The sequence below is a fragment of the Sardina pilchardus genome, chromosome 4, assembly GCF_963854185.1.
Source record: "Sardina pilchardus chromosome 4, fSarPil1.1, whole genome shotgun sequence".
NCBI classification, from domain to species: Eukaryota; Metazoa; Chordata; class Actinopteri; order Clupeiformes; family Clupeidae; genus Sardina; species Sardina pilchardus.
This window is the reverse complement of record NC_084997.1, coordinates 9,090,829-9,161,611: the sequence shown is the minus strand read 5'-3', so window position 1 is coordinate 9,161,611 and position 70,783 is coordinate 9,090,829. Positions and strand designations below refer to the sequence as shown.

The 70,783-nt window shown below is 45.6% G+C and overlaps 5 protein-coding genes across 5 annotated transcripts; 1 reads left to right on the top strand and 4 right to left on the bottom strand.

Moving 5' to 3' along the window:
• The first annotated feature begins 14,031 nt into the window (after positions 1–14,031).
• Positions 14,032–20,154, top strand: LOC134078250 (polypeptide N-acetylgalactosaminyltransferase 5). The gene is made up of 10 exons (XM_062534035.1): positions 14,032–15,708; positions 15,797–15,963; positions 16,079–16,198; positions 16,349–16,484; positions 16,612–16,731; positions 16,873–16,990; positions 17,113–17,442; positions 17,806–17,886; positions 18,124–18,273; positions 19,022–20,154. The coding sequence occupies exons 1-10, from the start codon at positions 14,531–14,533 to the stop codon at positions 19,160–19,162; spliced, it is 2,541 nt and encodes an 846-aa protein (XP_062390019.1). The 5' UTR covers positions 14,032–14,530; the 3' UTR covers positions 19,163–20,154.
• On the bottom strand, positions 19,564–23,005 carry LOC134077984 (treacle protein-like). Its single transcript, XM_062533616.1, has 2 exons — positions 21,526–23,005; positions 19,564–21,061 (listed from the first exon to the last, which is right to left on the bottom strand). The coding sequence occupies exons 1-2, from the start codon at positions 23,003–23,005 to the stop codon at positions 20,664–20,666; spliced, it is 1,878 nt and encodes a 625-aa protein (XP_062389600.1). The 3' UTR covers positions 19,564–20,663.
• Positions 23,006–24,622: 1,617 nt separating this feature from the next.
• Positions 24,623–30,389, bottom strand: cytip (cytohesin 1 interacting protein). The gene is made up of 8 exons (XM_062534034.1): positions 30,088–30,389; positions 29,482–29,531; positions 29,301–29,355; positions 28,856–28,958; positions 28,559–28,652; positions 27,857–27,923; positions 27,465–27,531; positions 24,623–26,782 (listed from the first exon to the last, which is right to left on the bottom strand). Exons 1-8 carry the CDS (start codon positions 30,253–30,255, stop codon positions 26,376–26,378), a joined length of 1,011 nt encoding a protein of 336 aa, XP_062390018.1. The 5' UTR covers positions 30,256–30,389; the 3' UTR covers positions 24,623–26,375.
• A 2,233-nt stretch (positions 30,390–32,622) lies between these two features.
• Positions 32,623–49,182, bottom strand: LOC134078248 (activin receptor type-1C). Its single transcript, XM_062534033.1, has 9 exons — positions 48,971–49,182; positions 45,055–45,285; positions 40,376–40,618; positions 39,949–40,179; positions 38,937–39,104; positions 37,702–37,858; positions 37,015–37,139; positions 36,171–36,301; positions 32,623–35,225 (listed from the first exon to the last, which is right to left on the bottom strand). The coding sequence occupies exons 1-9, from the start codon at positions 49,035–49,037 to the stop codon at positions 35,100–35,102; spliced, it is 1,479 nt and encodes a 492-aa protein (XP_062390017.1). The 5' UTR covers positions 49,038–49,182; the 3' UTR covers positions 32,623–35,099.
• A 1,938-nt stretch (positions 49,183–51,120) lies between these two features.
• On the bottom strand, positions 51,121–64,745 carry LOC134078247 (activin receptor type-1-like). Its single transcript, XM_062534032.1, has 9 exons — positions 64,629–64,745; positions 63,257–63,574; positions 60,427–60,632; positions 57,733–57,832; positions 57,093–57,239; positions 56,472–56,747; positions 55,283–55,480; positions 52,556–52,686; positions 51,121–52,268 (listed from the first exon to the last, which is right to left on the bottom strand). Exons 1-9 carry the CDS (start codon positions 64,657–64,659, stop codon positions 52,134–52,136), a joined length of 1,542 nt encoding a protein of 513 aa, XP_062390016.1. The 5' UTR covers positions 64,660–64,745; the 3' UTR covers positions 51,121–52,133.
• Between the last annotated feature and the right edge of the window lie 6,038 nt (positions 64,746–70,783).

Below are 70,783 nucleotides of genomic sequence, written 5' to 3'. Positions count from 1 at the left end.
CCTTCAGCAGCCCGGCGAATATTTTCCACAACATCTCCCTCCACCGCGCTCGGTGCTCAACAATATTGTCATTGTGGCGCGGGAGGACACGCAGCTCAAGCTGTGAGTCAGTCCGCGAATGTTGACTTTCATTTCAGACTCCAGTAGGCCGGCATAATCACCGATAGCGAGCTGTGACTCACGCCCCCCCACTGCCTGTGCATGGCAGGCTCTTAGAGACGTCGCCGTCTCTGGAAAAAAAAAAAAAACGCTCCTCTGGACTCTGACATAACTTTGTTGTCGCCGGTCGCTGGTGGAAAAGTCACTCCGAGCTTCCATTCCAGCGTGGCCGGGGAAACAAATGCATTTGTGATGGTGCTTTGGTGGTGAACTTTTGCAAGTCCACATTTGACAACTGCATGAGTCACCACCAGACAACAGTGCTACTGTGCAATGAAATGTGTCATTGTAGTTTTTGAAGCCTCTCATTTGAGATGTAGTGTTGGATTGTTTTTGACAGTTTGATTGCTGCTGATTACTATCAACTGCACACACAAAAATAAATCAATATTTCCACTAAGAACACTCTGGGTAAAATCATACTCTCGGTAGGGCACTGAATCCAACATCCTCCATTTCCACATATAATACCAGTTATTTAATTACCAATGGTGATTCAAGACTAAAATCTCAATTATAAATCTGCATCGGAGGTACATAAAAGCCCAACGCAGGCGTGCGTATTCATTAAAAATTAGCATATGGACCTGTCAACACTTCTAAGAGGCGCGCTGTAACAATGCCATTTAGCCTGGCATCATGGCATGCCACTGGAGTGAACGGCCGCGGCGGGTAAATGCCTCCTGACCCCCAGTGACAGGGCGAGGCGGGAGGAGCGGCGGGCACAGCTGTGACGCACACCAGAGCCAGCCTTTTTACAGCCAGGGCCTGGCTCCTGACCAGGGGCCATCCACTTCAACAGCGCTTACACTCCACCATGGCTCAGAGCTACTGTCTCTGTCTCTCAGAGAGAGGGGGGGGGGGGGGGGGGGGGGGGGAGAAGAGGGCTGGGGTGGAAAGGGGAAGGAAGGAGGGGTGGGAGAGCGAGGGAGGGAGAAAAAAAGAGAGAGAAGGAAAGGGGGAGAGAGGAAGAGGTGAAGGGGCTGGAGGAATCAAGGTTGGGTGAAGGAGATGCTCCTGCTGTTTTCTACTTCTCCCACTACATTTTTATGACAGACATGAGTAAAAACACATAGACAAAGACATGTTTAAAAGGCACTACTGCTGCGAGCTAAAACAGCTCTACAACTTCCCTGCGCCCGTTTTTTACTCAACCGTTTGCTTTTCAGACCGAATACCCACAAATAAACGCTGAATAAGTTTTGCAAATTGTTCTCTTCAAAGACGACTGCCAAAACCAGGCTGATAAGAGGCCCTTTGTTGTCGTTGTTGTTTGTCATCTGTGCGTTTAACCCTCCGGTGAGAGCAGGCATTGTTGTGCGCTGAAGCAGAGCAGGGCCATGGATCCATTGTTGCTGGCAGCGTTTTTAAAACAGGCACCTGGTTATCAATAGCACACAGGCCCAGGCCACATACGCTACTGCGCCTCTCGATACACTTCACAGACCCCCAACACACACGCCGCCCGCCCGCCCGCCTGTGTGCCTGCCATGATCACACACACATTTGGGCCTCTTCCCTCTCACATCCCTCACACTCAAATGGTTTTCATGCGTTGTTTTTTTTTTTTCAAGAACAGAGAGACACACACCCCTCCCCGGCACACACACACACACACACACACACACACACACACACACACACACACACACACACACACACACACACACACACTTCACACACAAGCCAAGGCTCTTAGCTTGTCTCAGCTCATATATTACGTGGCGGCGCTATATTTTAATTCATTACATGCTATTAGAAGCTGTGCTGTTTAATATATCGGGAGCTCCCCTGGATTAAGACATAATTAACCCCGCACGATCTGCTTGTGACAGCAGAAATTGAACCAGTGGGTCCTGGCCCAGGGAAGAGAGGCCACGGAGAGGAGACCGTGGCTGCCTGCCTCCCTGCCTCCCTGCCTCCCTGCCTCTCTCTCCTCCTGCACACGGCGCCCACTACCTGGAGCATAAAAGGAAATGTAAAAGCCTAGGGCGGGCGTTGGTATTTCAGCCATCCCCACACCATGACCTGGACTGGATCTAACTGAGCCTGACTGGAGGTCAATGAGAATCAAGAAGGGGGAGGAGAAGGAGAGGGAAATAAAGAGGAGGGGAAGGAGAGGAGAAAGTAAAGAGGACACAAAGAAAGAAAGAAAGAGAGAAAGAAAGAAAGAAAGAAGAAAGTAAACATAAAGACAGATACAGGGGAAAGAAAGTGAAATGAAACTGAGAAAGAATGGAAAACATAAAGATCGACAAAGACAGGAGAAATAAGGAGAAGGAAAAGAAAAAAGAATGAACAGAAGAAAGAATGAAACAAGAAAGAATGAACAGAAAGAACAGAAAGAGCGAGAGAGAGCAAAAGAGGAGCTGAAATGAAGCCATCCTCCAGTGAAGGACAGAGTGTAAGGGTACAGGGATGCTGAATGAGTGTGGAGCCACACGGTGCATCCTGTTCCCCATAATGAGCCCCTCTGTCCAGTGCTGTGCTAGATTACCTCTGCCTTCCCAGCATTAAAACCAATTACAAGTGCCTTCATTCTGTCACACTCCTTATTATAACATTACATTTTCGCAGCTCTGTAGCACAGGCCTCTAATGAGCGAGAGGAGAGACTAATGGAGATTTTTTTTCTGTCCATATCCATGACACAAACTAGCAGCAATAATGAGTTGGAGGACTGGGGGACTTGGAAACAGTTCCCTCACGGCGCAGGTCAATACGGCGGGGCCACAGCATGATAGCCGTGGCCAGAGGAGCCCTGTTTTAGCCATTGATTGGATTGATAGACTGAGGCGCATATGCGGTGGCTTGTAATATTAAATCTAATGGGACCGGCTGGGTAAAGATCCATAAGGAGCTGCACCAAGAGTCCAGTTTTATTCTGAGTGGCCCTATTGAATTACAGAGCATTTTCGATGCTACTGCATGTTTTCCTGATAATGTTACATTGGGGAAAACAGATCAATAGATCTTTCAGCATGTACCAAGGAGTGATATATTTTTTGCAGATAAGAGTAAATAGCTTTGAAATATGAAATATGACAACTCTGTCAGATTTGACATTTATTCAGATCCAACAGCTCCCTCTACAGTTTCCAGTCATGCATCATTAACACTCAATTTTTCCAATATCAAATAATTATTTATATATAATGACACATTGTAACATTATCTCAATATGCCACATTAAACCAAATAGACAGTATCCTTTCCTGAAAGTACCCTAAGCCTTTAGAAAGATTCTCAAAAATAAATCAGATTTCATTCAGTTACGATCAAACATCACCTAACCAAACATTATGTTAAGGGGCACGACTGACTGAAATACTGCAAAAGCTGCACTATCCCAGACAGAACAGACTGACAACATCTACACACGCAACATGACTAAGAGATCAAAAACTCCTCAGGAGCACAAGCTTTCACGTCCCTGTCACACAAATAGGAAAATAAATGGAAATGGTTCCCACCCAGGCAGAAGAAGCACATTTTAACTCCTCCGCTCCTGGTGACAGCTTACAATGTCTCCCGGAAAAGGAAAAAAAAAATCCCTCCTGCGTGAAGTTGCAGGGTTGAGCTCAAATTTCTTTTATCCCTTCAAGCGCAAAACACCAAATGCCTCAGCTGCTGGTACCTGATTCAATCAAGTGTGCGGTGCTGTATACCCATGGGCTACAAGCAAGGCAGGGGAGACGGAGACTTGTATTTTAATTAATAATGGAACACCCTGCTCTCAACATCTAGGCCTTTGGCATTCTGAGATGCATTTACTTATGTCTTGTAAACACTTTCAAGACACCAGCTGGGAAGCTGGAAGCATTATTTTTTTCCTTGCACCAAGAATACGCTTGGCCCTGGAAAAATTACAGATTTGAATGATTTCTTTTAGTTTGGCACTGGCTGCTGTATACCCCTCAGATGCCAGCTTTTTGTCAAGAGCACCAAAGGAGGGCAAAGTATTTGACAAATGAAAGGATACGACCAAAACTGTGCTACTGTAGGAGGAAAGCAACACTCATCTTTTACTAACCTCTCGAATTTAGTCAGCAGCTGCTGATGTAGCATTTTCCTCAAAGTTAAAGTCTTGCCTGGGCTGCAGTCTACATTATTAGCCCAGGAGTCCATGTTGACATTCTCCCTGCATGTGCATGTATCATATAGATCAGTGCATTGCCACCTTATTTATGGTTAGGCAACAACGCCGCCTCACATCCACATACATAAGCACAGGACGCCCTACAGCCTGTGCTGTGATTCTGAAGAGATTACATAAAATCAAATGCTTCACTACTCACAATTATGCATGCCATTGCTAGACATTAAGCTACGGTAACTAATTAATTAAATATACTGACTAACATTAAGCATTACAGCACTTGATAGTCATCAGCATTTTGTTAATGCAGCGGTTAATAGTTTGTCTATAAAATCTGACTTAATTGGGATATTTGAGGGAGCCTTGGCATCAAGCAACACTAAACACAAGCACCACTGCTAAAGTACCAGCCTTTTCTGTTATGGGTTTGCTGGGAGAGTAGCCTAATTTAAAATTCATCAGGGAACCTAATCAAAGTTGAACTACTTTAATATTTTAATCTGATTAGTCAACCTGCAGTTATAGCTTTATGGATTATTCCATATAGATATTATTGCAAAGACACATTTTATTGAAACAATCTAAGAATCCAAGAAAACATGCAAACAAAAAGTAGCACCAATGTGTGTACTGCAATGAAAAACACGAATCACCAATGTCAACAAAACAGAACTGCCAAGTAGGACAAAAGGTGGACCTTCCAGTAACCTTCAGCGAAGCTCAAAGCCACAAGATGCTCACAAGCTAATGCTAGCCCACAGAGAGCTGCCAAGCATGGTAATGGTATTAACATTCCAGCCTACACTCCTCACTGAAGAGAACCTTCACTTCATGATGTCCAGTTGAATCTATTTAGATCTCCTCAGCAGGAGCTATATCGCTCGGAAATGTTTTCATCAAATAGGAAATCATCTAATGCTGCCAGCATCCACAAAGGATGCGGTTCGTATTTGGTCTGGATACATTTGTTCTGTGGAAGATCAGGGCCATCAGGAAAACCAGGACTATCTAGTTACATTACAGTAACATTGTCTTAACAATATCATCGCATCAAATTTTTCCGTAGACATGCATCCTATCTATACTCTACACTACTGTAACTATCATCGCAGCAGTGAGTTATTCATCTGATTAGAATCTGATTACATAATGTTATATGATTACATAAAGATTTCAATCTGTGTCACAAATCGTGATCCACTTTCAGTTCTACTAAATATACATAAAATTATATTAAATATATATACACCACTCCAAATAGTTAGCAAGCTTAGAAATATTTGTACAAATAGATGACTTGCAGTGAAATTCATGCATCTGTTGAAATATCTGATAAACCTGATAAAATATTAACTTGATTAGTATTGTTAAAACACGTCTATTGTCATTCATTCCTTCTGAAACCACAATGGATAACATTAGCAAGCAAGGCATCAAGATGCCGACATTTCTGTCTGCTGTCCTGTGTATTGGCAAAATGGTCACTTGAGACTGAATGAACTAAGATAAGACCTAAATTATTCAATTTCCCCTCCAACTACATTTTCTCAAATCCCAATAAAAAACAATGTTTTTTTCTGATTATTAATATACTCTCAAAGCTTCAAGATACATCTTCAGACCCAACATAACTTTTACACCAAGGCAACTTCTAAAATCTAACCCTATACAATTTCTTCTGTTCTTATGTAAAATAAAATATCTGCTCTTCGATAGCAGAATAGCTGTTCCACTTGAACTCTATCTGGTGCAAATTCACGTAACCAGTTATGTTCTAAGTCACATCTTGGTTGCTTGGTTGTAATTTCAGAAGAGTACATTCGAATGTATATCTAAATATATCGAAATATTTTCACATAATAATTAAATCTCTGCCCATCTTTTCAATTCACTGTATGGTCTAACTGACATTGCACTAAAACACACAGTGGATGTACAAGTGACACACTAAGCCCATCTCAGTCTTAGTTATCCAACCAGTTCACAACATCCTTCTCATTTCTGATTTAAATCATTTTTATAATAAATCATTCAAAAAAAAAAGAAAATCAAAACATAAAAGCAACAGAACTTAGAAAATTCAACATTTCCAAAATGCTTATTTCTGGACCCATTTTGCGTGCCGAAACGTTTTAATTAGTGGAGGTGGGCATGGCTGGGAGCGGAGCGTGAAGTGATTATTCCTGCCCGGAGAGCAGGCATGTCTCCTCGCACTCTGTCAAAAGGTCAACGATGGCCCCAAACCGCCGCGCGCTGACACTGACCTGGAAGCACCAGCACTGACCCCACATCCAGAGGCCCCAAAGAGTTGATCATCTAACATGCAAGCAGCCTGCAGCCATGGAAATCTGACATTTGTCCTTATTCAAATGAACACAAACAATATGCATCTCAGCCCTTTCCCCAACCTGTGCCAAACACAAATATGATGGGACCGCGCGCGTTAGTGTCCCCCCCCCCCAGTCCCCCCCGTCCCCCCCACACGGGCGGCTCGCTTCCTCTGAGTCCAGGCAGCCAGCCGGCGCTCTGGCAGACCAGAGGCTGTGGGTGTCGGAGCTTCTGCCCAACTGTGACGTCATCCGATCATATATCGCATTTATGTTGTATTTATGCAAAACGAACCCAGTGAACCATCTTGATGATATGCAGATTTACATAAGGTGTATAGCATGTAGAAAGGAGTTTGATTAAAATAGAAGGTTATGGGGTTTTCTTTTAAAACATATCAGTGTACTATATCTAATCCAGACAGCTAAATATTGATTGTGTTAAATCTAAACAGTTTATTATCTAATAATAAACAAAGGAAGAAATAGAAAATGTACTGATAAACCTTTTGCTGAGTTAGAACTCAGTCAATGTTAAGTATCACTTTGAAAGCCTGAATCTTGTGTGAAGCGGCATGGACAGTCTGGGTAATTGAATATCATTTAGTTTCAGAATATTTCTCTCGCTTGATATGACATTTCTTTAGAGAGACCTCTGACCACTATATGCTGAGAAAAGGAGCCTACAGTAGTTTAGGAAATGTAATCCTCATCTTCAGTTACACGAACCGATAATCATCTTTATATTAACCAAGTCTCAAAAGCAAAATCAATTCTATTAACAGGTCTTAATAGACTGTGCACACTGTGAACTTGGTCTCTCTCTCTTTCTCTCTCTCTCTCTCTCTCTCTCTCTCTCTCAGAGCAATAGTCAAACCAACATTGAAGGTTACTCTGCATTGGGCCTGGGCAAAACCCCACTCTTGCCTGCAGCATTACCTTGCCTGGTAAATGTTTATCCAAGTGGACTTGCCATCCGTTGTTGTTTAGTGGCCGCGCTGAAGGTACAGGGTTGGCTGATAAGCGTATGTCACAGAGCAAGGACTCCTATGACTGCAGGGCTTTTCAGGATTGGGGGGGGGGGGGGTGAAAACCAGGAACACATACGACCCCCCCATCCCCATCTCCACCCCACCCCAGCCCCTCACCACCCCTCATCTCAAAGGTTATGCAGGGTAGAGCGCATTGCCTTCTTTGCTTTCACATGCCACTCTATGGTCGCCATACCCCCACATCAGTCTCTGTAATATGCTCCAGCCATATAAAAAACCTAATACAACCCATTCTTCACATACAAAACACAAAATCCAATCATTCTACCCACGGCCAAACTCCACAACAGGAGGAGGGAAAAAAACACACACACTATCCGGAGAGGAAAAAGTACAGGAATTGCTATTTCTCACATTCTAATTCAGCAAGAACACAAAAAAACACCACATACTGTATGTACCAGATTGGCTGGCTGTATTTAGCCCCCAGCCACTCGGGCCACTGATATTAGTTTTAAATACAGATTGCTGGCAATAACACGGCAGAAGGGGTCTCCTGCTCGCTCACACAGACGCGGCCTGAGCCGCCGCCGATCCTTGGCTCCACGCGAGGAACCTTCAATCACACGGAGGAAATAAATGTAGTTATTTGGCTCTGTCAACTGTAAACTGTTATTGATCCCGCAAATGAAATTTGTTCATGCTGATCGATCAAACGCATTATCCTTTTCTTTTCCGTGGCCCCCAACCCCCCTTATAGTCTATTACTGGCTAGAGGAAACTCAAGAGGCATCAATAAATACAAGCAAGTCACCCGGAGTGGATTCCCTCCCTGCAGCTGGAGGGGCAGTAAAAGCAGACGGGCAAAACATAAGCACTTGTACTTAAAGGTAATGGACCCGTGCCATGACTAAACGTTAACTGCCCCAGGTGCACAATACAATTCTGAGGCACCTAGCAACTCCTCAGACCTATCTTCTCTGGATGTGTACAGTATGTTTGTGCGTGCCTCTGTGTATTTCGGTGTGTGTGCATGTGTGTGTGTGTGTGTGTGTGTGTCTGCACGCGCTGTGTGCACCGCTCTATGTGCCGGTTAATTTTTCACCACCCCTCCTTTTTTGGTATAAGCCTTCCAGCTGGCATGCAGTGGTGCTTGGCAGGTTGTGGGAGCAGGAGAATTAAACCTATATCAGCTCCCCTTTTGCCCGTCCCATCCCCAAGTATCAGCCACGGCCAGCACTGCACTGGGGAGCATGGGGAGGAGAGCATGTCAATGGCACCCATAGACCTTCCTGGCATCATCCCACCGGCACCGAATTTGGAAGCCAAAAAAAAAAAAAAAAAAAGTTTCCAGTATTACACAAGCCCTACTGTACAGTACACCACTTTATTAGCCACAGAGCAGAAGAGAGAGAGAAAGGCGAGGAAAATGAAGCACTGTGTCAAAAGTCACTCCAGCATACTTTCAAATGTATATGTAATAGCGTCTCACTTCTCTGGCTCGGTGGCGATATATGCGCTGGCTACAATAGGCAGAGGACTGTCAGGTGGAAGTGAGCACCAGTGGAGACAGGCGGCATAGCAGGGCTGGAGGGGGGAGTCTCCGGGGAGCCCGAGTGGATAATCCTTTACAAAAATTGGCTTAAACGACAAGCAAGTCTGCTGACTGTAGCACAGCTTAACACTAACAGCGTTTTCACTTCCTTTTCAAATAATATCAAAAGGTAGTGTCTCATTCAGCAAAAGGGCATATCTAACAAGCAGACCCTGGTGTATGGGACAGTGTGAATGATGAACCAATGTTATGCCATGAAAATACAGCGCACTGGAGATCCACTGTGTGCAGAGGGCCTCATATTGGACAGCGTTATCATCCAATATCACATCGGGAGCCGAAATCTCGCTCGGAAATAACACAGGGACTGCTGAGCCAACAGAACTGATGGCTGTCTCCCAGTCATTCCACAGACGGTAAAAAAGTGCTTCATGTGGCATGACACTCCCAACACTTAATTCTCTCACACTCAATATTTGTGCTGTGACAGAAGAGTCAGGTGGGCACTTTTTAAACTCCCCAAAACACTGCACTAGTAGAAATGGCGTTAGCATGTCTGTATCGATCCACATGCCTATTCTATTTTCACACATATCTTCATCTTTTCCCATATGAACGGACTGACTTTTGGCTATACATCTATGAATAAATTAGATATACATACAAAACATACATGCAAAAACATACCTTTGAATTCTACGGTTTTTGGTAGAAATGTCATAAAGAACATAATTATCATTGGCCAGATTTTTTGCTGTTTTGTCTCATTTTATAGTAATGTTACTTCGCACCATTCACCAGGAAGAACAAACAAAAAGCCCTCGTTAAAATGATCAGGCACGCAGGCTGATATAAATCTGTGGGAGGCTCAGTGATGTAGTGAGGACAAGCATATGGCACCAAACGACCCTCTCATCTCCTCGGAAACAGTTCAAACCGGCATGTTTAGTGCAACTTAATGTACCTCTGACAAGTGCTTAAGAGCACCGAGATGGAATGCCTTGGTCTCGGTCCAAATGACTGTCTCGTGTTTATGAGTCTCCGATGAGGCAGGCTCCGGAACTCTCCCTCCAGTCTCCTGACAAGTCTAGTGAAAACCAGGAAGAGAGTGACACGCTGTCAACAGACCAGAAGAAGACTTACAAGAAACAAGACCAGCCAGCCCTTCACCGTGATAGACTGACTCTGATAAGTCCTTTATTATGGAAAATTATTTTAAATAGCATAAAATGTTGGAGGTTCATTTTCCCCCCCTTTTTTCTTTTTTTCCCCTCTCCCTTCTCTCTCTCTCTCCCTCCGCTCTATGTTCCTGCCACTATCACTCTGGCTATTGATAAGATGGCTAAATTTATTGCAGAATAATTCGGAGGGAAAAGAGATAAAAGGTTGCTGAATAAAATATGAGCCGAAGGCTGTAAATTGTAGCAATGCATATCATTTCATTCAAATGTAGGACGCAATTACCATCTGCTCCACTCATCAGTTCCCTCCTTTATGACTTAATTATATGTTTAATGCTATCAGATCAAGGAAAGGGCAACACAGATGAATGGAGGAGAAAGAGAAAAGATTCCGCAACAAGACAAAAGCCATATGAAAAGTAACATAAAGGCTGGAATTGATTTCATTTACGGGGGGAACAGAGAAAGTTAATTTAGATACAATGTGCGCTCATCGCCATTGTGCGGTTGAGATAATAAAAAGGCGTGTTTGCCAATAGGCCTCATACAAATTTAACAAAAGAAGTCAAGTTCCTGAAAACTGGGTGTCTTCCTGCATTCATTTTAAAAGATCCGGGGCTGTCTCTCTGACGCACACATAAACACCTCTCTCTCTCTCTCTCTCCCACCCTGTATACCTTTCTCTTTTTTTTCATGCTAGTGGTTAATGATCTTTGCACAGAACTTTCTCACAGAGAAGAATGACTAAAGCAACAGAAGTGAGATGCAGATAGATTTTGATAAATCAAACACAATTTGTGTTTCAGCATGACTTAAACACACACAGTTCTACAATATTCCACACAGCAGTGCATTGTTTTCCTATTTAATCAAAATCACCAATACATGTACCTCTGAATAAAAACGAGACATTGCAATGAACCAGCCACTTACTCACACACACAGCAACCCATGAGGTGCAGCTACAGTGACTTATTGACAGTGCGAGTTGGTGAAACTTTTCACTTGAGAGCATGTGGGGCCCAGAGCTGCCTGAGGGCCAGAGACTAGCTGCAGGGCACTGGGGGTGCCAGCAGGCTCCATGTCCACTCTGTGCCACCGCATCCAGAGAGCCGTTACATTCTGACATTTGGTCCTGGTGCCACGCCAGGCGGCCACTGGTTTCAAACTGATAGTGATTTTTTACACAGAGCACTGGCTTAAGAGCAGCCACTGATCTACCGCTTACTACCAACCGTGTCCCTATATATGAGCTGTCGCTATACTCTTCACACTGTCTCTCCCTTTTCCCTAAACATATAAACAATATTAACATTTAAAGAAGACTCTCAATTATCATTTTCATTACAGATTTAGTACAGTTTGGTATATGTCTGCTGAAATTAATATGAAACTGCACCATTACACACATTTCAAATATCACAACTTGTACAATTATCTTGGTATCAGCTGACGTTTTGCAGATACTGCACTCAACATGTCTTTCAAATATGATATTTTCCTGGTGTTCTTAAAGCAGCTGTTTCAGGATGATATAACTTTTGTAAATGTCATTTTTTTGTTTTAATTCTGTAAAATCCGAATCAAATATGGATGGCCCAAGCATGACTCTGACCTTCACATCAAAGGCCTCACTAACAAGATAAAAAGAACAAAGGCTCCATCTTGTGGCTTCAAAGCAGTACTGAACTGTTGAAAAACAATATCAATTTCTTTCATCAGAGCCCTATCTACTGACTCAGAAATACTGCACAAATAATTCACTGACATTGTGATTGATCAAATTGCAGCTAGATAACACTGGAAACACTAAGCCTCTTGTGTTAAACTTAATGAATTTGGGGCTGTTTGTCTGAACTCAGATATTCAGACCTCTGCTTTTTCTCCATCCTCTTTCTTTCACTTGAGCTACTGACTATTGAGAGATTCTACCCAAAACTGTTTCATTGAGCAATAATGTAGACATCTATTGACTATAAACAAGTTTTCACATCCTCAAACAACACAGATTAATTCACAACTTCATCGAAATGCATGATAATGCTTCCTCACCTTGGCTTCTTAGGTGTGAGTGATCCTTGCAAATGAGCAGGTGAGTGACTAAAAAGCCAGCTGCATTCACAGTCACTGTTAAAACATGCAAAAGGCATACAATGGATTTGTCTCATTGTAGCCATTCCGGAATGGAAAAATTAGCCAGTTAGTCCCTGGAGCTTACCAACAGCTATTAAAATGTCAGATTCATTCAGTGCACTTTCATATGTATAAGAAGAATGGCAGATCATTGGCCATAATGTGAATTTGCTGCAAGTTTCATGCACACTTTCCTCACACGGCTGAGATGTGCTACAAAGAAAAAAAAGGGGGAAGTAATTGATTTCAAACTAATTGTCCAAAGGTCTCCCTGATGGGAACCATCTGTCCACACAAGCAGTACATTCAGTAAAATTTTATCATAATTAATTAAAGTGTTAACAAATTACATACATCATAGTTAACATGGGGAGAAACTACCGGAGGAAATGTTATGAAACAAATTAGCCTCAACAATGAAAGAAAATTACCTCCCATAACTAAATATTACACTCATTTCCGCAAGCCATATTTCTTAATGAATTCTCTAATTAATTTAATTCACACATTGTGCATAATTTGAAGCTGAAAATGTCAGTGGGTCAGATTTAACCATAATCTTGCTGGCTGTCTGATTCAACAAGAGACATATTAGCAAAACATGACCTCTATGCAAATTACAGACCAACTGTTGTAATTTCAATTCCAGAGTCTGATTAGCATGTTGCAAAGATACAATACTGACTACACAGGGACCATCCCACATGTGTCTGTGTGAATTTGACATTACCTGTCACCTTCATCATAGAAATTAGCCTCCTGTGACGTCTCCCATTCAGTCAACTAATCTAGGACATAAACAGAATCACTGGCAGGGCAGGGTATACATTTTCATGTCAATAGGATTATTTTTCATACAATTTTGCTACAAACAAGTTTTAAGATGTTTTTTTTCACCAGCAGCATAGGTTAATTCCATTAACCTTAGCTTGCAGAAGCTGCTGCTTTTAGCCATGGACATCAATTTGATTATTTTCATGGGGGGGAATAAGACTGCAAATCTGTAAGCAAGCTGGACATTTTGTTGCCTTCAGGCAATACCTGAGGCCAATCAATTCACGTAGGCTACATAAAAATGAAGGCATACTCATTGAAGGGCACCCACATTGCTGCCAAAAGCTCCATACTGGGGGAGTAAGCCCCTCTCATGGACAGGAGGGCCTCAGGAGGACAGGTTTCAGGTATCAACTTGAAATAATGATGTTTCTTTCCCCAATGATTAAATTGGGGAAAGTAAATTATTATGTATTTGTCCCCAATGCTGGTAAATAATAATTTCTCTTTCGGTTAACTTTGAACTGACATCTCTCCACCTTGTCTTCAAAAAACACTCCCGCCCGAGCGCGCACATACTCAAAGAAAGGCACACTGGTTTATGGGACTGTAAGCAAAAAAAAGTTATGATAAGATTGCGTGTTCTTTCGTAGCCTACCTCTCCTCCTCCGGCCTACTATATTGTAGCCAGCGCCATGATATACACATGTCGACAGGTTATATTTCTGTTGACTCTGCCACTCCTACTTCCACGCGTCTGTATAGTAAGCATACTTTACATGTCCTACGTGGTACTCTCCCGAGGCGGACTTCTTGCGTAAATACAGGAACTGCCTTCTTGAGTCACTGACCTATGACTGACTGGCACCATTCAGAGGGGAAATCTTCCTTGGCTGTGGATATATGGCAGAATAATTAAGATCGATATGCTGCATAGTCTGTAATGTTAAATGGCTCACGCCATAAGAGGAATGGAAAACTGCGAATGTGGAATGCAGGGCAAACTAGTGTAGCCTACTATGCAACAGTTCAAGAACAACTCGGAGCCCCATGAGGTAGCTATTAAGTCAGTACAGAACATAATTTTACCACTCAACAGATTGCTACCTCTCTGGATAACTTATCGAGTGCCAAAACTTTTCGTCTTTCTGTGATTTTCAAGGAGCGTTTGAGTATAGGTCTACGTACACTGGCCAGAGTGCAATGCCACGCAGACATGTCTTCAAAGGTAGGAGTGAAGTTTTGCAGAACAGAAATCACTGTTTGAGGGAGTTGGATTAGCCTATTTTGCTTATTAAATGTACAGTGAAAATGAAGATTAGGAAATACTTTCGTGGCAGTGGGAGGGTTCTCGCCTTCGTTTTCGTGGCGTCTGTAATTTGGCTTCTTTTTGACATGGCTGCACTTAGATTATCTATGAATGATGTCAACAGTCAATTGCTGAAAGAGCTTGTTGTTAAAGAAAGGGCGGCTTTTAGAAGACAAGCCACGCGCCGAACACATGTAGAAAACAGAATAGGATTCAAACATCCAGTGCAGAAAGTGCCTGTGGACTTGGGGAATGATGTTAAAGATTCAAAGAAATTCGAGAATATTGCTGAAGTGTATCGTAAGAGGCAGAAGCCTCAGCCTGGAATAAAGGAACACAATGTTGCACAGAATGTTGCAAACGTAAAACCCGACAGCGTCACATTACATTCACCGAAGAGTGACAAAAAAGTTAATGTAAAACATGTGGCTGAAGGTTTAAATGGACATGAAGTCGCGAGGAGTCACAAGGAAGCAACTTTGAATGTTTCCAAAACAATGAATATGTCAAACTCGGACAAAGTCAGATTTCCTAAAGCAGTAACTCAAACTATTAAAGGCGCAGTAGCGAAGGACAACCCGCAGAACGTGATTTTGACAAACGCCAAAGATCCCAAATTAACCAAAGCGCCATCTGGTGTTCAGGAAGATAGACATGCCATTGCAACATTACTACAAGAAGAAACCAAGAAAGAAGAAAACAAGAAGGAGAAAAATAAAGAAAACACCAAAGCCAGCTCTCACAAAAAGGCCATTGAAGCTGCTAAGCCAAGCCTACAAGAGCAGCTGTCCAAAAATGATACCAAGGTACAATCTAAACCTGACTCACAGGTTGTAGCAGTTCTCAACGATGCCCAACAGAACACAGGGTCACTAAACAAGAGTGACCTTCACCCCATGAAAACCCAAATCCAGCTCACTCCTCAGCACATGGTTCAGAAGGTGGAACCCAACCAAGTTAAAACAGATCGAGAAAAAGGAGGACTCCATAAAGTAATGGCCTTGGATGTGACCCTGAAACCCCGGGATGCCCGAGCGGTGGGCCAGTTTGGACAAGCCGCAGCTGTACCAAAGGACAAAGAGCAGGAGGTGCAGAACCGCTGGAACGAAGGTCATTTTAATGTGTACCTGAGCGAGCAGATCCCTGTTGACAGATCGATCCCAGACACCCGCCCTGCGTTGTGAGTATGGCAAGAGCATCCATAATTGGTGGTGTTGTTTTTTGTTTTTCTTGTTTGTCAAGTGAGTTAAGGTTATTGTTTGGTTTAGGTGCTCTGAGAATATGGTTCATGATAAGCTGCCAACCACAAGTGTGATCTTCTGCTTTGTGGACGAGGTGTGGTCCACATTGCTGAGGTCAGTTCATAGTGTGATCAATCGTTCCCCACCACACTTACTCAAGGAGATCATCCTGGTAGATGACTGCAGCACGAAAGGTAGGTCATATGTTTGACCCACATATGAACTCTAAGAACACATGTGAACAACCTCTATTGATGTATTAGACGAAGCGGAAAGTCTGAGTTTCCACGTGTGCTTTCTTCCCCCTAGACTACTTGAAGGAGCCATTAGACGCCTACATGGCCAGGTTTCCTAAGGTGCGGATCATCCGTCTGAAGGAGAGAGAGGGTTTGATTAGAGCTCGGCTTGCTGGGGCTGCGCAGGCCACTGGTAATTCTTCTACACTCACAAGCAAATGAGAATGCAAATATAGATAGATATTTCCTCTTTGAGCTCCCTGGAATTCTGAAGCTTTAGCAACAAAGCTTTCTCTTAATTTACCCGTCACTTTAAATGTAGAGTGTTTCTTTTTTTTTTCAGGTGAGGTGTTAACCTTCCTGGACTCTCACGTTGAGTGCAATATAGGTTGGTTGGAACCCCTGCTTGAAAGAGTTTACTTGGACAGACGGAAAGTTGCCTGTCCGGTTATTGAAGTCATTAGTGACAAAGACATGAGGTAACAAGAGATAAACATAGAAAGCGTTGCAGAGATGTGCTTTTGTTATTTGCATATCTTTGAAATTTGACCACAATTCTGTTCATCAATTCACTTAATGGAGACATCGCTTGTCCTTTTTGTGCAGTTACGTCCAGGTTGACAATTTCCAAAGAGGCATTTTCAAATGGCCCTTGGTATTTGGGTGGAGCACCCTGCCTGAAGATGTTATCAAGAAGAACCACATGAAGGACCGGGATCCCCTCAGGTAACATTCATTCCATTTTTTTGTTTGTGCGCTGTTCAGTGGGAATTTAGAACTTTAATGAAAACTTAGTTTGACATGAATGACCTGGAATAATGGTACAAGATATATGTTGAATCTATTTTGATCTCATTTGTTTCCTAGGTGTCCTGTTATGGCAGGAGGTCTCTTCTCTATCGATAAGAAGTACTTTTATGAGCTGGGATCTTATGACCCAGGCCTAGATGTGTGGGGTGGTGAGAACATGGAAATTTCATTCAAGGTACTTTCATGTTTCATTCATACCTTGAATTTCATTCAAGGTACTTTCTATGTTTGTTATATGACACCAGTATGGGCTGTGGCTAGTGCGCCTGTTTTCCTCACTGATGTCATTTTGTCCAGATCTGGATGTGTGGAGGAGAGATTGAGATAATCCCCTGCTCTAGAGTGGGTCATATCTTCCGCGGCCAGAACCCTTACAAGTTCCCCAAAGACCGACAGAAGACAGTGGAGCGCAACCTGGCCCGGGTGGCTGAGGTGTGGCTGGACGAGTACAAGGAGCTGTTCTACGGCCACGGCTACCACCACCTGCTGGACAAATCTGTGATCGACATCGGGAACCTCACAGAGCAGATGCAGCTCAGGCAGAAGCTCAAGTGCAAGAGCTTCAAGTGGTACTTGGACAACATCTACCCAGACATGGATGCTCCGCTAGTCAAAGCAGAGGGACTGGTAAGGGCCCAAAATAATTGTGTTAAATTATTGTCACAACATTTGTTTTCCACATTGTGCATGGACTTCTGTTACTTTTAGCAGCAGTCCATGTCGTTGTTTATTTGCATCTGGTGTGCGTGTAACACATCTATGAGCACAAAGAGCCAGTGTCACTTTTTTTTTTCAAACAAAGGGTCCTTATCTCGGACAACAAGACCAACTGTGGCAGTGCTGTGCTGTAGCCTTGACTGTATTTGGCGAAGGCCTTGTTTTCTAGATTTGAAAGTCATCACGCCCTCTCTCATGATAGGACTTCCTTTTACTGTTGTTAGCCCCTCTGTTGAGTCATTGCGTACTATGACCACCATTTCATTCCACCAGGTTTTCAATCTTGGAACTAGAAAATGTCTGGCCATACAGAACAGAACCATTGCTTTTGCAACCTGTGATCTCAGCAACCAGGTAATTTAGAGTTCAGCGCTCTGACAACGCAGATTCTTTTGTACTGTAGGTATATTACTGTTTTACTGTCTGTTTGCATACACTTCTCAACAACATATCATATATTAAGCAGCCATTTTTTATGACTTTTATTATTTATTATTTTACTACTTATTCTAATGAGGACCAATGTAACAGTACTATCAGTGCAGTTGTTTGCTTGTGGCTTCGGTGACCCCTTCCTCTCGTCTGATCCAGAACCAGCACTTTAACTACACCTGGTTGAGGTTGATCCGACAGCAGGGCCTGTGTGTGGTGCCGCAGGGCCTGGGCAAATCTGTCTCTCTGGAGCCATGTGACAACAGCAAAGCCCAGCAGCGCTGGCTTATCAACACTAATAAACTTATGGTATGTTCTCCGCATGACAGGGGTTTTTCAGTCTTTGTTTTATTTACCCCATGTGTAGCCCCCCAAACTCTTAAAACTTAAACCTAAAATGTTATGTCTAATGTATGATGGTGTTTTGTTTTAAAATGTCCTGATTTGCATTTCTTATCACATGGTGGGGGAAAAATGCCAAATGCTGAATGTTATTTGTGTTTGAAAAGCTGCAGTAGAATTTTGTTAGACATCTGGGTGCGACAGAATAACCTTCGAAGAGAAGTGCAAAGATAAGATGAACAGACAGTGTCTGTACAGTAGGCTTACATGGAGACTTCTATACCCTATACATTTCTGTCCGAACGGAACGGTATACACCATTTCTTTCATTCTGATTAAAATTCTGATTGGCTCGGCAGTTTTATTCCAATCAAGGTGTTTATGTGTGTAATTTCTAAAACGATTGAGCTGTTATTCTGATTCTAATCAGAACAGAATTGTCCATGTTAACCCACCTAATGAAAGAGGTGGTGTATTCCGTTCCTATTCCGATTGAACTGGCATGTACAGTATATGGTCAATCGGATTGTTTGCTGTATCATCTCAAGGATAAGTAGGCAACAACGGCCATTCCGATCAAAGATTCTAAAGCGCTTAAGAACGTACACTTTGTAAACTGATGGCACACATTTTTCAACCGGAATAGTTTTATCAGGATGACAAAAAAAAAAAAAACCTGTCCATGTAAACGTAACACATTGCCCTCTCTCTGCAGGCCGAGCACATCATTGTGGAGAGCACTCCCCGGCGTCTGTGTTTGGAGGCCAGCTCCAAAGGGGACGGGATCTACGCGAGGGACTGCTTCTCTGGCAGCGATCTTCAGAAGTGGCAGTTCACGCACTACTATGCTCAGTGACTTTAAGGACTGCATACATACATACATACACTGGTGGATCTCTCTGCCAACACAAAGAGATGTATTTTTCTTTTCTTCTGCTGAGCCATTTCCTCACTCTTACCAAAAGACAGCTCTCCAATGTCAGTGAAGTATGCACGCTACTGGTATAATTACACGGTGGTAATATCGGGTAATGTTGGGACTGTGCCGTGTGCATGTAGGCCTCTGCTTTTACTCCTCTCCCCACAATGAGAGGTTATTCAAAGCAGTGCTACGGTCTGAGTGACCGCTTTTGTTTTTGCAGATTTTTGGGAGTTGGGGTCAACTTACTTCTTTTAGTGAATTTTCACAAATGTTTCACAAATCTGTGGTAGTGATTTTTTCAAGGGTTTTACAAGGGTTTACATTTGAAAGCAATATTGTTTTTGTTTTTTTTTCACATTAGGCAAACAGTTCTCTGATGTGTATATACAGTATAAGAACAGTTTGAGGGATAGTGGTACTGGAACGGCTAACAGAAAGAAGACCACATACACTTTCCTGAATCTCTCTGAAAATCAAAATGTTTACAGTGTGAGGAGAACACTCTCAGAAAGCTGGCTCTATTAAACCATAGTGCCTTGTGATTTTTTCTAGTATTGTTCTTGCTTTCAGTATTGCAGTACAATATGTGCTTTGACTATCCTCAAGACCTTATTAACTTTTGAGGATAGTGTGATACTAAGAAATGGCAGTTAACAAAGAATATTCTTGATAGAATAAAATATTAGATTATTAGAATATTAAACATTTAACATTTGTTCATATCCCTCAGTCAGGTAATGATTTCACAAGTAAGCAGTCGTAGTAAGCAAAATAGACACTAGAGGGAACTATTGTCACTGCTATTTTTATGAAAGATTCTGTGTGCTCATGGAATATTTTATGTTTCGTCCACAAAACCATCCAATGGTTAAAGTATTTTTGTATGCTTGAATGCTTGAAGTGAAGATTAAATTGTCATTTAGGTTTTTCATTTGTTAGTATTGAATTGAATGTCCCAGTTTGCAGTTTTTCTCTAGTCAGCCCAAACATAGGTATTGAAAGTGCACATGGTATCTAAAAAGCACACACACAGGCAAATTATATCTAGTGCCATTTGTAATCTTCATGTTAATGCTCACAAGTAGGATTACAGGCTTTAGGGTTCTTTAAACATTTGCATAAGCATTTTGCTCTTATGTATATCCCTATTCTACCTTATATAACATATTCTACCCTGAATTCCGGCTCAGTATATTACATAGGCTGTGTAACATACTTAAATCCTATCCACTAACATAAATAGTATTCAGATGAAAATCTTTGTCCAGACTGACATCCGAAAACAATCTGTCACCATGCAAAGGGCACATCTTTATGTCTGCCTGGTTCCCAAGTAACTGAATAATCATTACTTGTTAGTCATGATGGTTGTTACCCATGGCCTGGGTGCCCCACGTCATCCTATGGATATGTGAGTGCAGATTCTTTAAGGAGTCTATAAGTTCATCATGGCCTCAAACTCGTCGATCCTCTGCCGGGTGTTGCCCTTGCGGATCTTGCGGTAGGAGACGGTGTTGTACTTGGACTTGGTGAAGCTGTGCTGCCGCTGGGGCTTCTTGATCCGGCCCGTGGAGGCTCGGTCTCCAGAGGGAGGCGAGCCGGACTCGGAGTCGGAATCGGACCCCTGGCTCCGCAGCGCCTCCGCGCTGGCCCTCCCGTCCAGCGCTTCGTCCTGGCTGTCGGCGGTGAGGTCATCCCCAGAGGACAGGTCGCCAGGATGCTCCAGACTGCCGGCCGGCCTGTCGCTCCCGCCCGTGGCACCGAGAGTGGGCGCAGCATCTGCTGCCTCGTCGCCACCTGTCACGACCTCTGCTGCCTGTTCTTCCTGTGCAGCTGGACAGGACAACATGTTAGATCACAGTGAGCTACATGGTTGGCCAACACACTCAGTGAAGTCTTTGGCTTTCAAAGATTACAGTACAACACAACGCCCACTGACAGTCTGGCAAGATTTTAGGCCATAACCTTGTTTAATCACTATATGATTATCCTCTCTACTGGCATTAGATGAAAGTCCTTGGGTTTACACCACAAACTAAGCAGTTCTAAAAGAGATATTAACAAAAAGTAGAAAGGTGCAGATATGTTTTTAGGCCTAACAGTACAATAACTACTTTTTTCACACTTGAGGATGTAGGCTTAATCGGTGATATTAGTTACATTAAATTAGGGTCTGAAATATAGGAAATTGTGCTTTATCTATAAGCAGAGCAACTGCACTGGCTGTCAAATCACTACTATGCATTTCACACACATATTGAGTATATTTTGTATCTTGTCACAAAGCAGGCCCTTACCTTCCACAGCTGTTAGTTCCTCTTGTTCTGTTTTCTGTTGCTCAGGTTGAGTTTGAGCCATGGCAGCAGCAGGCTCCTCCAGCATCTCTGTCTGCGTCTCCTTAGACATCAGTCTCTGGGGCTGCGTTGATGTGGAGTCGAGCTCCTCGGGGCTTCTGGAGACTTCTCCCTCTGTTGTTGCAGAGCGTTCTCCCTCTGTTGTTGTCACGTTGTTGTCGCGCTCGCCTGGGAGCTCGGCAGGACACGCGCCACTGTCAGGCGCCGCCGTCTCCTCCAGCTCCCGTTGGCTGGTCGGGCTCGCGTCGCAGGCGCCCGTGCCGGAGGCAGCCATGGCGCTGTCAGTCTCGGGCTGGGAGCGGCTCGGGCAGCTGGCTGCCTCTGGGACGCTGGCGGAGCTGTCTGACTGAGCCGACGCCTCGCACACAGACTGGCCTTCTTGGGTCCGAGACGGTTCCAGTCCTTGGCCGTCACTAATTGATCCTGAGAGAGTTGATTGTCCACTCTCCGGGCAAGAAGACGGGACAAGGTCCTCATTTCCCTGACACAAAGGTAGTTCTGATGGTTTGTGGTCACACAAAGGTTGGATTGTTTCACCACTCTCGGTACACACAGACTGGACTGACACATCATTCTCTGGTTTTGTATTTGGTTCTGATTCTTCAACATTACAGGCATATTTCAGTGATTCGCCACTTTCAGTGCATATAGACTGAGTCGACTCTTTACTCGCTTCATTCAAAGATGACTCAGCATTCGTGTTTGTACTCTCAGGCTGGGCCAATTCTTCACTCTCAGCCACTAAAGACTGAGCACACATATATTTCCCCTTACAGGAAGATACAGCTGACTCTGTTTCAGGGCATCTAGATTGATCGTCATCACGCTGAGTCTCAGGTAGTTTCTCACTCTCTACACGCGTGGGCTGAGTTGACTCGGCAGTTATCAAGCTCAGGGGTTCACCTTCTGATTCTTCATTTCCTGAGCTCACACGTACACCACTCTGTGGCTGACCCAGCATCTCAGTTTCAGCACCAAGAAACTCAGTCGACACGGCACTTTCAGAACCTGGTGGTGACTCACGCTCTCTGTCATCACACAAACTTCTGTCTGTGGCTTCTTGCGCCTGACCGTCACAAAGGCTCTCGGGTAACTCTTCGCATACCGCCGACTCTGGTCGCTCTGGTGACCCGTCAGCATCGCGGAGAGGACCAGATGACTCCTCGTCCTCACCACCTGCCGGATGAGTCAGTTCCTCACAGGAAGTCCCAACTGGGCCAGGAGGAGGGCGGCTTCTGTCTCCCTCCGGCGCCTCGTCTGCGTCGTAGAACACAGGGTTGTCATCGTCGTCCTCGGTGCAGCGGTCCATAGCCTCTCCCAGAGTCTGGATGGCTCCCAGGGTTATTCCGCCGATGAACTCCACCACTTGGGCCGTCATGGCTTGCCCATCGAGATCCAATGGAGGAGTAACAACCTCTGCCATGTTCTCTCACTTTTACCCACCTAAGTGATTTTTAGTTTGTTTAATCCAAGTGGTTTAACTTGTTTGTTGTCCTTACAGACAAAAAACAACAAATAATCACTTTGTGCCCAGTAATGTCCCTCTCATTTGATTCCTCTCAGACAGAAGGATCCACTGTCAAGCACTTCTCATCTTCAACTGCTGGAGGCATCCATCCCAGTTACACCATCACCAACGCTTCCTCTGCAGGAGAGTAAGGGCACGAGCCATGCTGTTGCATGTAAATGAATGAAGGTAGTACGGCAGCAGTGCTTTTGTGTGTCCCTGTGATGGAATTCTATAAGCAAGCTGGGCCAGTGGAGAACAGGCGTTTAGTGCTGTGCCAATAAATGGCCTTTTGTCTGTTTCCCTGCGACCAATGGGCCGATTGTCCCGCAGCGTAATCCTTCCTGAGTGACCACCTTCTTCCGCAGATATTCTGACCCTGGATTAACATTCTCCTGAAGGTTTACATGTCAAATTGGTGTGAAGCAGTGGTAGCCCACCCGCCCAAGCTCAACTCTGCCCCTTACGTATGTCCATAGATACCATTACATGAACTCACATGCTTTCTCACTGAGGGATTTCAGACTATTTCACTAATACACTATTAGTATTATAGTTCTGTGATGAATTGATATATATTTTTGGTATGTAAAAAGAATGTGGCGGCGACTTTTGGTTGTGCCTCGTGCCTTTCAGTGTCCTCAAATCTGACATAGAATCATGACTGTCTAATGGGTCAATTGTGAAACTTTAATCATGGTAACTCCAAAGAATTTTAATTGACAGGAGATGTGTGTGTGCACTGGAGTTTCTATAGCATACTCGTGATTATTGATTGTATGATTTATTTCTTATTACGTAGTGCCTTTGTGTATTGTAGACACAACTGGCGTATTATGTTAAATTAATTACTCAACTGTGCAAAATTGCACTTCCAAGATTATGTAGAGATTTGTGTTTGGATGATGATTATATAAATCTGTCGTGTACTGTATGTCTTTCCCTACTACGCTATGTCATTTGAAGCATGATGTAAAATTAGCAGGCCAACTACCAAAAAGCAGAACTGTGCCAAAACCTCCAACCGCCCAGTTTCTACTGATAGAAGCCTGTGTCATGCTTGCGTCTTTTGGCAACGTAAATATTAAAAAAAAACCTTACAGGCTGTTCTTTTCTCACACGCTACTCTACCACAAACTACTTAATGCTTAACTAAGCAGCTGGAGGGAACCACAGGTGTTTATTTTTCCTTCACATGACCACACACCTCCAAAATTAATTAAAGAGGTGGCAGCACAAGTGCTTGCCTTTTAATATACCTGGAAAAAGTATCAAAGTGTTGTACAGTGTTAATAATATTAGATGGAAAACCCACTTGTTTTTTGCATATTAAATTGTAGGTAATGATTAATAACATTTCAAGTAAGTGCATACTAAGTCAGTTTTAGTGCATACTAAGTGCATACTAAGTGCACACTAAGTCAGTTTCAGAAGTCGGTGATTCATCATTTACTTTTCTCACACAGTTTTCTTTTTTCTTGTCCATGTATTAGATCCTGTCATAGCACAAAAAGAAATTTGAGAGGCAGTATGTTTTTTTTTTTTCAGTTTATTTAGAAACATATAATATACATATATTTGAAACTCATATGAAATGAAGTGTGTCAGGGATTTCCTGTTCTATGCAAACACAAACACAATGCTCTACAGTTTTACACTCGTTTTTAAAACACACTTTTTGACTTCACAGTTCACACCAGGCATGACGTGTGAGACTAGCGTCCCGAGAACGAGGTTATTCTAACTGCGGGCACAAAGTAAATTTAGAACCTGTACAACAACATCTCACACCCTCAGCTCTGACCTACTGGTCTGATAACATCTGAGCAGCCTTGCTCATTCAGCTGTACAACTACATTTAACACACATCTACACTTACACTACATTTCACTGTGCTATACTTTAATACGACATCTGTTGCAGGTAGGGCTTTTCAGGATCAAGTAAAGGCTCACTCACAAATATATTTTGCAAAAGGGGAGCACAGCCCCTCTCAGTACAACCCTTTCTGTATCCCTTTTGCTGTTACAGTCTGAAACCAACACTGCTGTACCTGCTAATTCCACTGCTACTCCCCCTAGTGGAGAAACCTATTGAAAGCAGAAATATATCAAGGGGAGAAATCCTCTTGTTAACAGACAATTACAGGATTCACACAGGTTCAGCTTGGAATAGGATTGAAACTTGATTACAGCACATGGAGTCAGGATGCATGCAAATCCACTGAGTCTCCTCTCACACTCTGTCCTGATTTCACTGAGAACTGTGAACCTGTTGCCCGCGAATAGGTCCCGATGTGCTCAACAAGGCCTACCATACAGCAAGGTGAGTATGACTTATGGCACGTAGGCTGCTGAACGCACCAGAGAGCAGCTCTGCGAAAAAAGATACAAGTCTGGAAGGGTAGCACCATGACAGCCCACATCCTGTTTTGAACTTCACACAAACCGTGCGGGTTTCGATTTCTACCGTTTTCTGTGTCAGACTGTTGCTACGAAACATAAAAATCTGTCCTGGATAGGACATATCTGATTGGGCAGCGCATTTCAAAGAAAATCCAAAAGCTCAGATATCTGCTCCTCTGATTTACAGTAATTCATTGAAATAGGTCAGCAAGCCAGACAGTGCATGCTCCTTAGTCTTTGAAGACTGCATGGCTACATTTTTTGAACAGACATGAAACAGAAGATAATGAAGCTGTAGTTATGGTTAACACTGAAAATGGGATAATTACAGTTTTTAATGCGAGATGCCATTAATGCCGCAGATTTTCCATGCTACTGATAACCTTGTGCTCTTTTGAACCAGGTTTGTGTGTCTAGAAACGGAGTGAGTTCAGCATCATCATGTCAACGCTGCAAACTCTCAAGCGTGAATTTTATGGGGTTCAGTAACTAAGCCCTCACTGGAGGAACTGAGAACCTTTCCATTGCATGCAGAGTCATAGTGCACCCTCTCTGGAGGACTACTTGACTCACCCTGCAACCATCCACCCGCAGCTGGCACACACTCTGTGGATATCTGTCTCTGTGTCCTCATTGTCCAAAACGGCAGTCAAACAGATGAATTTCTGCAGGTGCAGACACAATAACTGGAAGTCTATTGTTCCTGTGCTTTGTTTGAGTCCAGTTGACTAAATGCTGTGCGTGGAGGGTTGGGACTCTCTGCTGGAGAGCCATTAATGCCTGAGGGCAACCTGGTCAGGGTGCCGTGACGACGCTTTCGCGTCTCACGTTCGTCTGGGGTCAACAAGAAGTTTAGTGTTCAGTCGCCGGACGGCGTCCACTCAGCTGCCCTCCTCCTCCTCCACCGAGTGGTGGATGAACTTGAAGAACTGCTGGCGGACGCTGCCCTTGCGTCCCTTCCTGGGCAGCGTGCCGAACAGCGAGGTCGCGCGGCTGGCGTCGGAGGTCGGCGAGGGTGAGGCGCTGCCGTTGCTGATGCTGCGCGTGCGGGTGAGCGTCGGCCGGTGAGGGCCCCGGGCGAAGAAGACGGACTGGCCGCCCGGGCTCAGCGGGCTGTAGGGGTTGTTGCACTCGTCGAACACGGGCGAGAGGGCGTCCTCGCTGTCCGACGTGATCAGGCTGCGGCAGCTGCTGTCGCTGGAGAAGCGCATGCCCCGCTGGCTGGTGGGGGACGCTACAGAGATGAGGGACTCCAGGGACGGCACGCCAGCACTGTCCACCAGGTTACCTGCACAGCAGAGCAGAGCAGAGCAGCACAACTGATTACTTAGGGTACCTCTCACTCTCATTCGTCTTTTTATATATCCTCCCTTCCTTCCTCGGCCCTCATTCCCATTGATCTAGATAAAGAATGATGGGGCGGCAACAATGGGATAGTCTATCCAGTGATCAGTGGGAATGAGCCTGGAGGGCCGAGCATGGAGGATCGAGGAGAGAGGTTGAGAATGGGCCATAGTGGCCACAGTAGCGTAGGCATCACAGTGCTCAGCGCTTCTCTAGAACTTAACTCTAGAGATGGAACAGGGTGGAGACCACTCTCGAGTTCCGTTTAGCCCTCTCAGTGGTTTTGAGTTTTGACACCCACATACAGTACACACACACACTAGTGCTCTCACTCAAAACAAATAGACTCACTCACTCACTCACACACACGCACACCAGCCCACACAAAACAAGGTGTGGTGAAGATGAAGAACTTGCTGTCAATCAACTTAACTGAACTCTTGAATGTGCTTCTACTGTCTTCTAGTGAAGTGTGCTGTGTGTTTTGGATGATGGTAAGTCAGATGTGGAGTTCCCCCTGTGCCGTTCACTTTCTCACACGCAGCGAGTCTCTTAATGGGGTGGCAGAGTTTTTGTGTATGTGAAGAGGAAGTGAAGTGGGTTCTCAGCTGTGGTGTTTTTCTCACCTCTAGTAAGACGCTTTTCCTGTTGAGTGAGGGCCTGCAGCTCCACCCATCTCTCGCGCAAATTTTGCTGTTTCGTTGGAAAGAGAGAAAGAAAACCCCTCACATGAGCACATGAGCAGAAAAATGAACACTTTTAGAGAAACTGGAAACTGAAGAATTTCATAAAAGCAAAGCCACCTGCACCGCTGAAGAATGCACTGCAGAACTGACTATATCTCTGAGTTCCCCTGAGCTGAAGAATGCACTGCAGAACTGACTATATCTCTGAGAGAGCATTTTGGGGCCCCTCGTTTGTTTCACTTCCTTCCATCAGTTGCCTATCCTCCACTAGATCAGTACGCATGTATCTGCTCACGTGTATACACAAACACGTGCGGTCTGGTCAGTCCTACCTTCAGTACGCTGAGCTTCTTCTCCAGCTCAATCCTCTTCACCAGGGTGCCACTGACCGTCTCCATCCTGGGGAGAGAAGACCACCACAACGGTCAGATAACATACAGTACAGCCCCCCACACAGTGGATCTGGAGCATGCTCGTGCATGGGTGTGTGTGTGAGCGTGCATGAGAGTGAGTGAGTGAGTGTGCATGAGTGTGTGTGTGTGTGTGTGTGTGTGTGTGTGTGAGCATGCATGACTGTGTGTGTGTGTGTGTGTGTGAGCGTGCATGAGAGTGAGTGAGTGTGCATGAGTGTGTGTGTGTGAGAGTGCATGAGTGTGTGAGCGTGCATGAGTGTGTGTGTGTGAGCGTGCATGAGTGTGTGTGTGTGTGTGAGCGTGCATGAGTGTGTGAGTGAGCGTGCATGAGAGTGAGTGAGTGTGCATGAGTGTGTGTGTGAGCGTGCATGAGTGTGTGTGTGTGTGTGTGAGCGTTTGTGGAAACAGAACTAACTAATTCAGCTCACGTTTCTCTGCTCTGACCATGTTCCTCATTCTTGTGTCGTTAATGGGAAACCAGGTATTCTTAGCTGTGGTTCACTACTGGCAGTTTCCTCGTTATTTGGCCTTTAAGTGACATGGGTGTTGCCGTGCGATACTAACACCTCCACCCACCCCTCCACATCCCGCAGCACAGTAACACAGTAATGTGTTGCTTACTTTAGCACGTTGGTGGACTCCCTGATCAGGCTGATGATGTCCTGGTGAGAGGAGCCCTCGATACTGACGCCGTTGATAGTGACAATCACGTCGCCTGAGAGAGGAAGACAGCATGCAGAGAGGGGAAGAGAGAACACATTGAGTACGGTGTTGGTGGGGGGGGGGTGGTGGGGGGGTCGTGAAACAGAACAATGACACCTATTTAGAAGCTGCGAAAGGTGAAGTGTGTGGGAAAGCGCTATGGAGGTCAGCGGTGGGTGGGTGGGTGGAGAGGAAGTGGGCTCTCGGGCGGCTCACCAGCACTCAGGCCTGCGTTCTCAGCGGCGCTGTCCTGCTGCACGGTACACACGAACGTGCACATCTCCACCGCCGTGGTGTTCTTCAGCTGCACACCATACGTCTGCACACACACACACACACACACACGCACACGCACACACACAAACACACACACAAGCAAACAGCTCAGGTTATATGAACTACTGTAATTATGATAATGGTCACAAGAAAGAGGTGTCTTATTATGCACGTGCAGCTCTTTGCAAATTGCATTAGGGTGTAAGTAGTATATTGTAAAACACAATAATGTTTACAGCATTGCAGAATACACCCTTATAATTGAGATTCAAATGGATATAGAGTTGTTGATGTGTGATGTAACATTTCACACTTATTATATATAGCCATGCATTCTCAGGCAACTCTTGCAAGCGCAAAACCCCACAAGAGTGTGAAGTCTCACCTGTACTTCAAAACCGTACGCCTCATTGTCTTGCTTCTCCAGCACCACCGTGGTCCTGTGTGAGTGAACACATCAGAGAGAGAGAAATGAGCTCAGCACGGCAACTTGGCCAATTCATCAGTCTAGTCTGTCAACATTTAAATGCCTGTGTTGTATCAGACAGAACAGTCTGTGTGTTTACCTGAGAGGGTCGGAGTAATCCACCAGTGAGTTGGAGCGAGTGCGGTTCAGCTGTGAAAGAGGAAATATCAAGTTTGAACCACACTATTCACTGACCTAGTTAAGCAAGTTTAAAAGGCACTTAACTTGATGAAAAATCGTGATGATGAAAGTTCTCAACAACTTCTGAGGAAGACTTCATTATTTTAAGTTGTCAACAAGAGACTAAAGACTAAAGTCTATTGTATGATGGAAAGTTTTCAGCTGTTGACTGAGAAAGTGATCAACGCTGAAGGCGATGAATGCATGAAATGAAATGCAACCTATAGCCTGTGCAGAGGATCAGTGGATGACATAAAGCGGCATAAATCACCTATTACATAAGCACAGATTAAACACATTAAATCTCCCGTAGCTCTTCTTGCAGCCCCCGCACTATAAGCTATGGTTTACTGAAAACCACAGAATAAACCCCTTCTACCACCAACTTTGTTGAAAAACACACCAGATACAAGCGCACAAAAGCCTAGAGTCTTGATCATTAGTCATTTCAAACTTCACATTGACTTTTGCCAACTTTGTCAAGAGGGTTAGGACTGTGGCGAGAAGACTGAGTGAGAGGCAGTACCTGTCGTGCCATGGTGTCAGCTGAGTTGTCCCCGTTGCGGGACTTGAAGCTGCCCTTCAGGGAGTGGCGGTGCCAGAGCCGGCTCTTCTTCTTGAGGCTGCCCTCCCGGGTGTTGCCCTCCTGGCTGTCCAGGCGCACCAGCGATCGGAAGCTCATGGTGGATGTCATGGATCACTGCTGCATAGCGTTTCAGAAGCTGCCCCGGCGGTTTGGTTGCATGCGTGCGCCTGCGACCTCAGAGGCTGAGTGAGTGACTGTGGGACTCGGCGGAGTGAGTGAGTGAGTGAGTGAGTGAGAGAGAGAGTGAGAGTGTGTTGTGTGTGTGTGTACGTGCGTATGTGCGTGCGTGTATCAAGGGGACGGAAATCCTCCCCATGTGATCACAGTGGACCTGTGCGTGTCGATCAAAGCCTCACATACATCCTTTTTCTCTCTCTCTGTCTCCCTCTCTTTTTTTCTCTCTCTCTCTTTATCTCTCTCTTTATCTGCCCAGCCCACCTCACTCTATTATTTGTTTATTTATTTCCAAGCACATCAGCTGTGAGGGAATCTGCTTAGTTACAAGTTAAATGTGCCTCTGTGTGTGTGTGTAGCCTGAGCTCTGGGATGAGTTGATTCATGGTTCTCCAGAAGTCAGAGACGCATGAAGGGAACTAGCCCCTCTGCGACCAACCTCCCCACCACCACCTGTTTCCTCTCTGTCTCCCTTTTCCTGAGGGGTGGGCGGGGGTGGGGGGGGGGCACTTTGGCATGTGCCGCCACGGATGCCTGCCCTCCACCGCCACCACGGATGCTAGCCAGCAAGAGCGCCGCATGCCTGCCCGAGCGAGGGCCAGGGAGGGCAGCTATGCGGTGCGCACGGTGGCAGATAAAGGGAGGCTTGAGCCATAGCTTGAGGCCAGAGACTTGCTCCACAAACACGGCGCATGGCTCGCTGGAGCCGCGGCATCACACGTGCCTTTGTCCAGAAAAGGCGCATCACGCACAGGTCAGCAGTCACAAAGAAAACAGCTCCGCTTTTGGGGGGGGGGGGGGTGGGGGAGTGGGGGTTTGGCGGGTTATTTTGTTTTAAATTTCAAAAAATGCGAAAACATGATGTGTTGGCGGTGGGGGGCGCTTTATAAGAGCAGAGTTTCTTAAGGGGCTGTTAAGAAATAGAAGTCTTTGGTCATTGTAATGTTCAACTCAAGCCAAATCCAACTCTGACCTTCAGCACATTCGGATTGGCACCCGTGCATTGCCATACAGCTTCCCCCCTGTTCAATTGCTCAAGCAAGGAAGGAGGAAATGTGAAATAACTTTGTCACTGTTCATATTTTCCCCACCGCCCCTTCGCCTCGATCTCTACGGTAGACCAACAGACAGCCGATTGCTCAACTCAGACGTCCTCTGTCCCACTGCTCTTGGCTGGCCTCTTGCATGGCCTGGTGTCCAGCCCGACACAGGACTGTCTGGCCATCACAACTTCCCTTGTCTTAGCAAGGAAAAAGTTCAACTGAGTCCAACTTGGATGGAGACAGTAACCTTTTTTTCTGTCTACTGTAAGGGGTCTTTTTAGAAGGCATTGGGTGCACTATGACAAAGAAATATGCTAGGCCATAAGTCATTGTTTAAATCAGTGTAACTGATTCAGTGTAATGTAATTCTTTGTCATATGCGAGTTCATAGACTTTTTGAGAGCGGGCCAAGGTGCATGGAATCTCATTCAGAGATGGTTCCTGCCGTTGACCTGCGGGTAACTCTGAATGAAGAGCGCTTAGTACAGTATAGGAATGAGTCACATACAAACAAGAGCTAAATGAGTTTACAGCAGCAGAGAGTTGCAGTAGAGTTGCACTTACAGTAGGTGTGCAAACCATTGAGACGTCACACATGACTCTAACAGACCTGTTAAGAGAGTGAGGCAAGATGGCTAGTCAAGTGTTACAACACCAGCTTTAAGTTTCCAGAGAAGACACATACACATACATTGGCAACTTGCCTGTGGCTTAACTTTCACACATACAGTACACACACGCACGCACACACACACACACACACACACACACACAGGCACTGTTATCACTTGCTGAGTCATATCTGCAAAGTTCAGGCACGGAATTGCCTGACTGGCTTGCATTTGTTTTAACGGTCAAATCCGCTGTAACTGTCAACTTTGCATGTTTAGTTCAGGTTAGTGGTAAGAGTTCTCGATGCAGCGGATGTTCTTTGTCAGGGAAAGGACATTGAATGGGTTTTCAGTTTAGACCACAATGCCTATAAACATAATCGTTATGACTTCCCATAAAGAGATGGAGAAATATAATGACCTTGCAACCTGATTACAAACTAGAACACTTCAGTAATACATTTGACATACTGTATATTACATGAACATTATCCAATATATTCACTATCCAATATCCACTATTTATAGAATATAAAAAGATAAAGAGGTTAGTGATGTGGATGGATTCATTAATTTCATTTATTCATCTCAGTGTGAAGATGAAGGTCAAATTCTCATATATTGAAATAACACTGAGCTCATATGTTAACCAAAAATACTTTATTCACAGTTCACATACATCTGAATACAATAAATAGAACAATCTTGAGAGATAAAGTATACTGCTAGTTGTAATAAGACACAGAGATCGGAACTCAAAGCATAACGTGGAGTATGAGTGCCCATTTTACATGCTTTTAGCATAATAACAAAATAAAACAAAACAAAAACAGAGATAAATTCCCCAAAGCATTCTTTGTGGTGTGGCTCAGCAAGGAACGACAACGCTGCACCTGGTAAGAACTGCAACCATCTCCTGTTTGGAATGGGCCTCCAAGGAGAGACATTGTAACATACAACACTGTTTGCAAACCTGAAGGCATTCATATGTACTGTACTCCATTCAGTGAGCCATTATGTAGCTAATGTGCAAGAGATTCTAAGAATACTTCACATGCATTGTGCTATGTTCCAAAACATAGACTTCAGCAGTGTGTAAAAGGGCTTTTGGACCCTATTTTCCCATACTGTAAATGGCGATCCCCAGGAGGTTAAGCTCTGCCTACTGCTTTGCATCTGACTCCAGTGCTATGTGCAAAGAGAGGGACAGGCCACACATGCTCACTGTGACATTGGCATGCATGGACACACGCTGGACAGTCAACACATGAATTGGAACCAAAGACAAAGCATCAAATGATTAGGCCACTGACTGTGTTTCACACTAGGCGTCATGCAGAGCAAGTCAGTGTCACAGTGGTACAGTGCAAGAAGATTATTCTTTTCGTTTTCATAAGCCACGTTAGCAACTAGACACGGTTAAGATAAAAAGCATTTTAGGGTCAGTATATATATCTTCATCTATATATACCCCAAATCTAAAGACAACAGAGTACATATGAAAGCCTAAGGAGTGCTTGCTTGACTTTTTTTTTCTCTTTAAAAACAGCCTCCTGTGGTAACAGACCAGAGTGTCTCACACTCACACACACACACACACACGAGCAGCAGCACAGAAAAAGAAGAACCCAGTAACCGCAGACACAAACGGATGCCTGCTTCCAGTTCAGCGCTCACCTGGCACGGCCCCCAGACAGGGAGATACAAAACCAGATTCACTTCATGTTCCTCTTTCAGAGTATCATAGCATAACCATAAAGCCTTTGTATGAGACAATGACAGTACTGTTCATGACATAGGCAATCAAGCAGTCACTGTTTACACAAAACACTGTTTTAACACAGCACATATACTTCCCATCTTAGATAATGAACAGCTAACTGCAAAGTTTCGGCTATCAATCTGTCAACAAGGTGCTGTCATAAGTCCTTCAATTATAGTGATTTGTTAATAAGACCTCTAAAATCACTTTTTTTACGATCATAATTATATTTGCACATAAAAACATCCAGTAAAGCATTTTCCACTGAAGTTAAATGTATAAACATTGTTTAGTGTCACACAGTACAAGAAAAGTGCATCCATTAAAACCTTTGGGGATTATAAATTTCACTATGAAGATCGATAGACATTCATATAATCTCTATATTTTTGCAAGTTTGAAGAAGTAAGGCTTCACTAGACAGAGCCTTCATGATGAAGGCATTGAGTGAATGTTTTTCTCTCTCTTTCTCCAACACACAGTACAGCTCACAGTGTGTACTCATCTGTACTCTCTAGGCTTCTCTTTGACTGATATGTTTCCCTGATCTTCTCTTCGTATCAGCAGCTGGTGAGAGACCAGAGTTCAGCGACATCTGATGCCAGCTGTACCTCTACACAAAGCTAGATAAAAAATAGATCTACCGGATAGAAATATTTAAAAGACGGATTCTGGACAGAAATGTGCTTAAATTGTTCTCTCTATTTGGCTTCTTGGGTTTCTAGGGGGCACAGAGAAGAGCGTCCGAAACATCTCAGAAGGGATATTCCAGGACAACCACTTAGATGACAAACACAACCATCTGATTGGCCCCTTGGGTACATGTAGGAGTGTTAATGTGATTGTTTACAGGGAGATTCAGACACATTAATCTTCCAGTGGAGACTTTGGTCAGTAGTAACCAAGTGACTGCCCATCTAAGGAGAGGACGACACCGAGTCCTCCTCTTCAGCTGAGCCAAGAGTGTTACTCAGTAACATTTACAATCAGTATGCATGAACACCAAGCATAACATTTATGGCACAATAAAGCAGCGTACACGTGCAACTCATAGCATTTGGCACTTTAAAAATAGAAAACAAACAAATAAAACACTTGAGGTAGCAAAGTATGTACACATATCCAAAAGCCTTTCTTTTTCCGTAGAGTCACAGTTTTTGAATACACATTCATGTTGATTCACATTCAGTTGTGGATATAGAACAGTGGGACGGGGATCCTCGCTGCTAGACACTGGGGTTCTTTGGCATACATTGAAGTCTGTGCAGGGTTGGTGGGGAGGGGGTGTGTTAGGGTCACCTTGCAGTGTCTTTGAGGATTCAGGCCGGACCAAAGCCAACTCGTCCCACCCGGGGGGGCTGCTCAGTCTTTGATGTCCTTGACCACCGTCACCTGAGAGATGGTCTTCTTGACCCGCAGGGCGGTGAGTCGTGCGGCGGGGTTGGCGTACCAGCACTCTCGGATGATTTTACCCATCACTCGCAACGCCTGCCGTGTTCAAAAGAGACGGGAGAATCAGGACAATTCGCACGGCCGTGCAAGAATTTCTCTCTCCATTTCTCTCTCTCTCTCTTTCTCTCCATTGCGAACACACACACACACACACACACACACACACACACACACATATATAATATAAAAAATAAAAAACATTGACACTCTCACAAGTGCACGTAATACAAATACACATTCCTGAAATATCACCTATTCTGCAATGTAAAGTGACACATCAAAGTGCACCGTTCTAAGTGCAGTCTGCAGAGTCTTTCGAGCTGCTCGAGGTTCCTGCAGACAGACAGCACAATGCCAACTGTGCCACCTGATTGCAACAGCAGGTACTTCACCCTCAACGCTCTCTTCTCCCCCAGACTGCCATCTCCACCACACACCTCTCCCTCTATCACACATCTCATACTGTATGTATTGTTCTCCATAAACTTCTCTGGACTTCCTTTTTCTTATTTTATCCGTTACTATTTACTCCAAGACAGTTCCTCTTTACCATTCTTAACTTTTAGTGTTGGTCTTTCTATTCTCCCCATTGTTCCTGTTTTTGTGATCCCTCATCTAACCCCTAGGATTAGAGTTAGGACCAGGGTGTCTACCCACATCTCTGCTTCCTGTATGTGCTCCACTACTTCTCTTCAGCCTCCATCTGAGTTTTAACCCCTCTATTCTCTCCTCTCCTCACAGCTCTGCCACATCTCTCCTCCTTTCCTGTCCTCTCCTCACAGCTCTGTCACATCTCTCCTCTCCTCTCCTCTCCTATCCTTTCCTATCCTCTTCTCTCCTCTCCTCTCCTCTCCTATCCTTTCCTCTCCTATCCTCTCCTCTCCTCTCAGCTCTGACATATCTCCTCTCCTCTCCTCTGCTCACAGCTATGCCGTATCTCTCCTCTGTTCTCTCCTCTGTTCTCCCGCCTCCACTCCTCACCTCACAGCTCTGCCACTGGTTGGGAACGTTGGGCCGGAGCTTCTGGTCACACACCACCTTCCTCATGTCCTCGATGGACGGATCTGAAGGCACCAAGTCGTAATAAGGCAGCTGGAAATCTTCATGGATTCCTGAGAGGACACAAAAAATAAAAGTAAAGTGTCAACAAACCGTTTTCAGTCATGTTGAATGTGTGCTGCAGTTTGTTGTGGTGAGTTAACATACATTCTGTGTTGTGGCACACAAGGAATTGCTTGCTAACATTGCTGACATTCTTCATGTTCACTATAGACATCTACAGTAACATTTAATTGATCTTACAGACATGCAGACAAACAGGAAAAGTGGCACTGAAAGCGGATTTTACGCTGCAGACTGTTTGAATTTTCACCTAATTCTTCGAATGATGTTGATATACCGGTTATGTAATTTACACACAACAATAGTCACTAAGCTCTTTAAAATGAGAGAGCTCCAGTTGCAGCTTGTTCCAAATGTTTTGCTAAAGTGAGTTTGGGATCACTGCAGTAGCTACACTTCAACTAGACATGGCCTTAAAAAAATGGTTTCAGACTTAAGCACACATAGCAACAACATTTTTCAGTCAAATCTAACGTGTGTTCCAAATGATTTTTGTGAGTAAGGAAGCATTGCAATATATAGTGTGCAAGGCATTGCTTCTATTACCATGTAATAATATCAACTATAGTGTATCAATAGTATACTATTCCCTGTGTTCATAGGTGTCTGTGTGTGCACTAGATGTGGAGTCAGCAGTGAGTCACGGTCAGCAGTGAGTCACTGTCCCCATGTGCTGGTGCTGTGCTACCACACAGCTTCTTACCTCGAAACGAGCAGCGCCGGGCCAGTTCCCAGAACACCAGCCCCAGCGAGTAGATGTCCGCCCGCTTGAACGTCTCGAAGCTGTTCATATTGATCGTGTCGTCCAGTATCTCAGGCGCCATGTACCTGCAAGGGATGAACTCATTTACCACCAATTAAAAAGACCTGGGGGGAGAGGGACAGTGGGGGGAGGAAGGAGGCGGGGGGAGGGGGGGTTGCTATCACAGAGGGTAAACAATGACACATCTGTCCCTTCTTTCTCTCTCTCTCCTGGCAGTAACCTGAACCCAAAGGCAGGTCACTGAGTGGACAGAGATAATGGGGGATGAGCATGTGCGTATACGTTCTCATTGTCATATTAACACGTGCGAGCATATGGCGCGCTGCAAATAGCCGCTCTAAGCGAGAGGGTGTTGGAAGGGAGGGCGGGAGGGCCTCGGATTATTTGGTTGGGATACTGCATCATGGATTGGCTCGGATTAGAGGGCGCACCTCCGACGGGCCAATAATGTCAAACGAGCGATCGCATTTCTATACTGTGTCTCTTTTTCGCACCCTCCGCCCCTTTCAAGCTGTCCCTTTTCCTGGGGTGAGAAATCAATATTAATGTGAACACCTGTGCGGACTCAGGCGGCTGTGAATATGGCAATCATACGTGTAAGACAAGGAGCAGCTGGGGAGGTCTCACCTCTTAGTGCCCACTCGGTGATTGGCTGGGATGTCGATGGTGTTGGTGCCGGAGTCGTGTTTCACGGCCAGGCCCAGGTCGGCGATGACGGCCGTGCCATTCTTCTTCACCAGGATATTTTTGGACTTGATATCTCTGTGAGCAATGGCTGGTTTTCCTGTCGCACATAAAAAAAAAGCAATGGGCAGTCAGTACCTTCCAACATCTGTGTCTGTCAGGTTTTTTTTTGTAACTAAACTAATTATAGTCCTCCTGTGAGGTATGGAGGTATTCAATGAAGGGAGGAAGAGAAAGTAATGTAGAGAGAGAGAGAGAGCGAGAGAGAAAGAGAGAGAGAAAACTTGTGCACTTTTGAAATGTGCATGTTGAAGCAGGATATAGCTGGATTTAATATACATATTTATGGATAATAGGAAGTTGAACCTGATTTTCAAAAAACTTTTGTGTTGCATGTGAGACAATGAAATAGCAAAAGAAAGTTGAGTAAACTAAAGAACAACATTAACATTATAGACATGCAGACAAACTGAACTGGGAAAAAAGAATTGAAAATTGATTTTGCTCTGCAGACTATTTGAATGTCTACCTAATTCTTTGGATCATGATGATATACCTGTTATGTAATTTACACACAACAATAGTCACTAAGCTCTTTAAACTGAGAGTGCTCCAGCTGCAGTTTGTTCCAAATGCCACTGCAATAGCTCCAGTTCAAAGCATGGTCTGACGGACTGGCAAAACTGCCATTGGAGGTCAGTGGCTACCCAAATGTATAAAAGTATACAAATAAAAGGCAACCATGGTCCCGGACAGAACTAAATGTAGTGACACCAACAGCCAAAACAACTACTCCTTTCTCCTCAAATGTTCCCCATGAGTTACACATGAGTGCTTGCTCTGGCAACATTTGAATGGATTCAAAAACTCTTTTGTTCCGGTATCAATTCAAATTCTCAACAGTCACCTTAAATAGAATAAAATAAGCTGAGGTCATAGAGGTTGCATCCCATCTATTGTTGTATAATGTATGTATTGTATTGTATGTATTTTAACTAACATACCTGTGTATCTAATTGCTTGTATGTATCTAGGTCTGTTAGATCACATTGTTTTGTGTGTTTTGTGGAGTTCAAGTCAAATGCCCCCATGGAAGATATGCACATTTATATATAAATATATATACTATACATATATATGTCTATCTATGTATCTAGCAGAGAGAGCAGGCCTCTCACCCTGAGTGCCAATGATCTCCATGTGGAGATGGGCCAGGCCGCTGGCGATGGACAGGGCCAGCACGATCATGGCTTCCACCGACACCGTGTACCTGTTCAGGTAGTCGAACAGGGAGCCGTGCTCGTGGTACTCAGACACCAGCCACAGCTGTGTCCACGAGCCATTATCTGAGGAGAGAGAGAGAGAGAGAGAGAGAGAGAGAGAGAGAGAGAGAGAGAGAGAGAGAGAAGGAGAGAGAGAGAGGGTGAGAAAAGGAGGGGGTCACTGTGAACTCTGCTTCCATGTCAGAGCACAATACAACGCATGCTCCTCTGCCTGAGCCAGGTCTCCAAATGAGACCTCTATTCTTTTATTAACATTGTTCCCAATGAAGAGTAAATTGCTGGGCTGATGAGATGTAAGCTCTGTACACACACACACACACACACACACACACACACACACACACACACACACACACACACACACACACATACACACACACACACACACACTCTGTAAATGGCACTCCGACTAAGCTCAGCAAGATGCACCTATGTAATCCTGTTGCTGGAACAAGCCTCTGTGGCGATTACTGAAATAACCCCACCCATCAGCATGAAAAAAAATTAAGACTTCTAGCAAGCCAGGATTCACTGCATTGGTTACTGAGAGATGATGATACTCCATTCTCCGTCACACATAATCATGGGATTCACGCGCTGCTCTGCTCTCAGAACCATTTCACAGGTGACACCAAGCCCTATAAGCCCTAAGGTGACACCCTGTCTCTGACCATACACAACACAGAGAGGTGACAGGAGCACGTGCATAAAGCTGAGATGTATTGTCTGACTTTTATGAAGACAATAAACAATAAAAATTTGTTTTTACATTAAGAAAACATCAACCCTGACTTCCACATCTAGATTCCATGCTCTCAAACTAGTCTGAAAGAACTTGTGTGTCCTTTACTTTTTCTTTGACCTCCAGGAAAAGTAACGGTAACTCCGTGTGAGTGACTTACTGTACCTTTGTTGTCGGCGGCGATGAAGCCCAGGATGTTCTCATGGCGAAGCATGATGGTCTGATAGATCTCGGCCTCGCGGAACCAGGAGCGCTCGTCTCTGGAGGAGAAGATTTTGACGGCCACATCCTCGCCACGCCACTTCCCCCGCCACACCTCCCCAAAGCGCCCCTTGCCGATGCTCTCCTGGAGGACGATGGTGCGGGCAATGGTCCGCTGAACCAGCAGCGGCAAACCTGACAGGCATAATGGAATACATCATGATAAGTATTCACTAGTAACCACCATTAGTGACCACTAATTCCAGTCGAAAATCAGTCTAAAAACACCAAGCCTTTCTCAGCGCACGCTATCAATAAACAGGGAAAAGACTCTGAGGAGAAATTCAAACATGTCCCCCTACCACCAACCCCATTCAGGAGAGCCACTGACCTGAACCTGATCCGGAGGTGCTCATGTCGTAAATCAGGTCCTTCAAACACTTCTCGGCGGACATGAGGCTTTGGTCGTCCAGCGGCTCTTCCACGTCCTGCTTGCGGCCTCTGGCGTGGGCACAGCGCTGACCCTGCAGAACGCACACGCCCAGCAGGATTCCCACGCACAGCAGGCACGAGGGCACCAGGATCACCGCCGCCAGCTCCAACCGACCCCAGCCAGACCCCTCAGCAGGCCTCTCTGCACACACACACACACAAACACAGGTTTAATTATAGAATTCTACTAACAGACAGAGATATTGAAATCATCTGGCCTATAGAGAGTGTAAATTGTATGTCAACAGCAACACTAGCAAACCCATGAGACAATGTAAGTGTCTACTTGTCATTCATCAAAATGACTACGCCCTCTGCTGTTAACATGTAACCATCAATAACATGTGGATAAGCAACACAAACAGCAGGCAATATAGATTGATTTTAGTTAAAAATAGACATTTTGCTATTGTTTTCAATATACATTTCTCTCTCTCTCTCACTCTATTCTCTCTTACACTCTGCAGGAATAGCACCAAAGACTTTTAACCTGAAGACTTTTAAGGACGGAGAACTAGAATAGCAGGCTATTCTGGTGAAATCGACATGGATTCAGCAAATGAATGTGCTCAATAAAGCTGGCTTTTCACTGTTTAGTCTGGGATGACTTCAAGTGAGAAAGGTATTCAGCTGTAGCAAACAAGACAAAAGTCAATATGGAAATAACAGCCCTTTCGTAAAAAACCTAAGTGTGAAAAATGTCTGAGTCATCTTCGTGACAAAACCTCAAGATAAAACATCATATCAGACCCCAGCACAATTTGCGCCTTGAGTTAATATTAAATTCCTCGCTGCAATCTAATTTATTATCAGTGCGCCCACTGAAAAACAACAATTACTCATAGTATGTGCAAAAGAAGATGAAAGATCAGTGGAAGCAATCTGCCCTTTGTGCAAGCCAAGTGATTGAGTATCATTGAGGGGAATAGTGAGGGGCATTGACTTTTAGACGGGTGTCCTTGATGTGCCGAGTGGGCGAAAAGCAAGGTGACTTGGTTGAAAACAACTCAGACATGGCAACAAAGTCTCTCAACGATGCCCCAGTCTTCCACAGACTAGACTCCCTTTATGATTATAGGAGATTCATCAACAAATACAAGATGAGCAGTAACGTTGCAGTTGTTTATTTATTTTATCAACTTGTTATTTTTTTCACATTTGGAATGACATGTGGTGCAATACTGAGTGAAGCAATATTTGTTGAACCCCCCCTGATTTTTGTTCAAAATTATCATAAAACAAGCATCCAAGCATATCTTTATCCATTGGGACCAGTGGGGCATGTTGCAATGCTTGCTGAGAAGTTGAGACCAGATAGGGAGCTAGATGTGTGACAACAACCAGAGTTGGGTATTTCAAAATGTGTTTTTCTACTTTTCACCAGAAAAAAAACAGTCCAACTGGACCAAAAGTGGCAGAATCAGTATGTCAGTCGAATAGGGAATTGTATGATCATGTGGAAGGGAGTGAAACTGGATGTCATATAGGAGGCTTGTTTGAAGTGAGCGAAACACAGATGACATTTAAAGGTACGTGCCATTTTTCTGTGAAATTAGCTTATTATCTAATTTGTGGGTTAGACCAGTTCACCTATAGCTGGCCCATAGCTAAAAGAAAGCTAGAGGCTAGCTGTTCTAACTCACTTCCAGTTAATTATGCTAAGCTAGGTTAATGGTGTCAAACTGGGATACTGCACGCACAGAGAAGAGTATGTACCCTCTTATCTTACTCTGGGGTTGACGGCAAATAAGCTCATTTCCCAAAAAGTTCCTTTGAGGTCAAGGGTGCAAACAGACACAGAGTTTGGCAGTGGCTACCATTTCAAATGAGAAGCTGAAGACTCTGTCTGTACTGCATATTTGACATGAGAATGTCACTCCACATTATAGAACTTAGAGTTGGACTGTCAAATATCTGAGTGCTTCCAGTCCTCTGGGCATTTCACCTCCTGAGGTACGAAGGTGCTACAGTGGGAATGTTTCAACATGGGAGCGACTCCTATCCATCACTTTGTCACCTTCAAACCGATTAGCCAAATGAAGCCATGTCACAACAGTCTCTCTGGCCAGGCTTTATTTTGCCACTGGAAGATTATACAAATGCATGCAAAACTGCAACGCATGCCAGGCTCAGACGGGCAAGTGGTGCATACTGTATCCTCAGCTGTGAGCACATTAACACTGCAAACAGCCACTCATCATACGAGCAAAAGATATAGCCCACATGATAAAACAGGATCTTTGACCTCACAAAGAGGTGTATGGCTGTAAACAGAGACACACTATAGTTTCTCTAAATCCGTAGCATATAGTATATTCTCTCACAGCATGGTATCAGATGAAGACCATAAAGCCGGAGAGATATGGTGTGCCTAACGGCATTATAGACACGTGCTCTGCTTTTTTGGGAATATCTCTGGTGTCTGTTTACACAAATGTGTCTTATCAGCATAACTGTGTTGGGCCAAGGCCACAATACGCACGTATCATCATGAGTTCATAAAGCCTGAAAGGCTTTGGGGAGCTGGAGTGCACTGAGGATACATGAGGTTTCCGTCCCAGCATGTTGAATGCACTTCAACAGCCTCTTGGGAGGAATGCTGTCTTAATGAAGATGTGATTTTAGAAGCCGCGGTGGACGACCACAGGGTTGTGGCCACGCTTGACGCAGGGGCGTAGGCTAACTCGATGCTAACGAGACACAGCCAGAGGAAACCATTGATTTTGGTTGGGCCAATTCACCAGCGCAAGCCTTTGGATGAGGCCACAGCTCCAACACCCCGCCGACACACTCCCTCACAGCACTCCAGCTCATTTCAACGGCCTGCCAGACTGCTCGGACAACTGCCGAAGTGCTTTGCCGTTGATGTGATTGGTCCATAAGTGCTCTCTGGGGAAAAAAACAGCATGCAAAAACACAAAAAGCTCAGACTCTTTTTCCTTCCATTGCTTTCCCATCGCTTTGGTCATTTAACAAGCACTTGTGAATCGCCGAATCACTCAGTCTCAGTGCGTACAATCAATGTGGTAACCAGGGGAACAGCCATTACAAGCTTCACTGCGTCGCGGTGTCAGGCGTCACAGCTGGGGAGCACAGAGGTGGAACACTCCATAGATACGCTGCCCTTTGGATCAATAGCACACTCATTCACACATGCACACTATAGAGGGTCATGTCATCCGCCGTCAAGTGGGGCTGTTTGCTGTAGGCATTTCCTTAACCTTGTATCGTTCAGCGATAATACAACCTGACAAAAAATTATTCAACTTATCAAATGAATTCACTATTTCAAGGCAGTAGATTTCCTCCTGTGTGATTTTCCTCATGGTCTAATACAGTATGTACTACAAAAATGTTATCTACTGAAACTTTAAAAACTTAGCTGACCCAAACCATACATTAACACAGGAGGACTCCTCCCTTTCCTATGCATCTGCACAACACCCCAGCTACAATTCTTGACAGGGTGAGACAAAGTGCAATGTCATAATAATCCCAAAATATCCATTACTGTACTAATAAAACGATGGCATGGCACATATGATGAGGCACTAGTACTGTTTCATTCTGTGCAGAGAAAATGCCTAAAAGGGTATTTCAGAGAATACAAATGTATCAGCCCATACTATATAGGCCTACTAAAAGTAAACTGTAATCCCTTTGGAAAACAATCAGATAACTACACCAACAACACGAGTCTACTAATTACCTCAGGCATTTCTGGAGCCATTATCTAAAACTCTTGCCAACTCAGGTGTCTGACCATGCAGCTAACAAACGGATGAGTGCAAGGCTTTGCACCAACCAGGGAGGTATTTATAAACCCTCCCAACAACGTCACAGACTGCCCTGAGGTACACCCTGCCAGCAGTATTATGTCACAGGATATAGACGTGGATCATCCCCCTGTGTATGTCTGGCATGGCTGTGGGTCTGAGCCCCAGGGAAGGAGACAGGGAAGGCCTGGGTGGGTGGAGGGGCCCAGGGGAGAGTGAGGGTGGGATACCTCTTCCCTAACACCCAGGCGAGTGGTCAGGCCCAGACAAACACACCCACGCGGTCGGACAATCTGTGCCTGAATAATGGAACTGGCGCTACGAGGCAGGAGGAGAGGAAAGGTCACCTGGTAGTTTGGCTAATGAGTAGGTCTCCAGACAAACGTGAAAAGCCATCCTGGCACTTTTTAATTAAACATTGCTGAACTCCAGCAGCGCGGTTTGTTTGCTTAGCAACCAGTCAGCACTCTGAAACGCCACAGTGCATCTTTGTTATTCATTAGATTTATTCTGAAACTAATGATACCTACAAGACTCGGACTCTCTTGCCTCAAAGATGCTACTGAGCAGAATTTCAATTCAGAGCCATCAGGTGGCCATGCCAAATTGCTGACAAAGATACTGTCATGTAAAAGGGGCAACTCAAACGAATAACCATTCTTTTGGTCAAAGTTACTCTGCAAATCAGATAGTTTGACAAAGTAGTTGCAAGCTAGTAGCTATAGCCAAGCAGCAGAAGCACCGTGTCCCCAGATGCTGGGCGGTCCAGGGCTGCAGTGAGATGTGCAGGTAAGCAGCATACCTGTATGCAAGTGCAAGGTCTCGTTGTTGCAGAAGTCGGTGAAGCAGCAGCTCCTCTTGGAGACGTTCCGCGAGCCGTAACAGAACACCTGGCCCCTCATCTCCGAGGGCGACAGGCAGGACTTGACGGCCTCCTCCCTGCCGTTGATGAGCATGACGGAGTTCCAGCAGGCCCCGTCCGCCCCCGTCTCGCAGGTGTTGTTGGCACACAGCTGACACACACACTTCAGCGCTGGAGGAGAGGAGAGAGGAGAGACACAACGGTTGAGTTTTCATCCAAAACAATCCAATGTGATGAGACTGCAATTTATTTGGCTTTGTAGTCACTCTGAATGATATCAGTGCCGCTATAGCCGGTTTGTGGAAGAAAAAAAAGACACACACAAAAAAAGCGCTCAAGATAAGGACCTTGAGCAATGGCATATAAAAACACACCTGTGACAGCTTGAAGCTACTTGGAGGCTTTCTTTTGTAATATTCTCTGACTGAATCTAAAAGAATAATAAATCAACAGACACTTCCATCCCACTCCCATTGTGTAAAGTCTCCTTCACAACAAAAGGGCTGAAAATAGGCAGGGGGGAGATTGACTTTAATCCTGTTAGCTATAAGTTTCCAGAGTCATCCATGGTAGCTGGTGGCTATTTGCTCTCTTAAGACACTGTCTTCCCTGTTATGCAACACAGATTGTTCGTTTCAATTGCAGGAGAAATGTGCGTAATGCCGCTTACTCTAACACCCTAGCTAATCTTCACAGCTCGTCTGTACCTGTACTGTCCAGGGAAAGTCATCAACAAGGCAGTGCAAGGCTTGTCAGTGGCAAATAAGTTGGCTTTCACTGAGATTCACTTTCTGTGCTGTCTAGTTCTGATTGAGGGGAATGAGATTCGGCCCAGACTTCATTGGATTTGTAAGTAAGATCGAGAATCTTTCGGTGAGGAATCACTCTGCTGTCTGACCATACATCAGCATGCTGCAAATTTATTAATACATAGAAGAAAGAATTTATTCCAGAGGGTTATCGACTTTTCACAGAAATTCCACACTTTCTCCAATAAACATCACATCAAAGTGAAGTCTCTCCTTGTTATTCAGGCTAAACTTATTAAACATCCGCCTCCTTCCTGTTGGAAAATCTTTTTTTCCCTTGAATTCAGATTTACAACGTTCTTTTTAATCAACCAAAGTATGGCATTTCTGCCTGAGCTGTTCAGTGGCATAACTCTCCCTCAACATGCACCAGATGATCTCAAAGATAAGCTGCCCTCAGTGAAAATCAGTCTTTCACAGCGATGTCAAGAATCTGAGGTTAAGTTCTCAGTGGCCATTAAGCATGCACTGTAAAAAATCTAACATTTGAAAACAAAAAATGATGAACACACTCTGATGGTCCCATGGGTGTATATGTTAGAAATGTGCATAGCAGTGTACATGTGTTACGTCTTGTGCTGAGCTGTATTAAAGGTTATGAGTATGAGAATAGTCAATCTAGACATCTGTGAACGTTTGCATTCACCTTCACACATATCGCATCCTTTACAGTTGCACAATAAAAAATCACATATAGCCCATGAGTGCTCTCTCTTTGACACAATGCCAGTCTGTCTGGGGGAATATAAGTAGTTAAGTGCCTAAATGAGGACCATCAGCCACAAAGCCAAAGGGGTAAATGCTCCCACAGGTGTAATTGACCTCAGCGTGATGGCACAGACACCGAATGATGGCATAGCTGATCCATAAACACCGGTTCATTTCAGCTCGAGATGGGGGCAATTTTCCTGTCTGACAGGCTGTACCTTTTTTGGGGTAATTTTTTTTCTTTCAACTTTGGCTTCACTGAGACATATCACTCATCCTTGTTTCAAACCCCCCAGACATCATTGTCCACTCTAATATATTTGGGCTGAGTGCAGCTGGATTCTCAGAAGAGGAGCACACACCATCTGCACTTATTATGCAGAGCTCCATCTCGCTGTGAGCAATGTGTCCAGATTGAAGAGGCAATTTGGTGCAGACCTAACACCTGACACAAATACAGAACAATATGCCACACACTGTCTGTGCGCACATATGTAGAGAGGGTATGGGCTGATGAGACACTAGAAAGCGCCCTAAGTACTCAAATGGCAGGGAAGCTCAAACGGTGTCACCGAGAAGGTGATTAAGGGCCCATGTGCAATACTCATATCTTTTCCTGCACGTGACACTGATCTGAGGACTCAGCTCAGCAGCAGGTGACAGGTTTTCTATCATACTGAGTGTGTACAGTGACAGTACATGTGCTGTCCATTTCTGCCTGAGAATACAAACTCATTAGACTTATGTATGTTCTGTGTCACTAGCCAGGACCGAACACATGCACCTAAGGGCATGCTCACACCTTGCCATCCGTACCATACCCGAGTGCAACATTGACCCTCAAAGTCTGATTCGTTTGACCAGTGTGATTGCTCCATACCCGATTCGCTTGAGGAGGTGGACTCGGGCACAGTGCGGTTGGGCTTATGATTGTGCCTTTGCAAAGCACTGCAGCTCAACTGTGCCTAGGTACAGGTTGATAGTATGCAGTTTGAGTGAAGAGCAAGAATGGGAGAAAACCATATTCTGGCGTGGAACTAGAGAATCCTACCAAGTGTGGGCATACGTCGTTAGTGACTTGGTCAGTAATCACACAACTCTATTTTGGTATTCATGTGTGTTCTGATTTGTGCAGTGCTTTCAATCAAACAGCGAAGCGGCATGACAGATTGACCAGAAGATAGAGGTGTGGTTTAGTAAGTATGTAAATCATTTTAAGGCCAACAACTGATAGCTCCAGACAAAACAACAACTTTTCTTTTGAATGGACAAACAGAAATATGATTGAATAAAACTTAGTGCTGATTTAATAGCAGATCAGAACAGAATTAATTCTGTGTCTAGCAACTATGAGGTCAATAACTGCACCATAGACTAATCCTGGACTGTGTTCCAGGAAAACTGGAATTAGATTAACTTGTATCTTGAGCCCATGAAAGAATGATTTAAATATGTTTAAATGTTGGGTAATCCTACATGATATACTGTGACACTTATACAGTTGCTGCTGTTTATAAGGCTATTAACTTGATTTATACATCTACTGACATTTTTGTAGCCTTCAGTAAAACGTGACAGTGATCTTGTGCATGATATAACAACATTTTAATTATCCAGATTTCAGTTGCTGGTCAGGATATCAAGCCATTTATTTGCGTTTAATATATGTTATATAGTCATTGTATTATAAGACCTGACAGATGTCAGCAAAGATTCAGTAGCCAAGTTTAGTTTAAAATGTTCATAGCCAATAACTTATGTCTAAAACGGTTTCAATGACGCGCATTGTTAGCAAGACAGTTAAACACTTAAAAGTAAGGAGATGGGTTATTTTTTTCGCACTTTTAAAAAGGTATGCAGCCTCAGATTAAACAAAGATATAGTCTATGACTAGAGAGTTTTATGCTTGCAATAAATGGCTCAGGTTTTCCCAACGCACCTGTGATCTGCTAATAAAATAATGAGAAACTCAGCACTGATCTTTTGACTTTCCCTATAAGTCTGTTATATAATGACCTCATTTCATTGCATAATGTCCAGAGTCCATGAGAAAATCGCTTATGTTAGTTAAAATTCATAATGAATGAAAGTCATCATCCGCCTGTCTGTGGTCATGGAGTTCATGCGCGCGCTTTCGCTACATTTTTGTATCTCTAAGAAGATTAATTACGTGCGCAGTATTGCAAGAAGTTAAGCAAACAGGTAGTTGGATTTCTTCTGAGTATTTTAAAGTCAGTGACATGTTAAGTTTGTTTTAACAGCAACATCCAATCCGATCATATATTTCACCAGTGAACTACAGCGTAGAAGAAAGTGGAAAAGAACCTGCGAAAGCCTACCTGAGGTGAGCTGAGCGACGGATAGAAATATCAACGTCGCCTCAACTGTGTACCTGAAGCGACCCATGATGGCAGGTAGTCTACATCTGCTTGACTTCAACACAGACGGTCTACACGGCTTTTCGCAGAAAAGTCATGGCAGTGTTCTTCGATGTTATTCCTTCACCCACATTTCAGCACTGCTCCACTCTAAATAACCAGAGCGAAAACTGAATACGCAATAGGAGTTTTGCCCCGCCTCCGTTGCCTGGAATGTAAGAGGATTAATGCGCAGACCTAACGATAAATACGTGTGGATGCGGAGATGAACTTCAGTTCTGCGTTGGTGACGGCAAGCTTGCTTAACAGTACTGCCACCCCGGTAAACAAATATCAAGTGCACCGCATGGTGCGTTTTTCTGAGTAGACTGAGTCGTCTCGATGCTTGGAAGCGTGTTGTACTTGTTAACATGCAGATTATAAAGGGAATGTCAATAGTTGACTGTCGCGCTGAATCCTTGCCAAAACAGGGATAAACTATACTTTTCACTATGCTTAAATCCCATTTTTTGTTTAACTACTCACATGTTTATAACTTATTTATAACTAACAACTGTTCACTTATAGAACAAATGTGTCGAAAACAGCGTTGGTTTAACACATCTCTGTGTCCAGATAGGGATAACACAGTGTGTGGTGTTTCCTTTTTTATTTCTTCTTCTTATTATTGATACAATATGTGTTGAAAATAACACAACTTGCGTTGAAAACAACACAACTTGAATTGTTTTGAAACACATCTCTGTGTCCAGATAGGGACAACATATTCGTTTTAAGAGTGTGGATACAGTTGCATTTTCTGTTTGGCCAACTGCCTGTGGTGGTGTGGAAAACTTTCTATCCAGATACAGTGACACACCCTTATCACACAAGGGTTGACAGCTCTGGAGCGACTTGGGGTCATCCAAATAGAACCAGGTCAAGGGTGCAGTAAAACAACAACTGCTTTCCCCAAGCCAGGGTCTGCCAATCATGTACAGAGTCCTAGGCACACAAACACATCTATTTTCAAACCTTGCCAGTTTCACAGAGAACTTTAATTAAATATCTTTTTCAAAAATATTCTCCTGATCAGATAACCCTTCATTTATTATACTTCTGCAGAAAAAGTAAACAAATGCAACACAGATTGGGAGTACTATTGTGTTCTAATCAGCCGTCTTGGTTGCACTTCTGTTCTTGGACAATTGGGGTTGCATGTACGAGTGTGTCACGTCAATTATGAGGGTTCTGCCATAACATTGGTCAGGGCAGTAACACTGATACTATTATGTTCCGCTTGGTAATGTTCTTTCTCACAGTGATCAGCAGTAGTTGATCTTACAATGGATTAGGCTGCGCCCTTGACTGTCGTGTAGTTGAATGTGTGGTCTCACATGGCTATGACCCTGGATGTTTGAAGCTCGATGGGTTTGCAGTCTCTTCCCCGTTGTCACAATAGCTAGTACAGTGGCCAGCAATACTGAAATAACACTGTAACTATTACACTTGCACAACGTAGCATATAATGCACTGTAGTACTGTGTGCTCCCGATACGGTCATCCACATAGACATGGGGGACATGCTAGTGCACTCCTTTTTACAACAGATCTCACCATTTAAAACAGTCGATATACAAGCAAGGATCAGTCATTCTCCATTCTACTACAACAACAACAAAAAAAGCCTGGCTGTGAGAAATGGCATATGTAAAGTTTGGGCATTCAACAGGCATGTAGACAAATGACTAGAAATCTGCCTCAACTAAACAGCTTACCATTTCGTTCTGGGCAAGAGCTCAGAATCACATGCAGTGCAGTTTGCAGCTGTCAGGGCCAGCTTTAGACATCTGACATTTTCAGGTGAAAACAAATTAATTGCCCATTTCCTTCAGAGACTGACTTGAGACTGGTCAGGCACGGCCCATGTATTTTCTTGCAAAATGGCAGTTGTTGGTGAACCCATGAAAAGACCCTTTGTGCTCAAAACAGCTAAAACTTACAAGTCTGCAGTCTTGAGAATGGGCGGTTTTGAGGACCACGCTGAGCGAAATGTATTCTAGTTTCCATAAACAATAAGCAGTTTGACACAAGCAACCTCAAATGCAAAGATGAGACCGGTACCATCTACATGCATTTGATTTTCTATTTAATTAATTGAAATAACTAACTGATATAAAATATGGATGAAATAAAATAAAAAAACTTAAATTACTTTGATAATGTACACAGTAAGACAATAGACCGTTACAGGCATTACTTTATATATTGAGTTCAGCATCATCTAGTAAATTTTTATTTACTCTTTTAGCATCTGTATCAAATAAAGCTTATGAAACAAACAAACAAAACAGATACATAATGCTAAATGCTTGGTGATATACAAAATGTTCTGTAGCAGGATACATCAGACATCTCGGAAGGAGGAAGAGAGTGACTAAAGCTGCGATACTATCGTAATGTTAGTGTGTTAAATAAATTACAGGTTTGTTGTAAATTGCAGAGGAACATCCTTTAGTAAACACCAGTGCAAGAGATGCAGCCGAAGTCGATCCTTTGTTGTTGTTGTTGTTGTTGTTGTTGTGTTCTCTGATTACTATAGAGATATGGTGATTGTGAAACACAAAGGAACTCCCCTTTTTTGGCAAGTTGATTTTTTTTCTCTCCAGATGCATCTGTAACAGTGCAAGTAAGGAATGCAAAGATTGCTAGTGCAATAAAGGAAATAAAGCACATACAATATTGCTAAATGAAATTCTTTTTCAGACATTTTTTTTTTCAAATCAAAGCTGTGTCAAAACCAAAAAAGGTGTAAGATACGTTCTCCTAAAATGCCCAAGTAACAGTTTTTTTCTTCCTTGAAGAATATGACTATGTGGGAAAGCTCCTATGTCGTAAAAGGGATAGTCACCAAATAACAAAGACTATCAGTAGTCTTTTTTTCCCCGGATCTTTTTTAAATGCCCACTACACCATCTTTGGATGCCAAAATGTGTCCCATCGAGAGTTTAAAATAAATACAATGTGCCACTATAAGAGCACTAGATCCCAGGAGGGTCCTGGTGTGCGGTGCGGTGCGCTCCAGGAGCTCCTCCGACTGGACTTCTGTTAAAGGCCTTTAGGGGGTCTTCCATCTGGAAGGAGTTCAACAGTCCGCTTTGATTTTGTCCAGAGAGTTGTCGATTTTTGTCAAAGTCTTTTTGATGCGTAATGCAGTTAGTCTTGCAGATGGATTCTGGTACCAGCACTCCTTCATGAGTTTAGCGATGGATGTTAAAGTCTGAAAGGAGGGGAAGATGGGGAAAGAGGTAGAAAAGGATACAGTTAGAGTGAAAGCAATTTTCTGTAATTTTTCCAGAAGGCTGTTTGAATGATTGGCAGCACAATAAGTGATACATTTTGTCTCAAGGTCACTTGATTTTTGCGGACTCAAGGATCATCATTGTAGTTACAGTTACATCATGCCTACTTGCACTAGCTTGCTTCACAATGCTTTTTAGAAAGTTCTACCATATTCCCCACACCTCTGCTTAATTAGCAGACAAAAAAAATGAGTCATGTACTTACTGGGTCTGAGAACCATCTGTTGGGGATGTTGGGTCTCTGTTGATCTATGCACACAACCTTTTTCATATCTTCAAAGCTGGGGTCACTTGGAACAACATCATGGAAGGGAGGCTTGTAGTCTTCTACTATTCCTGTAAATGGAACCAACAGGTGAGACATTGTTATCTTCTGTATGGATAGACAGGTGCACCTGTTTTCAGTTAGCAATTATATAAATGGAAAAGCTTTTAATGGAGTGCCAACAGGAGTCGATCCAAACAAAATAACACACATTTCTACTTAACTAGGCTCTTGAATAAGCAGGTAGGTTTGATAAACAAGGAAGAACAAACGTTCACACTTCATTCATTATGAATACAAATGCTGCAAAACAAATCAGTCTGCTGCACTTACTTCGCACTTCAAGTTTACAAGTTGTTTTTTGTTTTTTTTTTTAATTGAAACTAGAGTGTATTTTCAAGAAAATCCTAAATGTGATGGAATATGTGTGTAAGTGCCAAGTGACTAATTGTAAACACTGGTGTCAGTCAATGAAATTAGATGCCAATAGATGAATAATACAGGCCAAGGAAGGTTACTGTGATTTTAGAATACCTTAGGGGCATTGTGGGACTTGACACAAAGCAATGTCCCTAAAATCTCACTTAGTTGATGTCCTTGCTGAGCCTTTTGCTTTTCAATACTTATATTTCTAAGTATTAACTTACTTACAGTAACTATAAAAATACTGTATGATTATGGTTTTTCGTAATCATACATACAGCATTTTTATATTTATAGTTAAGTAAGTTAATACTTAGAAATATAAGTGCAATGTTTATTTGCTTTTCTTCTAGGAATCTTTTGTAAATAATACGTTGAATGAGAGTAGAGGCATGCCATTTGCACCTGACATTTGCTTATCTGGTGATGAACCCATCTGCTGTTGAGGTATCAAACTCCAGCGACCCTTTGACTCACATACCGCACCTTTAAAATGGGTCTGCTATTGACTTCACTCCACTTCTACATTTAGTTGCTGTGCTGTGTTTTCATTATATTTGCAGGGTCACCTAAGTCATGGTTGATCAGAATTATTCCTTAGTTTAACTCGCATAACAAAGTGGGAAATGTGCATTTCTTTAGCCAAATTTTCATGAATGTACACAGAATGTGGCAATGAGCTGAATGGAAACCCTGATGTGTGCCTTGTCAGTCTACTGCCTGACATTTAGAAAGTGTAACATACAACATACAACATTAAATTCAAATTTGTGGTTAAGGTGCTGGGCAAGTGTGCAGCAGCCTGAAAGTTGTGGGTTCAATGTCCGGCTTCCACCGTTGTGTCCTTGAGCAAGGAACTTGCAGTAAAAGTCACTCTGGACAACAGTGTCTGCTACATGAATAAATGTAGAGGCCAAATGCAAACAAAATGTCTTGTGTGTCCTTAAGAGTCCATGTAGCGAGCTTGGTTTTAATACAAGAAAGTGTTGCTGGGATATGAGCTTTCACAATTGTGATTGGCTTTGACAGACAAAAGCTTTTGAAAATGAAAAATCTATTCAAGGCTTTGTCTGACGATCACCTGTGCCAAATTTGGTGAAAATTGGCTCGGCTTGATCCAAGGTTTTCACATCTCGTTTTTGAAAATTGGGCGTATGGGTCAAAAGCTATATGTGTTCACATTTAACTTTTGTGCTAGAGTGCTCAATATGCAGAAATTAAACTTTGCAGATTCTCTGCTTGGCCCCCAAAAATGGTTTCCTGTGGAATGATCCCTTTGAATAATAAACACTATATGAAAAGGTCCCTGAAGTAAGTTTTATACACCAAAAAATAGGGCAAATTAATCATTATGCTACCTCTGAACAGTAACTCAACTGCTTTATGCCAACCAAAGCTGGCTAACTGTCAGTGTCATTTCATCGGCATTTCACTTTATTTTTGCCAGTAGCAGGTCAAATATCAAGGCCATTGGTTTAGCGTTATGGGGTTAAATAGACGCTGCATTTAATGAATTGCTAATGCTACTATCACCCTTGTGTTAATGTGAGCTAATGAGAGTGGAAAGTGGCAGGGAAAGTTAAGGTTACTGTGCCCCTTGCTAACCTACTCTGCAAAAGAGCCCTCCTATAAATAGCCCTAAAGCCATTTAACTCAGAGGGGAGAAATCAGGATCCATTTCAAATGAGACGCCTCCATGTCATTTTGCAGAGGGCATGCAAAGCTAGGCCCATCACCCAAAAATAAAGACCCACGTGTGGAGTCCACACACACACACACACACACACACACACACACACACACACACACACACACACACACACACACACACACACACACACACACACACACACACACACACACACACACACACACAAATATATATGAGCACTTGAATGATCTCAGACAATGTCGTTTACTATATTTGACTGTTCATAAGTGAAAAGGATAACTAACAACACTGTATACACTATCCTCCCTAGTGCTTTAAAGCCCTTTTAGCTGTACTTATTCATTACATTACATTTGGTTGGTGCTTTTTTAAAAATTATTATTCTGGCTGATTCTTTTGCTGGCATGCTCTAAGAGATATGTTTAAATACAGAAGCTATCGAATAAAGAAAATAATTTATTTAATGCGAAAACGAAGGCCCCTCTGGAGTTCACACCAAAACGCAACAGGGGGCTTATGAAACACCCCGCTGGTGTCCTCATTACACTCAGCGTTCTACTGCGGGGACTGACCGTTGCTGACGGTTCTCCGGGCGATCTCCCACAGCACCAGGCCAAAGGCCCAAATGTCCACGCGCTTGTACGACTCAAAGCAGTCTATCTGGATGGAGTCGTCCAGCACCTCTGGGGCCATGTAGCGCTTGGTGCCCACTTTAGGGTTGTTGCCAACGTCCAGCTCATTAGTGTCCTGGAAATGCATCACAGCCAGGCCTGAGGAGACAGAGAAGAAGAACACGCTTTTTAAAGTCCACTGAGGGGGTCCTTTTAGACGGTACAGAAGAGCAGCTCAAACATGAGTGAGCAGAACAAGCTCAGTGTCTGAGTCCAGCCAACTACTGTGCCAACTTTTTCATCGGAAAGTTTCACTTTATTTTGAAATGACAAAAACATTGTGAAATGGATGTGATGCCATTATTGGACGGATGTAATACTAAATGTACCAAATGGGTAGACTGCTGGCAGTGGATGCTGGCTTGTGGATTTTAAATGACAATGAAAAAAAAAAACACAAAAACAAAACAAGAAAAACAACCATCTCTGTTAGTGACAAATCAGGGTGCTGCGCTCATCACACGCGTGTAATTACACAAAAACAACAACACATTTATTAGAACGCGCCGAGCCGCGCAGAGCTGAACTAAAGTAGGTGGGGAGGCACTCCATCCAGGACACGGTCTGGAGCCGCATCTCTCGGTGCTCCGCATCTATTTGGAACGGTGCGCATCCTGGGTACTTTAGCGACCCGAGGGGTGCCTTAATGGATTTTTGGTTAAGGTTTAAGAGGGATCCCTGCATGTTTCCTTCCTCCACATTAACCACAAGCCATTCAGTGATTGGTGGGGAAAGGGGCCCACATGGGCCTGATGGAAGTCTGGCGGACAGCCTCTCAGTGACCGTTGGAACTAAATACACGTTATTTTTTCCTCCTAATGGCCTAGCAGTAATGGGTCAACGTGACCTTTGTGCTAACGAAGTTATAAATAACACTGCAGGACACTGATGCTCGAAAACAACAAATAATCAACAATTACGCATCAACGAAACAAACAAAAAAAAGGTATGGGACGGCTGATTATTGTTGCCGTTTTCTAAGGAAGAAGCAGCTTGTTTTAATGCGGGCAAATTAGAACAATGTTCCTCTGACACACCACGGCAACTGCTAGGCGAACGCACTCGCGGGGAAATGGCCACGTCTACCCACCCAAGTCGGCGATGCAACACTGGCCGTTCTTGTTGACCAGGATGTTCTTGCTCTTGAGGTCGCGGTGGGCGATGGCCGGCTTGCCCTGCGTGCCGAAGATCTCCACGTGCAGGTGGGCCAGGCCGCTGGCGATGGACAGCGCCATGCGCAGGCAGGCCGCCGTGTCCAGCGTGCTCAGCTGCAGGTAGTCGTAGAGCGAGCCCATCTCGTGGTAGTGCGTGATCAGCCACAGCTGCGTGCTGGAGTTTCGCGAAGTCATGTCCGAGGCAATGAAGCCTGCAGGGGGAAGGAAGAAGGGCGCCGGGATGGGTGTGGGGGGGGGGATAGACAGCCAGACAGACAGAGAGAGAGAGAAGGAATAAAAGGAGAGAGAGAGAGAGAGGAAGAAAAAAAGGAACAGAGTGAGAGATGAAAGAGAGAGAGGAAGAAAAACAAGGTGGAGGGGGGGGGGGGGGGGGCAGGCAGTTCAGATACAGACCTAGTGAGGTTTTTAATCAGACACAGTAAAACAAGCCTGGCACACGGTCCTCACTGGACTGGGCTGCGCTCGAAAAACGTGCAAATGTAGAGCGCTCTAATTAATCACATCAGCCACAGATTACGGCATTAGCCGCCACATACCCAGGATGTTCTCGTGCCTCAGCAGCACCGTGTTGTAGATCTCCGTCTCGCGGAACCACGACTTCTCGTCTCGGGAGGAGAAGATCTTCACCGCCACGCTCTCGCCCTGCCACTGGCCTCTCCACACCTCTCCGTACCGCCCCTTACCTGCCGGGGAAGAAGCAAAAGGACACCCAGCGTGAGAATACGTCGCCTCCGGCGGCTGGGATTGTATAATCCAACAGGATTATCTATGCCCCGATTATAATAATACGCTAAAAATATACACTCATATGCTCATGAATCTATATTGGAATCATGCTGTCAAACGCTGAGGGGGCACAGACTAATTGAACAGTCTGCTGCATGCTCGGTTGCCATGGCCGGGATAGAAGGAGGTTAGCCTGGTCTTATACGCTGGATGTGGGCGACCTGATGTGGGATCTTGCGAGTCACTTGTGGGACCCTCGAGGGCTTAGACTGCAGATGCGTACATCCGTAAAACAACTTAATCATATCCGTGTGTGTCTCTCTGTCCCCCTCTCTCTCTCTCTCTCCCCCCCACCCTTCCCCCGCCCCGTCTCTCTTTTTGTCTCCCCCTCCGCCTGCGTTCCCCTGCTGTGCCTCTAACGAGGGCGATGGGATTAGCCGAGCTCCTCACCCACACATTCGTTGAGCGTTATCTGTCTGGCTACAGTCCTCTGGACAAGGAAGGGGAGGCCGGATCCGCTGCCTGATGTGCAGGAGTGATCGAGCAGATCCTGTGAGAGAGAGAGAGAGAGAGAGAGAGTGATGGAAACAAATGAGAGAAGAGTGTAACCAACAGGGCTAAAAGGGAAGAACGCACACAATCAAAAAGGAAAAAAACTAGCATAAGAACAGCATCTAATGCTGTGATTTCAGCATGTGGGCCTCAGATGGGGGGAAGCGAGAGCGCCAGCCACACTTTGATGTGGAGCATATTAACGTGTGAGTGTGTGTGTGTGTGTGTGTGTGTGTGTGTGTGTGTGTGTGTGTGTGTGTGAGTGTGTGTGTGTGTGTGTGTGTGTGCCTGCGCTGCATGCTCGGCTGTGTAGCTGTGGGGGCGAACCAATGCGCCCACCCATGGGGAGGGGGGAGCGAGAGAGCCCCCTGCTGGGAGAGACAGCAGCAGGCGTGGGTGATTAGCGAGACAGGGGGAGGGGGGAGGTGAGGTGTGGTGCGGTGTGGTGCGGTGCGGTGGGTGGCTGAGAGACTAGAGTCTAATCCCCAGCCCAGACTCCCAAATAGCCTTTTAATAATATCAGCCCAGCGGGGTCGCTGCACGGCGCCTTGGCCGACACCAGAGGGCACTGTCGAGCAGCTCCAGAGAGGCCGCTGTGAGGAAAATGAAAATCCGACCAAAACAACACAGCGCCACCCCCCCCCCCCCCACCCCCCCTCCTCCCTCCACCCTCCTCCATCACATCCACCTCCTCCCAAAAAAACAACAAAGAGGATAGAGGGAGGGAGGAAACACGAGCCGGCAGGAGAAAAAACAATTTGCGAGGAGGTTCGCCACCGCAGTCAAACATATGCCGGCGTCACGAAGGCAGCATGAGGACGTAATTTTGAAAATGACAGGAATGTGGACAGAAGGACATAAATCCGGAAAACATACCTCTTTCGGGTTTTGCAGAGGACAAGGGGAAAAAAACAAGCCCCATAATCTGTGTGACATTAGGAGCGAGCCGGGGCGGGATATGGGGGTGGGGGGGGGGGGGGGGGGGTGTGATGAACTGAGCCAGTCAGATCGTTGACATTATCATCATCCGAGAGGCCTTATGCACCCAGAGAAACAGAAGGCGGGGGAAGGGTGGTGCACATGTGTTTACCCCTGAAATCTACTGTTTTTTTATGGCCACAACTGGTCCTCATAACTCTTGTCAGGGTGCTGGCAAGCACTTTTTAATTATAATGAAACAAACATTCTGCGGCAGCATATTTAGGGCCGGGTTGCCAGGCTCTCCGCTGGTCCTTTTGAAAACGGCTTGAATCGGGTCCAAGAGCAGCAACTCTGCAAACCCACCCCAAAATGAGGCATGAGAACGGCCGCGCTTTACTGTAAACACGGGGCCTGTTTGCCTGAAGGCTTTTAATTAAAAATGGATGGGATTTCACTGGGATTTAGGGGGACTAAATTGCATTAATTTCAATCGAACACACGGCCAGGAAGAGAAAGCGCCACCGTCACTTGACGGCCAGGGACTCAAGCCAACAGCACAAGCAAGAGCATCTGAGAAACGCTGGGACAAATAGACCAAGGAGTGCTGGACAACAAGATGCCTTGCGTTCAATTCACTTGGCTGTCCCAGTCTTATGATATGGATGAAGAGCCATGTTAGGTGAGCACAGGGGTTAAAGACTTAATGCATGCAAGATAGAGATGCTTAGTGGGATTATAGCATTTCCTCCATCATTAGAAATAATGGCAACGCCCATAACAATACGATACTTATGGGGGTACACGAGGGAGTAGGGCGCTTTAATGGCCACTGCAGCAGTAAGCTAGTAGTGCCGGCAGTCATAATAGTCACTAGAACAATTCCCTTTTAAAGTATACTGTATTCTCAGAGGAGACATTGGAGACACTGCTCCAGGCTCTATGGCCACAGACAACAGAAACCCAAGAACCAGTTTTCCCCAGCAACTCATCATAACTGGCACTAATAGAAAGGTCCTGAATCTAACCAAGGAAATGCTTGTGCAGTGTTAGAGACTGTGGGGGGAGGGGGAGGGAGGCAGCAGAACAGATAAAATACCCATATACCCAAGTGAGTTCATAGTTGCAGACTACCCCACCACAGGGCTATTTATCACACGGAGAGAAGAGCTATTGTTTTCTGATTGGCTGGTGGGGTGACTATTAATTCTGAAAAACGGAACATCTATGAAGTAGATCTGTTAAAAAAAAAAAGTTCACCGTTCCAGATCAATGCTTATGAATGGTAACTATAACAACCATGGCAGGGTGACTTTTGGGCTTGGAAACAGGCCTCGCAACAATGCAATCAACTGTAAACAAGCTCTCCACTCTCCACCGCTACCACTGTCGGGCCAAAGAAAGTTGTACACCAAACTGAGCAAGTAAGCTTCTTTGTAAACAGAACCACTTATTTCCTTTGCCTGCTATGAAGGCACTATTGCCTATCGTGGCAACAGGGTGAAAAGCGGGATAACGGCCTTCGAGACGTCCCGTTATACCTTACGCGCTGCGCATCGGGGAGTTCTTGGTCTCCCCCTCGTCCATTAATTCCGTATAACAGGGCAGCTCGGCGGCCATTATCCTTTACTTAAAGCAGCTACTGCGGCAGTCCTTCCTGACCAGTGGACTCACCGCTAGCGTGCTCTCCCCGACGTTGGAGGCGATGAGGCCGTCGATGGTGCCGTACTCGGCGTCGCGCGCCGTCAGCTGCTCCATCTGGTTCTTGTGGATGCGCCGGAACACCAGGATGGCCACCGCCGACAGGACGATCAGCACGATGACCGGCGCCACGATCACCACCGCCAGCGAGGTCACGCTCGAGCTGCGCCCGTCGCTCGCTGCCACAGCGGAAACACAGGGTGCAGTATGGGTAAATGAGACGCACATACACACACACACACAGGATACACACACACAAAAGACATCAACACACAGTCATGAACTAACGGAACTAACGATTATTTTCACAGTCAACAAAAAAATGGTGAAACGACATCAATCAATGCTACCAAAAAGCCAAGATTATGTCCCCATAGGATTGTCTTGCTTTGTCTACATACCAAATATATTTAGTTTTAATTAATTAACCGATTATCAAAATATTCAATAAATCAATCAGCAATGTTCTAGCCCTAGGCATGACAGTGCAGTGTTAAGGACAAGTAAACACATGGGTGATTGCTGATCCCCGCCAAGTCCTGCTTTCTTTTCACTCTGTGTGTGTGTGTGTGTGTGTGTGTGTGTGTGTGTGTGTGTGTGTGTGTGGAGCCAGGTGAGTGGTGTCGCGTTGCGTGAGCTGAGGCATGTCTCGTCCGTAAGCCTGCGGCTTTGTGAGGAGAGGCGATGATAATTGGGTATGCTAAAGAACACGGGCGCATTCCCAGCTGCCCCGGCCCTGCGCTGGACCACACAGACGGAGTTTAGCTGCGGGGGCTCCACAACAGAAACAAACAGCGTCAGAGAAAGAGAGGACACACACACACACACACACACACACACACACACTAAACATGAGCACAGAGCCTCCCAATAGGCCTTGAATACACTGCCAGGCCCTCAAAACATTACAGATCAAAAGCTACAGGTCCCAGGCCTAAATGCACACTCACGCACACACACACACAATGCTCCCATTCTGTGCCTCCTCACTGGAGTCTTCATACAGTGCTAAGGGTAAATTCAAAGAATTCAAGGCATCACTGGGGCTCAAAGACCTGGCAGCTCACACACAAGAGCACTTCACTTTATACAGATTACACTTCACAGGTTTTTATGTTGCTTTCATTTGTTGCTCAGCAGCCAAACTTGTGTGTGTGTGTGTGTGTGTGTGTGTGTGTGTGCGTGTGTGTTTGTTAAACTGCTTTCCAAACAAACCAAAAGTACACTACAGTCTCCTTTGTAAGAAAGTGTGACCAAACAGGCGTTCATGCGAAAGGTCAAAAAGCTGGCAGCAGGAAGCGAGACAACAAACAGAGCTTCTTGTGCGGATCACAAAAGCCGCCGATCAAAGAAACTGGCGAATCGCTGGAAAATATCTGCACATGAAAGGCACGCAAAACAGCCCCTCTTCTCCGCCGCTTTGAGGAAATCCTTTTTCCCTGCTAATTTTCAGGAAACACAGCGACTCACAGATGTTTGGGGTTTTTTGTCGGGCTTGCATCGCAATGTATGAAAAAATAAAGTAAAAAAACGGGAGACATCAGAGACGCGACGCTTCTTATCAAAAACAACATTATGATAAAATGATGCGTTGAATTAAGAAGTTGCGTGTCGGAGCAGAGAGGGGGTGAGCAGATATGGGCTGGCGGGCCCCTGGGAGCTGGCCTCGCTGCGCTGGGCTTGCCTGGCAGCACTGTGCCAGATGCCATTGACATTCAGAAGGTGAACAACTAGTGCTGCCACTGCTGTTGCCGCCGCCGCTGTCACCGCATCTCCAAGAGCAGAGGAGACGTGACACACACACACACACACACACACACACACACACACACACACCTCGAAATCATTCAACCTTCCCAGGGGGGATGTGTTCCACAGGGGACCGAGAGGCGCTCGGTGGGAACAGGGGAGGAGGCGGACCGTGACCAAACACTGCTCAAACGGCCACCTGCCTCTTCCAGGCACCTCGCCTCTCTTCCCTCGCTGTCCCGGCCGCTCGCTCGCTCTGTCTGTCTGTCTGTCTGTCTGTCCCTCCGTCTGTCTCTCTGCCTTTCCCTTTGTGGTGCGCTAGCTTTAAACAGAAGGAGTTCTGAATGCCGGGCTGGAGCAGGGTCTCAAATGCCCGTGGCAGACAATTTCATGGCCCGCAGTCCTAAAGCAACCTGCAAAAGGGGTGTGGGGTGTCTGTGTGTGTGTGTGTGTGTGGGGGGGGGGGGGGTTAGGAGGAGAAGGGGATTTGGTGTCCAAGGACAGGCAGGCAAACTAGCGAGTACGCCCGTCCACCTGAGACGGAGGGCGGAACGAAGCTTGCGGGACGTCTCTGAACTGGAGGCCATTGTGAGCGCAGGAGCCTGCTTTTTGTTTGCGCTCGGCTCGCACAATGGCCGCGGACATGAGGCCTGTGTTTGTGCTCAAAGCACTGGAGACGCGTTTGAGAGTGACTGTACAAGGCCTGTCAAAACAACACTCAACACACACACACACACACACAGACACTACACACACACACACACTACACAGCATTGTCCAAGAAATGCAAACAAAGCGGCGAGGTTTGGCAAGAGTGTGCAACAAAAGGCTGTTTCCCCCCCTAACATGTTACGCTTGGGCTGAGTCTCAAGCAAGCTAGGCGTGTCTGAGAGACTCCGCACGGATGTGTACGTCAAGTGTTGTGATTGAACTCCACGCATCTGTGCAGCTGTATCTCTGCATGAGCGCATATTTTTATGTTATTGTGTGAGTGTGTGTGTGTGTGTGTGTGTGTACACATCTTTGTGAATGAGGCTAAGAGGCGGCACCCTACCTCTGACTGGCAGCTCCACGGTGAGGTTGAAGTTGCACAGGTGGCCCCTGCAGCAGTGCACGGCCTGGGTGGAGGAGGGCGGCGTCTTGCAGGTGAGCTTGCCCTGCTCGTACTTGGTGAAGCAGCCCTTCTGGTAGACGCGTGCGTCGCCCTTGAGCAGCAGCGACGCGAAGCACCGGGTGCCCATGCAGCGGCTGCCCAGGAGACACGAGGCGCCCTCGCACACGCACTCCTGCTTCTCCTCCTCCTCGAGCTCGTTATACCCCGCCGTCGGCTCGGGCTCCTTCGGCTCGGGCGCGGCCGCCGCTGGCGCCCCCTCTGGATGGAGGACAAAACGACAGGTAAAGAAATGACCTGGCTGAATAATCAGAATCAGAATCAGACACAGCTTTATTGGCCAGGTTTGCGTAAACCAACAAGCAATTTGACTCCAGTTAATCTTTAACATGACCGAATAATGGTGAGGGGCTGAGAGAGGTGTTACTACGAGCGCTCTAACTCAGACAGAGACAGCTAGCGCCCCCTCTGGATGGAAGACAAAACAACAGGTAAAGAAATGGGCACGCAAAAAACCACACGAGCTCCGAGCGCTCGAACGTGGCCAGAGTCGTGTCCAGTGTTGTGGCGTGGGCTCAGTGGAAGCCCACACGCTGCATGTCCTGCGGGTCACTCTTTTGAAGCGCGGCCCTCGTGACCCACATCGGGCTCAATCTCATTATGCAACAGTTATTTACACGATAAAATGCGGCCCGACGCGTAAGGTCACTCCAAACATTAGCCTCTCACAGCTCTCAGCAACACTGGTGGACGGATGAAAGGATACGGACAACACACAACGCTGACAAGAAGCTAAACGCGTTTGCGCTTCGGTCATAGCAGCCAAGTAAACATAGCCTGAAATAAGAGCCACTAAACAGCCACTAAACAGCCCCTAGCGCACGTGTGTGTGTGTGTGTGTGTGTATGTGTGAGTGTAAGAGTGTGTGAGAGAGTGTGAGAGAGTGTGAGTGTCAGAGAGACAGAGAGAGAGAGAAATACAGTGTGTCTGTCTTGTTTTTGCTCACTCACAAACATATAAACACACACACACACACACACACACACAGAGACATAGACAGAGAGAGAGAGAGAGAGAGACAAAGACAGACACAAAGAGAGAGAGAGCGAGAGAGAGAAAGAGGGAGACAGAGAGAGAGGGATAGACAGACAGAGAGAGAGACAGAGAGAGACACAGACAGACATAAAGAGAGAGAGCTAGAGAGAGAAAGAGGGAGAGAGAGAGGGATAGAAAGAGAGAGAGAGAGAGTGTGCGTGTGGAGCGGCCCCAGTGACCAGGCGTGGCGATCTCAAAAGTGCAAAGAGCAGACTGTCACCTCTGGCGGGCGTCTCCACGGAGACGTTCATGTTGCACAGGGCCTCCTGGCAGCAGAAGACGCCGGGGCTCCCGCAGCGCACGCCACTGCCGCCCTCGCCCACCTCCTCCGCCACCTCCTCCCCACCGCCGCCTCCGCCGTCCCCCACCGCCACCACGCACCCCCGCCACCGCCGCCGCTGGGCCTCCGTCCCGTTGAGGGGCTCCAGGGCGGAGAAGCAGTGCCGCGCCGCCAGGCAACGGTTGGCGTGGGAGCACGCGGGCCCGTCACACACACACTCGATGCCAGCGGGTACCGGGTTATCTGTGCAGGACATACAGGAGAGAGAGGTGGTAGAGAGATGGAGAGGGAGGGAGGGAGAGAGAGAGAGAGCGGGAGAGGGAGAGGGAGAGAGAGAGAGAGAGAGTTAAAATGGGAGAAAGAACTTCCATTACTCATGAGCAGAGTGAGAGGAAGTTGGAGTGACTGAGTCAATGTTGATAGGGCACTACATAAGCTATCCCTTTCCATATATCTTAAACACACACACACACACACACACACACACACACACACACACACACACACACACACACACACACACACACACACACACACACACACACACACACACACACACACACACACACACACACACACACACACACACACACACACACACACACACACACACACACACACACACACACACACACACACACACACACACACACACACACACACACAATAAGTGTAATCAACCACCAGACCTTGTGGTGCATCAGCATTTCCCTTTCTTTTTTCAATCACAGCACACACACACACACACACACACACACACACACAGCACACACACACACAGCACACACACACACACAGCACACACACACACTGACATCCATTCAGGGGTCTGATAGCCATGGCCCGCTACAGCTAGTAGCACCCATTAGCCATGCAGAGTGAGTGTGCTTTGCCCAGGGAGGGAGCGCGAGAACACCAATCAAATGCTCAGTCATCATCCGCCTCTGAGAGGCAATCACTGCAGTTGTCACAAACATGCTGGGAGAGAAGGGGGGCAGAGAGGGAGGGGAGGGGAGGAGAGGAGAGGGGGAGAGAAGGAGGGAGGAAGAGAGGGAGGGGGCTAAAGTGTGCCCTTGATGCAGAGAGATGTAAACTCCCGCTCACCAGACAGACACAAAGCCCTCTATTTTCCCCCCAACACTGGAGAAACTCAAGTCTGTTTTTCCCCTTTTTCTTTCTTTTTTTAAGGGAGAAAAAAAAGAGTTCTCTCACACACACATGCACACATGCGAGCACACCAAAGCTCACACACAGGTCTACACAGCAAGAACACCCAGCCAAGCTCAGTCTCTCTCTCTCTCTCTCTCTGTCTGTCTGTCTCTCTCTCTCTCTCTCCTTTCTTTCTTTCTTTCTTTCTCTCTTTCTTTCTTTCCAATTCTCTCCTTTCCCCTCACTCCTCTTTCATCGTAGGCTTACCTTGCACACTCGAGGCGGGCAGCACCACCACGGTGAGGACCAGGAGAATCATGACGCCATTGAACATTGTAGACCTGGAGAGACACAAGCAGAGGAGAGAGCTCAGGATCACAGGCTTCATGCAAAGCTCCACATTCACAAAGACATCAAACAACTTGCTGCCATGCCAAAACAGATTTGGAGGAAGGGGGGGGGGGGGGGGGGGGACACGGACATGGCTGCAACATTTAATGAGTTTACATAAAAGTACAGTTCCTACATGACATCGAAACTGACTTATATAGCCCTGAAAAAGAAAGAATGCAAGAAAGACAAAGGCAACTTGCGTGTCTGCATATTTAGACAGGCAAATCGCAACCTACTGTGCGTGCCTTCTCAGACTAGCCATGTTAACAGCCTCCAGACAGCACGAGAGATCGCAGAGATAGAGAGGGACGGTACGACCGAGGAAAAGCATGAGACTATGAGAGAGAGGCGAAAGACAGTGAGTGTGAGAAAGAGCGTGAGGAAAGAGAGAGAGAGAAAGAGAGAAAGAGAGGGAGGAACGAGAGGAGGCAGCTAAATTATAAAAGAAGTGCAGAAGACACAGACAGAGATTTTAGTGGGCAAGAGACCTTTCCTTATTGTCAGTAGAATCAACACCAAGTTTAAAATGCTTGAGCAAAGCGGTGCTCATGCCTGCCTGTTGTCCTGGCAACAAGGCATTGAGTGGCAAGCAGTGGGAAGACTGGCAATCTCCTATTGGCTGCCAGTGTGACAGAGGGAGAGAGAGAGAGCGAGTGAGGGAGGGAGACAGAGAGGGAGCGATAGAGGGAGGGAGAGAGCTTGGCAGCAGAGGGAGCAGACAGACGCAGGAGAAGGAGGGAGGAAGAGAGAGAGAGGTGGAGGAGAGGAGAGAGAGCGGAGAGCACAGCAGGACGAATGAATGTGGAGCCCAGAGAGGAGTGAGTGTGTGTGTGTGTGTGTGTTTAAAAAGGCAGACAGCCATTTTTGCATATTTCATCTTTTTTGTCTCTCCGTGCTTAAATTCATCGGGTTTACGTCTCAGATTGCTGCTCGTCAGACGCGATTGCTCTTGGGGGGTGAGGGGGGGCAATAAGAAACTAAAGCGGTGTTCCTCCACCCCCCCCCCCCCCCCCCACTCCTCACCCTTCCTCATAGCCCATCGCTCCTCAACCCGCACGGTGCTGCACTCTTTCTTTGGCCTCATGTTTATGACACACTGCGCTGTGCTGACCGTTATCTCTGCACCGTGTGTGTGGCTCCCTGTTGATGAATACCCCACTGTTTGTGTATGTCTGTCTGAGAGTATGTGTGTGTGTGTGTGTGTGTGTGTGTCTCGGGCGTGTGCATGTGTGTGTGTGTGTGTGTGTCAGTGCCCCCTCTTCTCTCTCTCTCTTGTTGGTTGGTCAGTCCGCATCCTGGTCCCCCCCCCCCCTCCTGTCCTGTGTGTGTTCTCAGACATAAATGATTAAGCACGTACTGTCAGCGGCGGGCCCAGCGGCGTCCGTATGGGCCCACTCACACGCCGACCACATGCTGCTCTTTTAATCAGGCCACAAAACAAGAGGCTGCCGCTCCCACATAATCAGCAGCCCAGAGTGGCGGGGGCACACAGGGGCCAGCAGGCCACGGGGGGGTCGCACTGGGCCGGGGGAGAGGGGGGGGTGGGGTGGAGGGGGTGGTCTGAGGGGGTTTCAGAGGGGGTTCAGCCAGGTGCCACTGAGGGGCCAGTAGGGTACAGGCTGGGGGCAACGAGGACAGAGACGGGGTGCAGCCAGGGGGTAGTGGGGCAGAGACAGGGGCCCGGGGGAGGGAAGAAACAGAGGCAGAGGCAGGGGGAGAGGGGGAGAGGGGGAGAGAGAGAGAGAGAGAGAGGAGGGGAAAAGTAGGGGAAGTGGGTAGCAGTGGGGCAGAGAAAAGAGGGCTATTCAGAAGCTGGTTGGAGGGAGAGAGGGGTGCAGAGAGGGAGGGAGGGAGGGAAGGAGAAAGGGAGAGAAATAGCAGAAGAGGAGTGAAGAGTCAGGACTAAGTGCCCGAGTGGACAGAAAGGGATAGATAACCAGACAGGTGAAGAGAGAGACAGAGAGTGTGTGTCAGGGACAGAGAGGAGATAGAACGAGAGACAGAGAGAGAGAGAGAGAGAGACGGAGTGGGAGAAGAAAAAAAAACAGCGAGTGCTAGAGGCAGGGGGAGAGACAGAGGGAAGGTGGGGGCACGGAGCCAGACATCGAGGTGGCAGGGGAGGCAACGCCACTGCAGCACTTGGCAGACTGGCAGACAGTTGGTGCAGAGGAGTGAAGGCTTCGTTTTAAACAGCAGTAAAGGCAGCCCCCTCCAGACACCCAGAGATTTCACTGCATACACTCAACAGCCACGGCTACCCTCCAGTAACTACCGTTCCCTCATGGGGCTGCCAGACGTGTGTACGTGTGTGTGTGTGTGTGTGTGTGTGTGTGTGTGTGTGTGTGTGTGTGTGTGTGTGTGTGTGTGTGTGTGTGTCAGTGTGCGTAAGTACATAGCAGGTCTACTTTCTCTCAGGTGTGTGTTGCTTCAGGACATATTCTCATCTAGACATGAATCACGAGTGTCGTGTTTTTTTGGCTCATAAATTCATTCTGGAGGAGAAAGAGAAAGGGAAAAAGTTCCTTCAAAGGCTCTCTCCCGGCTCCTGGCACCGCTCGTCTACCTGATATGCTAATTGATAGCCTGTTAGCAGACCGGAACGAGGAACACGTCCTGCAGCAAAAAAACCTCAAGACTCTCCCTCCCTCCTCCAGTGGTCTGTCCACACCTGGTCATATATTTCCCGACAATAACAACATCTTTAAGTCCGGTCTGAGCGAGTGGCGAAGACTCCAATCTACACAGGGCAGCCATTCCTCTCTTGGCTCGCATGTACTCCGGATGAGAAATGATAGCCTGGGTTAAGCCTCGGTAATGAAAGCAGTAGGTCTTCCTCCTGCACCAAATGCTTAATTAAAAGGTAGCATTGGGACTCCATTAAAATTGACCCGGGCCCCTACAAAGTCAAGTGAGAAACAAAGCAAACGTAATTGAATGCATAGCTCATCGTATCACCCCCCCCCTCCCTCAAGCCTACCCCACCCACACATGCTGGAAGGACAACACTGCCGTGCAGGCTGTAAATCACTGAGAGAGAAAGAGGGAGAGAGAAATAGAGGGAGAGAGAGAGAAATAGAGGGAGAGAGACCAAGAGAGAGTTTGTCACTAGAAGAAAGTTTGGCCATGTCTGAAGTACAAAAGCCAAAAAGGAAACATAAATCAGACTGGCGTTCCCCAAACGCTTTTTAATTCTATGACCAGGCACTACTAACAGAGGCACAATTTAAAACATACAGACACACAGAAACACACACTCACTCACTCGGTCTCTCTCACTCTCTCTCCCTCCCTCCCTCCCTCTCTCTCAGCGGCAATGGTCTGAGGATGTTTCTGGGAGCTGCAGCTAAGCTAAAACTAGCTTAGAGCACACTACACAGTATGACTGCCTACATTAAGAAAACAGCATGTGTCGACTGGTGGCCTCAAGAACTTGATAGACAGAGAGACGGCGAGAGAGAGATAGAGAGAGAGAGTGAGAGAGGAAAAGAGAGTTGACCCCCTTCCTGGTTTGCCTCTTTCTTCCCCATCCTTCTGAAGCACTCATCCCTCCCATCCCTCCCTCTCCTCTCCTCCCCTTAAGGAGGTCAGCCAGTGTCTCTCAGGGGCTATTCTCCCTCCTCGTCACTTGGCCTGGATGCAGCGCGCACTGTCATCCACTTGGCCAGCCCAAGGATAAAACACACATAACCGAGAGGGAGAGGAGGAGAGGAGGAGAGGAGGAGAGGAGGAGAGGAGGAGGAGAGGCATCGACTCCAGATCACTCGGCTGCTGAAGGTTCATAAGCACCACACCAAAGGGACCGTCAGGCTCTCGGAATTGGAACCATCCTGCTCTATCCCTCTATCAATCCCTCTCTATCCCCCTCTCTCTCTCTCTCTCTATCCCTCCCTCCCTCCCTCCATGGGAGTGCCCATGTCTCGGATCACAAAGAGCTTCAATGAAACAAGATGGCTGAGCGTGTGGTCACAGTGCCACAGAGAGAGAACTGAGACCGAACGTGAGGGTTTGAGGTTTTTGAGAGGTTTGGCTCTGCCATAATCACTCAAGCTAGACCCGGCGGCACCGCACAGAGGGTTTTGTCGTCGCTACCATCCCATTAGCAGCCCATTTTGAAAAAGTTATTACTAGTACCAGTTAAAATACACGCCCAATGTGGGCCAGCTGTAATCAATCTGAAGTGCTTGCTTTACCTCTGTGGATTGAAGATGTCTTGTGTGGTGTATATACTGTATGTAAGAACAATAGTGGGGGGGACATCAACAGAGCTTAATTGCCTTGTGTTCATATTTCTGCTCAAGTTGCTGCATGCCAGCAATTCAACTGACACCATTTAACAAAGATGTCTCCCTAGAGCTTACCGGCTCCACCCAAGGATTAGGGCTTACTCCTCAAAACTCATGGCCATGGACAAGGCAAAACAAACAAACAAAAGCCAAGAAACATCCCTTCTTTTCAGAGTTTGCTTTTAAACGTCTTGTTTATTCTGCCGTGTTTGTTTTTTGCCTCTTTTGTGCGGGAGGCCAACGCTCGAGAGAGGGTTGTCCTAGCCCCAG

Excerpts from the sequence above, each read along its gene's own strand:
- cytip (XM_062534034.1), bottom strand. The coding sequence starts at position 30,255 with ATGACATCCACCATGAGCTTCCGATCGCTGGTGCGCCTGGACAGCCAG. Across the intron at positions 29,532-30,087 it reads CTGACACCATGGCACGACAG|CTGAACCGCACTCGCTCCAA; the intron begins GTACTGCCTCTC and ends CCTCTTTCACAG. Across the intron at positions 27,924-28,558 it reads GAGTCCACCAACGTGCTAAA|GATGGAGACGGTCAGTGGCA; the intron begins GTAAGCAACACA and ends TTCTCTCCCCAG.
- LOC134078248 (XM_062534033.1), bottom strand. The coding sequence starts at position 49,037 with ATGGGTCGCTTCAGGTACACAGTTGAGGCGACGTTGATATTTCTATCC. Across the intron at positions 39,105-39,948 it reads CATCGCCGCCGACAACAAAG|ATAATGGCTCGTGGACACAG; the intron begins GTACAGTAAGTC and ends CTCTCTCCTCAG. Across the intron at positions 36,302-37,014 it reads CCGGCGCTGCTCGTTTCGAG|GAATCCATGAAGATTTCCAG; the intron begins GTAAGAAGCTGT and ends GTGTCCTCTCAG.
- LOC134077984 (XM_062533616.1), bottom strand. The coding sequence starts at position 23,005 with ATGGCAGAGGTTGTTACTCCTCCATTGGATCTCGATGGGCAAGCCATG. Across the intron at positions 21,062-21,525 it reads GGAACTAACAGCTGTGGAAG|CTGCACAGGAAGAACAGGCA; the intron begins GTAAGGGCCTGC and ends TGTCCTGTCCAG.
- LOC134078247 (XM_062534032.1), bottom strand. The coding sequence starts at position 64,659 with ATGAACGTCTCCGTGGAGACGCCCGCCAGAG. Across the intron at positions 63,575-64,628 it reads CGTGGAGACGCCCGCCAGAG|AGGGGGCGCCAGCGGCGGCC; the intron begins GTGACAGTCTGC and ends TCCTCCATCCAG. Across the intron at positions 55,481-56,471 it reads GTGTTGCATCGCCGACTTGG|GCCTGGCTGTGATGCATTTC; the intron begins GTGGGTAGACGT and ends CTGTCTCCTCAG.
- LOC134078250 (XM_062534035.1), top strand. The coding sequence starts at position 14,531 with ATGAAGATTAGGAAATACTTTCGTGGCAGTGGGAGGGTTCTCGCCTTC. Across the intron at positions 16,732-16,872 it reads AAGGACCGGGATCCCCTCAG|GTGTCCTGTTATGGCAGGAG; the intron begins GTAACATTCATT and ends TTTGTTTCCTAG. Across the intron at positions 17,887-18,123 it reads CCTGTGATCTCAGCAACCAG|AACCAGCACTTTAACTACAC; the intron begins GTAATTTAGAGT and ends CGTCTGATCCAG.